The sequence below is a fragment of the Antechinus flavipes genome, chromosome 6 (genome assembly GCF_016432865.1).
Source record: "Antechinus flavipes isolate AdamAnt ecotype Samford, QLD, Australia chromosome 6, AdamAnt_v2, whole genome shotgun sequence".
Lineage (NCBI taxonomy): Eukaryota > Metazoa > Chordata > Mammalia > Dasyuromorphia > Dasyuridae > Antechinus > Antechinus flavipes.
In genome coordinates this window covers 263394803-263460486 of record NC_067403.1, presented here as the reverse complement: position 1 = coordinate 263460486, position 65684 = coordinate 263394803, and the positions used below count along the sequence as shown (strand labels likewise).

At 54.1% G+C, this 65684-nt stretch overlaps 4 protein-coding genes and 1 long non-coding RNA gene across 5 annotated transcripts; 1 reads left to right on the top strand and 4 right to left on the bottom strand.

Moving 5' to 3' along the window:
• Positions 1-971: 971 nt before the first annotated feature.
• On the bottom strand, positions 972-5019 carry LOC127541776 (mucin-6-like). The gene is made up of 3 exons (XM_051967010.1): positions 3378-5019; positions 2061-2166; positions 972-1553 (listed from the first exon to the last, which is right to left on the bottom strand). The coding sequence occupies exons 1-3, from the start codon at positions 4441-4443 to the stop codon at positions 1388-1390; spliced, it is 1338 nt and encodes a 445-aa protein (XP_051822970.1). The 5' UTR covers positions 4444-5019; the 3' UTR covers positions 972-1387.
• Positions 5020-5326: 307 nt separating this feature from the next.
• Positions 5327-9551, top strand: LOC127541777 (uncharacterized). Its single transcript, XR_007948471.1, has 5 exons — positions 5327-5755; positions 6192-6281; positions 6717-7175; positions 8048-8374; positions 8813-9551. It is a non-coding gene; the product is annotated as an uncharacterized LOC127541777 (long non-coding RNA).
• Positions 9552-9687: 136 nt separating this feature from the next.
• Positions 9688-10560, bottom strand: LOC127541734 (uncharacterized). The gene is made up of 2 exons (XM_051966953.1): positions 9806-10560; positions 9688-9699 (listed from the first exon to the last, which is right to left on the bottom strand). The coding sequence occupies exons 1-2, from the start codon at positions 10436-10438 to the stop codon at positions 9688-9690; spliced, it is 645 nt and encodes a 214-aa protein (XP_051822913.1). The 5' UTR covers positions 10439-10560.
• Positions 10561-25852: 15292 nt separating this feature from the next.
• LOC127541732 (mucin-5AC-like) lies at positions 25853-27379 on the bottom strand. The gene is made up of 2 exons (XM_051966952.1): positions 26332-27379; positions 25853-26062 (listed from the first exon to the last, which is right to left on the bottom strand). The coding sequence occupies exons 1-2, from the start codon at positions 27328-27330 to the stop codon at positions 25853-25855; spliced, it is 1209 nt and encodes a 402-aa protein (XP_051822912.1). The 5' UTR covers positions 27331-27379.
• A 213-nt stretch (positions 27380-27592) lies between these two features.
• On the bottom strand, positions 27593-61015 carry MUC6 (mucin 6, oligomeric mucus/gel-forming). The gene is made up of 35 exons (XM_051966951.1): positions 60901-61015; positions 60170-60199; positions 59775-59828; positions 58556-58796; positions 57978-58104; positions 57808-57895; positions 57016-57125; positions 56307-56514; positions 54635-54757; positions 53460-53580; positions 52852-52990; positions 52590-52694; positions 51501-51573; positions 50694-50831; positions 49713-49874; positions 49126-49220; positions 48307-48439; positions 47947-48196; positions 45994-46046; positions 45432-45541; positions 44805-44956; positions 43651-43792; positions 43378-43488; positions 42260-42445; positions 41572-41811; positions 41106-41262; positions 38818-38964; positions 38283-38345; positions 37278-37343; positions 36050-36298; positions 30687-30959; positions 28813-29303; positions 28530-28681; positions 28031-28397; positions 27593-27796 (listed from the first exon to the last, which is right to left on the bottom strand). Exons 1-35 carry the CDS (start codon positions 61013-61015, stop codon positions 27593-27595), a joined length of 5475 nt encoding a protein of 1824 aa, XP_051822911.1.
• Positions 61016-65684: the final 4669 nt, after the last annotated feature.

Here is a 65684-nt window from a genome sequence, read left to right as displayed (position 1 = left end):
GATGCCAAGGTCCCAGCCCCTCTTGGGTCCATCAGTCAAAGCTGGGAGTTCTGAGGGGGGGCGACGTTCAAGGACATTGAGAAAAGTCAGCAGGAAGGCTGTCCTACTAAATGGCTGAACCAGCTGGAAAGACAAAAGGGAATGCCCAGGTCGGGGGTGTCAGGACCTGGATTCAAATCCTGGATCTTAGTCCTGCCGGGGGTTAGTCAGCTAACCTCTCTGGTCCCGCCTTATGAAGTTGCAGGGATTCCTTAGATGGAGGAAGGAGATGAGCGCTGATTAAGTGCCGACTGTGTGCTGGTGATGTCCTAGCATCCCCGAGTCGGAGTCAGGAAAACTACTCTTCGGGAGCTCGGATCCAGCCTTGCTGGTTTCCTGGGCAAGTTACTCCACCATCGGTCCACTCATTTATAAAATGAGCTGGAGAAGGAAATGGGTGACCCCAAAAGGGACTGAGAAGAGCCAGATACAACTGGAAAACTATGGACTCTGCAGGGGCTGGGCTCCTTACCACCATCATCTCGGGCTCCTCATTTGACATGTGAGGAAATGAGAAGGGGGCCGAGGGGGCCTGCCCAGGATGCCCCAGCCGGTGAGTGTCTGAGGCAGGACTGGAGCAGACGCTGACCACTCTTGGCAGTTTCTAACACCTGGGCTGACTCTGAGGGAGTTTCACTGCCCGTCCCCTGAGGGTGGCCAAGGGGCTCCCTTGGCAGAGCCCCAGGCCACAGTGACCCTGAGCAGGTGTGTCTTGGTCTGTAAAGTGGAGCTCCCAATCCCCCGCCCCTCCCGCCCGGGGATCCAGCAGGTGGCAGTCAGCCCTGGGTTCCCAGTGTGAGGCTGTTCCTATTCTATGCTGCACGTTGCTGCCTGAAGAATTGGGGGCTGCCAGCTGGCCCCCCAGCAACCCCCGAGCGGGAAATCAGGCCACAGCCACCACGCCCACGGCGGATTTGAGTTATTCCAACGTATTTGATTAATCTAGCAAAGATTTTTTATTCAAAAAATTTACATCTAACCCTTAAAATACAGAAATCGGAGGCACCGTCCTGGTGGAGGGAGGGGGGCAGGTGCGCTGGGGCCCAGCCTGCACCAGCCCCTTTTCTTCTAGGGTCCAGGTGCCAGCACCCCGCCTCTGTCTCAGGGCCAGCCTGACCCCAGTCTCATTCCGAGAGGGTTAGAAATGACAAGGTCCTCCTTCCCTTTAGTCAGTTTGGGGGAAGTTGTCCAAGGAGAGCGTCCAAATGACCCCATCTGGGCAGCCGCGGGGTGAGGGTCAGAGCCCCAGAGCAGGGCGGGCGCACTTGCTGTGCTGCTGATTTGGGGCACAAGAGCCTGCGGTTCCCAGTGGACCCCGAGCACCCGTGGCAGCGCGCAGACATCGCCATCAGGGTGCGCAGCGCTGGGAATTGCACACACAGCTGCTGAACATCTGCACTTGGACCACGAGCGTCCCTCGGTCTGGACAGTGAAGCGGGAGGTCTTTGGTGTAGGTGGTGAGCGGATGGCAGCAGCCGCAGCCCGTCTCCATCTTCAAGGTACTCGGATTGATTCTGGACAGAGCAAGGAGGCGCTCAGGGCACCGAGCAGAGCCTTTGCCCCTTGGCACCCTGAGTGCTTCCAAGGGAACCCTCCCGGAAGCTTCCCATAAGGCTCCCGGGTCTCACTGTGCCCCGAGGGCTCTCCCGAGACCTAGGTTGCCGCCCCTCACCCCATTTCTGTTCCACAGCAGGAATTCTTAACCCTGGGTGCCCCAAATCTCTCTGAGCCTCTGGGGAAGTTTCAGGATCCTCCTTCAGAACAATGCTTTCCATCCTTTGAAGAAAAGCTAATTTTCAGGTATGAACCCTGAGATCTAGCCAGGTGAGGACCCCCTGATTTAGAAGGACCAGGGTGGGGCCCTCTTTCTGCAGAGGGTGGGGAAAGGAGCTCTGCCAGCCGCTCCTCCACGCTGGGAGGTACCCTCAGCAAGGGATGCAACACCCCTGGGCCCCAGAGAGAAAGGAAGTTGGAGCCGGAACCCTGAGGGGCTGGAAAAGGGGGAGGGACCGGAGTCTCACCTGGAGGAGGAGGGGCAGAATCCTTCACAGCGGGTCAGAGTGGTGTTGGCCGTGCAGCCCTGGAAGGTAATCTCTTCAACGTACTCCTTCACACTGCAGGCACCGGCTGGAGGGAAGTGGAGGGTTAGAGCAGCTGGAGAGAGAAGGGGCCTCTGGGGGCTGGGGTGTGTGTGTGTGTGTGTGTGTGTGTGTGTGTGTGTGTGTGTAAGTGAATTGTGTGAGTGTGAATGAGTGTGAGTGTATTGTGTGTTGTGTGTGTGTGTGAATGTATGTTAAGTGAATGTGTGTGTAAGTGAATTGAGTGTGATTGTATTGTGAGTGTGTGTTGTGGTGTGTATGTGTGTGAATGTATGTAACTGAGTGTGTGAGTCAATGTGTGTGTGTGTAAGTGAATTGTGTGAGTGTGTATGAGTGTGAATGTAAGTATTGGGAGTGTGTTGTGTGTGTATGAATGTATGTAAGTGAATATGTGTGTGAGTTGTGTGTGAAAATGTGTGTGTAAGTGAATTGTGTGTATGAGTGTGATTGTATTGTGAGTGTGTTGTGTTGTGTGTGTGTGAATGTATGTAACTGAATGTGTGAATCAATGTGTGTGTAAGTGAATTGTGTGAGTGTGTATGAGTGTGAGTATAAGTATTGTGTTTTTTGTGTGTGAATGTATGTAAATGAATGTGTGTGTGAGTTGTGTGTGAAAATGTGTGTGTAGGTGAATTGTGTGTGTATGAGTGTGATTGTATTGTGAGTGTGTTGTGTTGTGTGTGTGTGAATGTATGTAACTGAATGTGTGAATCAATGTGTGTGTAAGTGAATTGTGTGAGTGTGTATGAGTGTGAGTATAAGTATTGTGTTTTTTGTGTGTGAATGTATGTAAATGAATGTGTGTGTGAGTTGTGTGTGAAAATGTGTGTATAGGTGAATTGTGTGTGTATGAGTGTGATTGTATTGTGAGTGTGTTGTGTTGTGTGTGTGAATGTATGTAACTGAATGTGTGAGTCAATGTGTGTGTGAGTGTGTGTGTAAGTGAATTGTGTGAGTGTGTATGAGTGTGAGTGTAAGTATTGTGTGTTGTGTGTGTGAATGTATGTAAGTGAATGTGTGTGTGTGAGTGAATTGTGTATGTATGAGTGTGATTGTATTGTGAGTGTGTGTTGTGTTGTGTGTGTGTATGTGTGAATGTATGTAACTGAATGTGTGTGAGTCAATGTGTGTGTGTGTGAGTGTGGGGTCTGCTTGCCCCCCCCCCCCCCATCTCCCTCACAGCAACTAACACCTGATAAGGATGAAGAGCCCGAGGTTCTAATAGAAGCAAGAACGTACCCGTGGAGCCGGAGGGCCAGGTGCTGGCTGGGGAGGAGACTGAGCTGGAAGGCCCTGGGGCGGAGCTGGTCGGGAGCATGGTGGTCCGAACTGTGGACGGGGCTGGAGGGGCTGAGGTCAGGCTTGTGGTGGACAAAGGGAAGGGCGTGAATCCGATCGGCGTGGAGACCCAAGTGGTGAGCACAGTCGACTGGGATGTGGTAAACCGGCTGGAAGTAGTGGGGAGAGCTGGGGTGCTGAAGGAAGTTCTCGGAGTAGACACAGCCATGGGGGTTGTGGAAGCAGGAGCAGGTGGAGACGAGCTGGGGACAGAGGGCCGAGATGGGTGGGAAGTGGGGGTGGTGGGCTGAGGGGCAGATGATGAAGCCGTCCCTGGCGAGGGGACAGTGGGACTGCTGGGTAAGGGGGAGAAGGTGGACACAGGCGTGGTGAGAATGGTGGAAAACACAGGGGAGGAGGCTGAAAGGCTGTGGGGGGGAGAAGCTGAGGCAGAACTGGTCCCAGGGGAGGAGATGGAGGACGGGGTGGGTGGAGAGCCCGTGCCAGGGGGGCTGCTGGTTCGAAACGCGGTAGACATGGACACATTGGGAAGCACCGCCGAAGTGGTCTCAGACACGGTGCTAGATGGGGGGTGGAGGCTTGGGGTGGGCACAGGAGAAATCAGAGTTGTCCGGACTGGGGGTTCAAATGTGGAGGCGGGGGAGGAGAGGCTGGTCAGGGAGCTAGTTGGGCCTAAGGAGGCAGGAGAGGGTAGTGATGAGGGAGAGGACTGAGTCACATGGGAAGAAATGGGGGGGACAGAAGTAAAGCTTTCTGTGCTAAAGGAAGGAAGGGCTGCACTGGAAGAGGTGAGATGGGAGTGGGTTCTGTGGCTTGACGGCGAGACAGAAGTGACAGAGCTGAGAGGGGAGGAAAAGGGTTTGGTCCCAGGAAATGAGGTGGTGGAAGGGGAAGAAGGCAGGGGAGAGGAGGGCAAAGGGGTGGACACAGAGGGGACGGTGGCAGGGGGTTTGGACAGAGTGATGGAAGAGGTGTGCATGGAAGACGGGATGGCTGAGGAAGTCATTGAGACAGGGAAGAGGAGGATGTTGGGAAAGTTGAAGGAATGCTTGTACTGTGTTGTGCTGCAGTGGTATGGCGTAAAGTAACCTTAGCTGTGCTGCTGGTGAGGGGGGCAATGCTGTGGTGACGAGTGGTGGCTGATGTGACAGAAAGGCTAGGGGAGGGAGCGGGACTGGTAGTTCCAGAGAAGGCTGGGCTTGGTAAAGATGTAGTTCTGTGGGAGGATGGGGAGGGAGTCCCAGTTGGCGTGGTCCCAGTGGTACCCTTCACGGTTGCCGTGGTGAGTGTAGTAGATGTTTGTGAGCTGGAAGGGACAGATGAGGAGGTCATTGTTGTGTGAGGGAGAGTGGTGGATGTTGGGAAAGAGGAAGGAATGGTTGTGCTGTGCTGAGTGTGTGTGCCTGATTGTGTGCCAGTGGTTGACATTATCCCAGCAGTGCTAGGGCCTGTGGGTTTTATGGTGGTCCCTGTAGGGACAGAACCAGTTTGGGGAATGGTTGTGCGAGTTGTGCTTGTAGTTGTGGTGATGGGTCTAGACAGGGGTGAAGTGGTTGTGTGTTTGGGTGGAGTGACTGAAGAAGTGTTGGGACCAGTAGATGAGGCTCGAGTTGTGCTCTGACTCGAGGCTGTGGGTGATAAAGTTGTGGTTGTATGTGAAGAGGGTGTCCCCGTTGGCGTGGTTCCAGTGGTACCCTTCACGGTCGCCGTGGTGAGTGTAGTAGATGTTTGTGAGCTGGAAGGGACAGATGAGGTGGTCATTGTTGTGTGAGGGAGAGTGGTGGATGTCGGCAAAGAGGAAGGAATGGTTGTGCTGTGCTGTGTGTGTGTGCCTGATTGTGTGCCAGTAGTTGATATTATCCCAGAAGTGCCAGGGCCTGTGGGTTTTATGGTGGTCCCTGTAGGGACAGAACCAGTTTGGGGAATGGTTGTGCGAGTTGTGCTTGTAGTTGTGGTGATGGGTCTAGACAGGGGTGCAGAAGTTGTGTGTTTGGGTGGAGTGACTGAAGAAGTGTTGGGACCAGTAGATGAGGCTCGAGTTGTGCTCTGACTTGAGGCTGTGGGAGATAAAGTTGTGGTTGTTTGTGTAGAGTGGGAGGGTGTCCCTGTTGGTGTGGTTCCAGTGGAACTCTTCATGGTGCTGGTGAGTGTAGTAGAAGATGTTTGGGAGCTGGAAGGGACAGAGGAAGAGGTCATTGTTGTGTGAGGGAGAGTGGTGGATGTCGGCAAAGAGGAAGGCATGGTTGTGCTGTGCTGTGTGTGTGTGCCTGATTGTGTGCCAGTTGTTGACATTATCCCAGCAGTGCTAGGGCCTGTAGGTTTTATGGTGGTCCCTGTAGGGACAGAATCAGTTTGGGGAATGGTTGTGCGAGTTGTGCTTGTAGTTGTGGTGATGGGTCTAGACAGGGGTGAAGTGGTTGTGTGTTTGGTGGAGTGACTGAAGAAGTGTTGGACCAGTAGATGAGGCTCGAGTTGTGCTCTGACTCGAGGCTGTGGGAGATAAAGTTGTGGTTGTTTGTGAAGAGTGCGAGGGTGTCCCAGTTGGTGTGGATCCAGTGGTACCCTTCACGGTGGCCGTGGTGAGTGTAGTAGAAGATGTTTGTGAGCTGGAAGGGACAGATGAGGTGGTCATTGTTGTGTGAGGGAGAGTGGTGGATGTCGGCAAAGAGGAAGGAATGGTTGTGCTGTGCTGTGTGTGTGTGCCTGATTGTGTGCCAGTTGTTGACATTATCCCAGCAGTGCTAGGGCCTGTAGGTTTTATGGTGGTCCCTGTAGGGACAGAACCAGTTTGGGGAATGGTTGTGCTAGTTGTGCTTGTAGTTGTGGTGAAGGGTCTAGAAAGGGGTGCAGAAGTTGTGTGTTTGGGTGGAGTGACTGAAGAAGTGTTGGGACCAGTAGATGAGGCTCGAGTTGTGCTCTGACTCGAGGCTGTGGGAGATAAAGTTGTGGTTGTTTGTGTAGAGTGGGAGGGTGTCCCCGTTGGTGTGGTTCCAGTGGAACTCTTCATGGTGCTGGTGAGTGTAGTAGAAGATGTTTGTGAGCTGGAAGGGACAGATGAGGTGGTCATTGTTGTGTGAGGGAGAGTGGTGGATGTCGGGAAAGAGGAAGGAATGGTTGTGCTGTGCTGTGTGTGTGTGCCTGATTGTGTGCCAGTAGTTGATATTATCCCAGAAGTGCCAGGGCCTGTGGGTTTTATGGTGGTCCCTGTAGGGACAGAACCAGTTTGGGGAATGGTTGTGCTAGTTGTGCTTGTAGTTGTGGTGATGGGTCTAGACAGAGGTGCAGTGGTTGTGTGTTTGGGTGGAGTGACTGAAGAGGTGTTGGGACCAGTAGATGAGGCTCGAGTTGTGCTCTGACTCGAGGCTGTGGGAGATAAAGTTGTGGTTGTTTGTGTAGAGTGGGAGGGTGTCCCAGTTGGTGTGGATCCAGTGGTACCCTTCACGGTTGCCGTGGTGAGTGTAGTAGAAGATGTTTGGGAGCTGGAAGGGACAGAGGAAGAGGTCATTGTTGTGTGAGGGAGAGTGGTGGATGTCGGCAAAGAGGAAGGCATGGTTGTGCTGTGCTGTGTGTGTGTGCCTGATTGTGTGCCAGTTGTTGACATTATCCCAGCAGTGCTAGGGCCTGTAGGTTTTATGGTGGTCCCTGTAGGGACAGAACCAGTTTGGGGAATGGTTGTGCGAGTTGTGCTTGTAGTTGTGGTGATGGGTCTAGACAGGGGTGAAGTGGTTGTGTGTTTGGGTGGAGTGACTGAAGAGGTGTTGGGACCAGTAGATGAGGCTCGAGTTGGGCTCTGACTCGAGGCTGTGGGAGATAAAGTTGTGGTTGTTTGTGAAGAGTGGGAGGGTGTCCCAGTTGGTGTGGATCCAGTGGTACCCTTCACGGTGGCTGTGGTGAGTGTAGTAGAAGATGTTTGTGAGCTGGAAGGGACAGATGAGGTGGTCATTGTTGTGTGAGGGAGAGTGGTGGATGTCGGGAAAGAGGAAGGAATGGTTGTGCTGTGCTGTGTGTGTGTGCCTGATTGTGTGCCAGTTGTTGACATTATCCCAGCAGTGCTAGGGCCTGTGGGTTTTATGGTGTCCCTGTAGGGACAGAACCAGTTTGGGGAATGGTTGTGCGAGTTGTGCTTGTAGTTGTGGTGATGGGTCTAGACAGGGGTGAAGTGGTTGTGTGTTTGGGTGGAGTGACTGAAGAAGTGTTGGGACCAGTAGATGAGGCTCGAGTTGTGCTCTGACTCGAGGCTGTGGGAGATAAAGTTGTGGTTGTTTGTGTAGAGTGGGAGGGTGTCCCTGTTGGTGTGGTTCCAGTGGAACTCTTCACGGTGCTGGTGAGTGTAGTAGAAGATGTTTGGGAGCTGGAAGGGACAGAGGAAGAGGTCATTGTTGTGTGAGGGAGAGTGGTGGATGTCGGCAAAGAGGAAGGCATGGTTGTGCTGTGCTGTGTGTGTGTGCCTGATTGTGTGCCAGTTGTTGACATTATCCCAGCAGTGCTAGGGCCTGTAGGTTTTATGGTGGTCCCTGTAGGGACAGAACCAGTTTGGGGAATGGTTGTGCGAGTTGTGCTTGTAGTTGTGGTGAAGGGTCTAGACAGGGGTGAAGTGGTTGTGTGTTTAGGTGGAGTGACTGAAGAAGTGTTGGGACCAGTAGATGAGGCTCGAGTTGTGCTCTGACTCGAGGCTGTGGGAGATAAAGTTGTGGTTGTTTGTGAAGAGTGCGAGGGTGTCCCAGTTGGCGTGGATCCAGTGGTACCCTTCACGGTGGCCGTGGTGAGTGTAGTAGAAGATGTTTGTGAGCTGGAAGGGACAGATGAGGTGGTCATTGTTGTGTGAGGGAGAGTGGTGGATGTCGGGAAAGAGGAAGGAATGGTTGTGCTGTGCTGTGTGTGTGTGCCTGATTGTGTGCCAGTAGTTGATATTATCCCAGAAGTGCCAGGGCCTGTGGGTTTTATGGTGGTCCCTGTAGGGACAGAACCAGTTTGGGGAATGGTTGTGCTAGTTGTGCTTGTAGTTGTGGTGATGGGTCTAGAAAGGGGTGCAGTGGTTGTGTGTTTAGGTGGAGTGACTGAAGAGGTGTTGGGACCAGTAGATGAGGCTCGAGTTGTGCTCTGACTCGAGGCTGTGGGAGATAAAGTTGTGGTTGTTTGTGTAGAGTGGGAGGGTGTCCCAGTTGGTGTGGATCCAGTGGTACCCTTCACGGTGGCTGTGGTGAGTGTAGTAGAAGATGTTTGTGAGCTGGAAGGGACAGATGAGGTGGTCATTGTTGTGTGAGGGAGAGTGGTGGATGTCGGGAAAGAGGAAGGAATGGTTGTGCTGTGCTGTGTGTGTGTGCCTGATTGTGTGCCCGTTGTTGACATTATCCCAGCAGTGCTAGGGCCTGTAGGTTTTATGGTGGTCCCTGTAGGGACAGAACCAGTTTGGGGAATGGTTGTGCTAGTTGTGCTTGTAGTTGTGGTGAAGGGTCTAGAAATGGGTGCAGTGGTTGTGTGTTTAGGTGGAGTGACTGAAGAGGTGTTGGGACCAGTAGATGAGGCTCGAGTTGTGCTCTGACTCGAGGCTGTGGGAGATAAAGTTGTGGTTGTTTGTGTAGAGTGGGAGGGTGTCCCCGTTGGCGTGGTTCCAGTGGTACCCTTCACGGTCGCCGTGGTGAGTGTAGTAGAAGATGTTTGTGAGCTGGAAGGGACAGATGAGGTGGTCATTGTTGTGTGAGGGAGAGTGGTGGATGTCGGGAAAGAGGAAGGAATGGTTGTGCTGTGCTGTGTGTGTGTGCCTGATTGTGTGCCAGTAGTTGATATTATCCCAGAAGTGCCAGGGCCTGTGGGTTTTATGGTTGTCCCTGTAGGGACAGAACCAGTTTGGGGAATGGTTGTGCGAGTTGTGCTTGTAGTTGTGGTGATGGGTCTAGACAGGGGTGCAGAAGTTGTGTGTTTGGGTGGAGTGACTGAAGAAGTGTTGGGACCAGTAGATGAGGCTCGAGTTGTGCTCTGACTTGAGGCTGTGGGAGATAAAGTTGTGGTTGTTTGTGTAGAGTGGGAGGGTGTCCCTGTTGGTGTGGTTCCAGTGGAACTCTTCATGGTGCTGGTGAGTGTAGTAGAAGATGTTTGGAGCTGGAAGGGACAGAGGAAGAGGTCATTGTTGTGTGAGGGAGAGTGGTGGATGTCGGCAAAGAGGAAGGCATGGTTGTGCTGTGCTGTGTGTGTGTGCCTGATTGTGTGCCAGTTGTTGACATTATCCCAGCAGTGCTAGGGCCTGTAGGTTTTATGGTGGTCCCTGTAGGGACAGAATCAGTTTGGGGAATGGTTGTGCGAGTTGTGCTTGTAGTTGTGGTGATGGGTCTAGACAGGGGTGAAGTGGTTGTGTGTTTGGGTGGAGTGACTGAAGAAGTGTTGGGACCAGTAGATGAGGCTCGAGTTGTGCTCTGACTTGAGGCTGTGGGAGATAAAGTTGTGGTTGTTTGTGAAGAGTGGGAGGGTGTCCCAGTTGGTGTGGATCCAGTGGTACCCTTCACGGTGGCCGTGGTGAGTGTAGTAGAAGATGTTTGTGAGCTGGAAGGGACAGATGAGGTGGTCATTGTTGTGTGAGGGAGAGTGGTGGATGTCGGCAAAGAGGAAGGCATGGTTGTGCTGTGCTGTGTGTGTGTGCCTGATTGTGTGCCAGTTGTTGACATTATCCCAGCAGTGCTAGGGCCTGTAGGTTTTATGGTGGTCCCTGTAGGGACAGAACCAGTTTGGGGAATGGTTGTGCTAGTTGTGCTTGTAGTTGTGGTGAAGGGTCTAGAAATGGGTGCAGTGGTTGTGTGTTTAGGTGGAGTGACTGAAGAGGTGTTGGGACCAGTAGATGAGGCTCGAGTTGTGCTCTGACTCGAGGCTGTGGGAGATAAAGTTGTGGTTGTTTGTGTAGAGTGGGAGGGTGTCCCCGTTGGCGTGGTTCCAGTGGTACCCTTCACGGTCGCCGTGGTGAGTGTAGTAGAAGATGTTTGTGAGCTGGAAGGGACAGATGAGGTGGTCATTGTTGTGTGAGGGAGAGTGGTGGATGTCGGGAAAGAGGAAGGAATGGTTGTGCTGTGCTGTGTGTGTGTGCCTGATTGTGTGCCAGTAGTTGATATTATCCCAGAAGTGCCAGGGCCTGTGGGTTTTATGGTGTCCCTGTAGGGACAGAACCAGTTTGGGGAATGGTTGTGCTAGTTGTGCTTGTAGTTGTGGTGATGGGTCTAGACAGGGGTGCAGAAGTTGTGTGTTTGGGTGGAGTGACTGAAGAAGTGTTGGGACCAGTAGATGAGGCTCGAGTTGTGCTCTGACTTGAGGCTGTGGGAGATAAAGTTGTGGTTGTTTGTGTAGAGTGGGAGGGTGTCCCCGTTGGCGTGGTTCCAGTGGTACCCTTCACGGTCGCCGTGGTGAGTGTAGTAGAAGATGTTTGTGAGCTGGAAGGGACAGATGAGGTGGTCATTGTTGTGTGAGGGAGAGTGGTGGATGTCGGAAAGAGGAAGGAATGGTTGTGCTGTGCTGTGTGTGTGTGCCTGATTGTGTGCCAGTAGTTGATATTATCCCAGAAGTGCCAGGGCCTGTGGGTTTTATGGTTGTCCCTGTAGGGACAGAACCAGTTTGGGGAATGGTTGTGCGAGTTGTGCTTGTAGTTGTGGTGATGGGTCTAGACAGGGGTGCAGAAGTTGTGTGTTTGGGTGGAGTGACTGAAGAAGTGTTGGGACCAGTAGATGAGGCTCGAGTTGTGCTCTGACTTGAGGCTGTGGGAGATAAAGTTGTGGTTGTTTGTGTAGAGTGGGAGGGTGTCCCTGTTGGTGTGGTTCCAGTGGAACTCTTCATGGTGCTGGTGAGTGTAGTAGAAGATGTTTGGGAGCTGGAAGGGACAGAGGAAGAGGTCATTGTTGTGTGAGGGAGAGTGGTGGATGTCGGCAAAGAGGAAGGCATGGTTGTGCTGTGCTGTGTGTGTGTGCCTGATTGTGTGCCCGTTGTTGACATTATCCCAGCAGTGCTAGGGCCTGTAGGTTTTATGGTGGTCCCTGTAGGGACAGAACCAGTTTGGGGAATGGTTGTGCGAGTTGTGCTTGTAGTTGTGGTGATGGGTCTAGACAGGGGTGAAGTGGTTGTGTGTTTGGGTGGAGTGACTGAAGAAGTGTTGGGACCAGTAGATGAGGCTCGAGTTGTGCTCTGACTCGAGGCTGTGGGAGATAAAGTTGTGGTTGTTTGTGAAGAGTGGGAGGGTGTCCCAGTTGGTGTGGATCCAGTGGTACCCTTCACGGTGGCTGTGGTGAGTGTAGTAGAAGATGTTTGTGAGCTGGAAGGGACAGATGAGGTGGTCATTGTTGTGTGAGGGAGAGTGGTGGATGTCGGCAAAGAGGAAGGAATGGTTGTGCTGTGCTGTGTGTGTGTGCCTGATTGTGTGCCAGTTGTTGACATTATCCCAGCAGTGCTAGGGCCTGTAGGTTTTATGGTGGTCCCTGTAGGGACAGAACCAGTTTGGGGAATGGTTGTGCGAGTTGTGCTTGTAGTTGTGGTGATGGGTCTAGAAAGGGGTGCAGTGGTTGTGTGTTTAGGTGGAGTGACTGAAGAGGTGTTGGGACCAGTAGATGAGGCTCGAGTTGTGCTCTGACTCGAGGCTGTGGGAGATAAAGTTGTGGTTGTTTGTGTAGAGTGGGAGGGTGTCCCCGTTGGCGTGGTTCCAGTGGAACTCTTCATGGTGCTGGTGAGTGTAGTAGAAGATGTTTGTGAGCTGGAAGGGACAGATGAGGTGGTCATTGTTGTGTGAGGGAGAGTGGTGGATGTCGGGAAAGAGGAAGGAATGGTTGTGCTGTGCTGTGTGTGTGTGTCTGATTGTGTGCCAGTAGTTGATATTATCCCAGAAGTGCCAGGGCCTGTGGGTTTTATGGTGGTCCCTGTAGGGACAGAAGCAGTTTGGGGAATGGTTGTGCGAGTTGTGCTTGTAGTTGTGGTGATGGGTCTAGACAGGTGTGCAGAAGTTGTGTGTTTGTGTGGAGTGACTGAAGAAGTGTTGGGACCAGTAGATGAGGCTCGAGTTGTGCTCTGACTTGAGGCTGTGGGAGATAAAGTTGTGGTTGTTTGTGTAGAGTGGGAGGGTGTCCCTGTTGGTGTGGTTCCAGTGGAACTCTTCATGGTGCTGGTGAGTGTAGTAGAAGATGTTTGTGAGCTGGAAGGGACAGAGGAAGAGGTCATTGTTGTGTGAGGGAGAGTGGTGGATGTCGGGAAAGAGGAAGGAATGGTTGTGCTGTGCTGAGTGTGTGTGCCTGATTGTGTGCCAGTTGTTGACATTATCCCAGCAGTGCTAGGGCCTGTAGGTTTTATGGTGGTCCCTGTAGGGACAGAATCAGTTTGGGGAATGGTTGTGCGAGTTGTGCTTGTAGTTGTGGTGATGGGTCTAGACAGGGGTGAAGTGGTTGTGTGTTTGGGTGGAGTGACTGAAGAGGTGTTGGGACCAGTAGATGAGGCTCGAGTTGTGCTCTGACTCGAGGCTGTGGGAGATAAAGTTGTGGTTGTTTGTGAAGAGTGCGAGGGTGTCCCAGTTGGTGTGGATCCAGTGGTACCCTTCACGGTGGCCGTGGTGAGTGTAGTAGAAGATGTTTGTGAGCTGGAAGGGACAGATGAGGTGGTCATTGTTGTGTGAGGGAGAGTGGTGGATGTCGGCAAAGAGGAAGGAATGGTTGTGCTGTGCTGTGTGTGTGTGCCTGATTGTGTGCCAGTTGTTGACATTATCCCAGCAGTGCTAGGGCCTGTAGGTTTTATGGTGGTCCCTGTAGGGACAGAACCAGTTTGGGGAATGGTTGTGCTAGTTGTGCTTGTAGTTGTGGTGAAGGGTCTAGAAATGGGTGCAGTGGTTGTGTGTTTAGATGGAGTGACTGAAGAGGTGTTGGGACCAGTAGATGAGGCTCGAGTTGTGCTCTGACTCGAGGCTGTGGGTGATAAAGTTGTGGTTGTATGTGAAGAGGGTGTCCCCGTTGGCGTGGTTCCAGTGGTACCCTTCACGGTCGCCGTAGTGAGTGTAGTAGAAGATGTTTGCGAGCTGGAAGGGACAGATGAGGTGGTCATTGTTGTGTGAGGGAGAGTGGTGGATGTCGGCAAAGAGGAAGGAATGGTTGTGCTGTGCTGTGTGTGTGTGCCTGATTGTGTGCCAGTTGTTGACATTATTCCAGAAGTGCCAGGGCCTGTGGGTTTTATGGTGGTCCCTGTAGGGACAGAACCAGTTTGGGGAATGGTTGTGCTAGTTGTGCTTGTAGTTGTGGTGAAGGGTCTAGAAAGGGGTGCAGTGGTTGTGTGTTTAGGTGGAGTGACTGAAGAGGTGTTGGGACCAGTAGATGAGGCTCGAGTTGTGCTCTGACTCGAGGCTGTGGGAGATAAAGTTGTGGTTGTTTGTGTAGAGTGGAGGGTGTCCCCGTTGGCGTGGTTCCAGTGGTACCCTTCACGGTCGCCGTGGTGAGTGTAGTAGAAGATGTTTGTGAGCTGGAAGGGACAGATGAGGTGGTCATTGTTGTGTGAGGGAGAGTGGTGGATGTCGGAAAGAGGAAGGAATGGTTGTGCTGTGCTGTGTGTGTGTGCCTGATTGTGTGCCAGTTGTTGACATTATCCCAGAAGTGCCAGGGCCTGTGGGTTTTATGGTGGTCCCTGTAGGGACAGAACCAGTTTGGGGAATGGTTGTGCGAGTTGTGCTTGTAGTTGTGGTGATGGGTCTAGACAGGGGTGCAGAAGTTGTGTGTTTGGGTGGAGTGACTGAAGAAGTGTTGGGACCAGTAGATGAGGCTCGAGTTGTGCTCTGACTCGAGGCTGTGGGAGATAAAGTTGTGGTTGTTTGTGTAGAGTGGGAGGGTGTCCCTGTTGGTGTGGTTCCAGTGGAACTCTTCATGGTGCTGGTGAGTGTAGTAGAAGATGTTTGGGAGCTGGAAGGGACAGAGGAAGAGGTCATTGTTGTGTGAGGGAGAGTGGTGGATGTCGGCAAAGAGGAAGGCATGGTTGTGCTGTGCTGTGTGTGTGTGCCTGATTGTGTGCCCGTTGTTGACATTATCCCAGCAGTGCTAGGGCCTGTAGGTTTTATGGTGGTCCCTGTAGGGACAGAACCAGTTTGGGGAATGGTTGTGCTAGTTGTGCTTGTAGTTGTGGTGATGGGTCTAGAAAGGGGTGCAGTGGTTGTGTGTTTAGGTGGAGTGACTGAAGAGGTGTTGGGACCAGTAGATGAGGCTCGAGTTGTGCTCTGACTCGAGGCTGTGGGAGATAAAGTTGTGGTTGTTTGTGTAGAGTGGGAGGGTGTCCCCGTTGGCGTGGTTCCAGTGGTACCCTTCACGGTCGCCGTGGTGAGTGTAGTAGAAGATGTTTGTGAGCTGGAAGGGACAGATGAGGTGGTCATTGTTGTGTGAGGGAGAGTGGTGGATGTCGGGAAAGAGGAAGGAATGGTTGTGCTGTGCTGTGTGTGTGTGCCTGATTGTGTGCCAGTAGTTGATATTATCCCAGAAGTGCCAGGGCCTGTGGGTTTTATGGTGGTCCCTGTAGGGACAGAACCAGTTTGGGGAATGGTTGTGCGAGTTGTGCTTGTAGTTGTGGTGATGGTCTAGACAGGGGTGCAGAAGTTGTGTGTTTGGGTGGAGTGACTGAAGAAGTGTTGGGACCAGTAGATGAGGCTCGAGTTGTGCTCTGACTTGAGGCTGTGGGAGATAAAGTTGTGGTTGTTTGTGTAGAGTGGAGGGTGTCCCTGTTGGTGTGGTTCCAGTGGAACTCTTCATGGTGCTGGTGAGTGTAGTAGAAGATGTTTGGGAGCTGGAAGGGACAGAGGAAGAGGTCATTGTTGTGTGAGGGAGAGTGGTGGATGTCGGCAAAGAGGAAGGCATGGTTGTGCTGTGCTGTGTGTGTGTGCCTGATTGTGTGCCAGTTGTTGACATTATCCCAGCAGTGCTAGGGCCTGTAGGTTTTATGGTGGTCCCTGTAGGGACAGAACCAGTTTGGGGAATGGTTGTGCTAGTTGTGCTTGTAGTTGTGGTGATGGGTCTAGACAGAGGTGCAGTGGTTGTGTGTTTGGGTGGAGTGACTGAAGAGGTGTTGGGACCAGTAGATGAGGCTCGAGTTGTGCTCTGACTCGAGGCTGTGGGAGATAAAGTTGTGGTTGTTTGTGTAGAGTGGGAGGGTGTCCCTGTTGGTGTGGTTCCAGTGGAACTCTTCATGGTGCTGGTGAGTGTAGTAGAAGATGTTTGGAGCTGGAAGGGACAGAGGAAGAGGTCATTGTTGTGTGAGGGAGAGTGGTGGATGTCGGCAAAGAGGAAGGCATGGTTGTGCTGTGCTGTGTGTGTGTGCCTGATTGTGTGCCAGTTGTTGACATTATCCCAGCAGTGCTAGGGCCTGTAGGTTTTATGGTGGTCCCTGTAGGGACAGAACCAGTTTGGGGAATGGTTGTGCGAGTTGTGCTTGTAGTTGTGGTGATGGGTCTAGACAGGGGTGAAGTGGTTGTGTGTTTGGGTGGAGTGACTGAAGAGGTGTTGGGACCAGTAGATGAGGCTCGAGTTGTGCTCTGACTCGAGGCTGTGGGAGATAAAGTTGTGGTTGTTTGTGAAGAGTGGGAGGGTGTCCCAGTTGGTGTGGATCCAGTGGTACCCTTCACGGTGGCCGTGGTGAGTGTAGTAGAAGATGTTTGTGAGCTGGAAGGGACAGATGAGGTGGTCATTGTTGTGTGAGGGAGAGTGGTGGATGTCGGCAAAGAGGAAGGCATGGTTGTGCTGTGCTGTGTGTGTGTGCCTGATTGTGTGCCAGTTGTTGACATTATCCCAGCAGTGCTAGGGCCTGTAGGTTTTATGGTGGTCCCTGTAGGGACAGAACCAGTTTGGGGAATGGTTGTGCGAGTTGTGCTTGTAGTTGTGGTGAAGGGTCTAGAAATGGGTGCAGTGGTTGTGTGTTTAGGTGGAGTGACTGAAGAGGTGTTGGGACCAGTAGATGAGGCTCGAGTTGTGCTCTGACTCGAGGCTGTGGGAGATAAAGTTGTGGTTGTTTGTGTAGAGTGGGAGGGTGTCCCCATTGGCGTGGTTCCAGTGGAACTCTTCATGGTGCTGGTGAGTGTAGTAGAAGATGTTTGTGAGCTGGAAGGGACAGATGAGGTGGTCATTGTTGTGTGAGGGAGAGTGGTGGATGTCGGCAAAGAGGAAGGCATGGTTGTGCTGTGCTGTGTGTGTGTGCCTGATTGTGTGCCAGTTGTTGACATTATTCCAGAAGTGCCAGGGCCTGTGGGTTTTATGGTGGTCCCTGTAGGGACAGAACCAGTTTGGGGAATGGTTGTGCTAGTTGTGCTTGTAGTTGTGGTGATGGGTCTAGAAAGGGGTGCAGTGGTTGTGTGTTTAGGTGGAGTGACTGAAGAGGTGTTGGGACCAGTAGATGAGGCAAGAGTTGTGCTCTGACTCGAGGCTGTGGGAGATAAAGTTGTGGTTGTTTGTGTAGAGTGGGAGGGTGTCCCCGTTGGCGTGGTTCCAGTGGAACTCTTCATGGTGCTGGTGAGTGTAGTAGAAGATGTTTGTGAGCTGGAAGGGACAGATGAGGTGGTCATTGTTGTGTGAGGGAGAGTGGTGGATGTCGGGAAAGAGGAAGGAATGGTTGTGCTGTGCTGTGTGTGTGTGCCTGATTGTGTGCCAGTAGTTGATATTATCCCAGAAGTGCCAGGGCCTGTGGGTTTTATGGTGGTCCCTGTAGGGAAAGAAGCAGTTTGGGGAATGGTTGTGCTAGTTGTGCTTGTAGTTGTGGTGATGGGTCTAGACAGGGGTGCAGAAGTTGTGTGTTTGGGTGGAGTGACTGAAGAAGTGTTGGGACCAGTAGATGAGGCTCGAGTTGTGCTCTGACTCGAGGCTGTGGGAGATAAAGTTGTGGTTGTTTGTGTAGAGTGGGAGGGTGTCCCCGTTGGTGTGGTTCCAGTGGAACTCTTCATGGTGCTGGTGAGTGTAGTAGAAGATGTTTGGAGCTGGAAGGGACAGAGGAAGAGGTCATTGTTGTGTGAGGGAGAGTGGTGGATGTCGGGAAAGAGGAAGGAATGGTTGTGCTGTGCTGTGTGTGTGCCTGATTGTGTGCCAGTTGTTGACATTATCCAGCAGTGCTAGGGCCTGTGGGTTTTATGGTGGTCCCTGTAGGGACAGAACCAGTTTGGGGAATGGTTGTGCGAGTTGTGCTTGTAGTTGTGGTGATGGGTCTAGACAGGGGTGAAGTGGTTGTGTGTTTGGTGGAGTGACTGAAGAGTGTTGGGACCAGTAGATGAGGCTCGAGTTGTGCTCTGACTCGAGGCTGTGGGAGATAAAGTTGTGGTTGTTTGTGAAGAGTGGGAGGGTGTCCCAGTTGGTGTGGTTCCAGTGGTACCCTTCACGGTGCCGTGGTGAGTGTAGTAGAAGATGTTTGGGAGCTGGAAGGGACAGAGGAAGAGGTCATTGTTGTGTGAGGGAAAGTGGTGGATGTCGGCAAAGAGGAAGGAATGGTTGTGCTGTGCTGTGTGTGTGTGCCTGATTGTGTGCCCGTTGTTGACATTATCCCAGCAGTGCTAGGGCCTGTAGGTTTTATGGTGGTCCCTGTAGGGACAGAACCAGTTTGGGGAATGGTTGTGCTAGTTGTGCTTGTAGTTGTGGTGAAGGGTCTAGAAATGGGTGCAGTGGTTGTGTGTTTAGATGGAGTGACTGAAGAGTGTTGGGACCAGTAGATGAGGCTCGAGTTGTGCTCTGACTCGAGGCTGTGGAGATAAAGTTGTGGTTGTTTGTGTAGAGTGGGAGGGTGTCCCCGTTGGCGTGGTTCCAGTGGTACCCTTCACGGTCGCCGTAGTGAGTGTAGTAGAAGATGTTTGCGAGCTGGAAGGGACAGATGAGGTGGTCATTGTTGTGTGAGGGAGAGTGGTGGATGTCGGCAAAGAGGAAGGAATGGTTGTGCTGTGCTGTGTGTGTGTGCCTGATTGTGTGCCAGTTGTTGACATTATTCCAGAAGTGCCAGGGCCTGTGGGTTTTATGGTGGTCCCTGTAGGGACAGAACCAGTTTGGGGAATGGTTGTGCGAGTTGTGCTTGTAGTTGTGGTGATGGGTCTAGAAAGGGGTGCAGTGGTTGTGTGTTTAGGTGGAGTGACTGAAGAGGTGTTGGGACCAGTAGATGAGGCTCGAGTTGTGCTCTGACTCGAGGCTGTGGGAGATAAAGTTGTGGTTGTTTGTGTAGAGTGGGAGGGTGTCCCCGTTGGTGTGGTTCCAGTGGAACTCTTCATGGTGCTGGTGAGTGTAGTAGAAGATGTTTGTGAGCTGGAAGGGACAGATGAAGTGGTCATTGTTGTGTGAGGGAGAGTGGTGGATGTCGGCAAAGAGGAAGGCATGGTTGTGCTGTGCTGTGTGTGTGTGCCTGATTGTGTGCCAGTTGTTGACATTATTCCAGAAGTGCCAGGGCCTGTGGGTTTTATGGTGGTCCCTGTAGGGACAGAACCAGTTTGGGGAATGGTTGTGCTAGTTGTGCTTGTAGTTGTGGTGATGGGTCTAGAAGGGGTGCAGTGGTTGTGTGTTTAGGTGGAGTGACTGAAGAGGTGTTGGGACCAGTAGATGAGGCTCGAGTTGTGCTCTGACTCGAGGCTGTGGGAGATAAAGTTGTGGTTGTTTGTGTAGAGTGGGAGGGTGTCCCCGTTGGCGTGGTTCCAGTGGAACTCTTCATGGTGCTGGTGAGTGTAGTAGAAGATGTTTGTGAGCTGGAAGGGACAGATGAGGTGGTCATTGTTGTGTGAGGGAGAGTGGTGGATGTCGGGAAAGAGGAAGGAATGGTTGTGCTGTGCTGTGTGTGTGTGCCTGATTGTGTGCCAGTAGTTGATATTATCCCAGAAGTGCCAGGGCCTGTGGGTTTTATGGTGGTCCCTGTAGGGACAGAACCAGTTTGGGGAATGGTTGTGCTAGTTGTGCTTGTAGTTGTGGTGATAGGTCTAGACAGGGGTGAAGTGGTTGTGTGTTTGGGTGGAGTGACTGAAGAAGTGTTGGGACCAGTAGATGAGGCTCGAGTTGTGCTCTGACTCGAGGCTGTGGGAGACAAAGTTGTGGTTGTTTGTGTAGAGTGGGAGGGTGTCCCTGTTGGTGTGGTTCCAGTGGAACTCTTCATGGTGCTGGTGAGTGTAGTAGAAGATGTTTGGGAGCTGGAAGGGACAGAGGAAGAGGTCATTGTTGTGTGAGGGAGAGTGGTGGATGTCGGCAAAGAGGAAGGCATGGTTGTGCTGTGCTGTGTGTGTGTGCCTGATTGTGTGCCAGTAGTTGATATTATCCCAGAAGTGCCAGGGCCTGTGGGTTTTATGGTGGTCCCTGTAGGGACAGAACCAGTTTGGGGAATGGTTGTGCGAGTTGTGCTTGTAGTTGTGGTGATGGGTCTAGACAGGGGTGAAGTGGTTGTGTGTTTGGTGGAGTGACTGAAGAAGTGTTGGGACCAGTAGATGAGGCTCGAGTTGTGCTCTGACTCGAGGCTGTGGGAGATAAAGTTGTGGTTGTTTGTGAAGAGTGCGAGGGTGTCCCAGTTGGTGTGGTTCCAGTGGTACCCTTCACGGTGCCGTGGTGAGTGTAGTAGAAGATGTTTGTGAGCTGGAAGGGACAGATGAGGTGGTCATTGTTGTGTGAGGGAAAGTGGTGGATGTCGGCAAAGAGGAAGGCATGGTTGTGCTGTGCTGTGTGTGTGTGCCTGATTGTGTGCCAGTTGTTGACATTATCCCAGCAGTGCTAGGGCCTGTAGGTTTTATGGTGGTCCCTGTAGGGACAGAACCAGTTTGGGGAATGGTTGTGCGAGTTGTGCTTGTAGTTGTGGTGAAGGGTCTAGAAATGGGTGCAGTGGTTGTGTGTTTAGGTGGAGTGACTGAAGAGGTGTTGGGACCAGTAGATGAGGCTCGAGTTGTGCTCTGACTCGAGGCTGTGGGAGATAAAGTTGTGGTTGTTTGTGTAGAGTGGGAGGGTGTCCCCATTGGCGTGGTTCCAGTGGAACTCTTCATGGTGCTGGTGAGTGTAGTAGAAGATGTTTGTGAGCTGGAAGGGACAGATGAGGTGGTCATTGTTGTGTGAGGGAGAGTGGTGGATGTCGGCAAAGAGGAAGGCATGGTTGTGCTGTGCTGTGTGTGTGTGCCTGATTGTGTGCCGTTGTTGACATTATCCCAGAAGTGCCAGGGCCTGTGGGTTTTATGGTGGTCCCTGTAGGGACAGAACCAGTTTGGGGAATGGTTGTGCTAGTTGTGCTTGTAGTTGTGGTGATGGGTCTAGAAAGGGGTGCAGTGGTTGTGTGTTTAGGTGGAGTGACTGAAGAGGTGTTGGGACCAGTAGATGAGGCAAGAGTTGTGCTCTGACTCGAGGCTGTGGGAGATAAAGTTGTGGTTGTTTGTGTAGAGTGGGAGGGTGTCCCCGTTGGCGTGGTTCCAGTGGAACTCTTCATGGTGCTGGTGAGTGTAGTAGAAGATGTTTGTGAGCTGGAAGGGACAGATGAGGTGGTCATTGTTGTGTGAGGGAGAGTGGTGGATGTCGGGAAAGAGGAAGGAATGGTTGTGCTGTGCTGTGTGTGTGTGCCTGATTGTGTGCCAGTAGTTGATATTATCCCAGAAGTGCCAGGGCCTGTGGGTTTTATGGTGGTCCCTGTAGGGAAAGAAGCAGTTTGGGGAATGGTTGTGCGAGTTGTGCTTGTAGTTGTGGTGATGGGTCTAGACAGGGGTGCAGAAGTTGTGTGTTTGGGTGGAGTGACTGAAGAAGTGTTGGGACCAGTAGATGAGGCTCGAGTTGTGCTCTGACTTGAGGCTGTGGGAGATAAAGTTGTGGTTGTTTGTGTAGAGTGGGAGGGTGTCCCTGTTGGTGTGGTTCCAGTGGAACTCTTCATGGTGCTGGTGAGTGTAGTAGAAGATGTTTGGGAGGTGGAAGGGACAGAGGAAGAGGTCATTGTTGTGTGAGGGAGAGTGGTGGATGTCGGCAAAGAGGAAGGAATGGTTGTGCTGTGCTGTGTGTGTGTGCCTGATTGTGTGCCAGTTGTTGACATTATCCCAGCAGTGCTAGGGCCTGTAGGTTTTATGGTGGTCCCTGTAGGGACAGAATCAGTTTGGGGAATGGTTGTGCGAGTTGTGCTTGTAGTTGTGGTGATGGGTCTAGAAAGGGGTGCAGTGGTTGTGTGTTTAGGTGGAGTGACTGAAGAGGTGTTGGGACCAGTAGATGAGGCTCGAGTTGTGCTCTGACTCGAGGCTGTGGGAGATAAAGTTGTGGTTGTTTGTGAAGAGTGCGAGGGTGTCCCCGTTGGTGTGGTTCCAGTGGAACTCTTCATGGTGCTGGTGAGTGTAGTAGAAGATGTTTGTGAGCTGGAAGGGATAGATGAGGTGGTCATTGTTGTGTGAGGGAGAGTGGTGGATGTCGGCAAAGAGGAAGGAATGGTTGTGCTGTGCTGTGTGTGTGTGCCTGATTGTGTGCCAGTTGTTGACATTATCCCAGCAGTGCTAGGGCCTGTAGGTTTTATGGTGGTCCCTGTAGGGACAGAACCAGTTTGGGGAATGGTTGTGCTAGTTGTGCTTGTAGTTGTGGTGATGGGTCTAGACAGAGGTGCAGTGGTTGTGTGTTTGGTGGAGTGACTGAAGAGTGTTGGGACCAGTAGATGAGGCTCGAGTTGTGCTCTGACTCGAGGCTGTGGGAGATAAAGTTGTGGTTGTATGTGAAGAGGGTGTCCCCGTTGGCGTGGTTCCAGTGGTACCCTTCACGGTCGCCGTGGTGAGTGTAGTAGAAGATGTTTGCGAGCTGGAAGGGACAGAGGAAGAGGTCATTGTTGTGTGAGGGAGAGTGGTGGATGTCGGCAAAGAGGAAGGAATGGTTGTGCTGTGCTGTGTGTGTGCCTGATTGTGTGCCAGTTGTTGACATTATCCCAGAAGTGCCAGGGCCTGTGGTTTTATGGTGGTCCCTGTAGGGACAGAACCAGTTTGGGGAATGGTTGTGCGAGTTGTGCTTGTAGTTGTGGTGATGGGTCTAGAAAGGGGTGCAGTGGTTGTGTGTTTAGGTGGAGTGACTGAAGAGGTGTTGGGACCAGTAGATGAGGCTCGAGTTGTGCTCTGACTCGAGGCTGTGGGAGATAAAGTTGTGGTTGTTTGTGTAGAGTGGGAGGGTGTCCCTGTTGGTGTGGTTCCAGTGGAACTCTTCATGGTGCTGTGAGTGTAGTAGAAGATGTTTGGAGCTGGAAGGGACAGAGGAAGAGGTCATTGTTGTGTGAGGGAGAGTGGTGGATGTCGGCAAAGAGGAAGGCATGGTTGTGCTGTGCTGTGTGTGTGTGCCTGATTGTGTGCCCGTTGTTGACATTATCCCAGCAGTGCTAGGGCCTGTAGGTTTTATGGTGGTCCCTGTAGGGACAGAACCAGTTTGGGGAATGGTTGTGCGAGTTGTGCTTGTAGTTGTGGTGAAGGGTCTAGAAATGGGTGCAGTGGTTGTGTGTTTGGTGGAGTGACTGAAGAGGTGTTGGGACCAGTAGATGAGGCTCGAGTTGTGCTCTGACTCGAGGCTGTGGGAGATAAAGTTGTGGTTGTTTGTGTAGAGTGGGAGGGTGTCCCCGTTGGCGTGGTTCCAGTGGTACCCTTCACGGTGCCGTGGTGAGTGTAGTAGAAGATGTTTGTGAGCTGGAAGGGACAGATGAGGTGGTCATTGTTGTGTGAGGGAGAGTGGTGGATGTCGGCAAAGAGGAAGGCATGGTTGTGCTGTGCTGTGTGTGTGTGCCTGATTGTGTGCCAGTTGTTGACATTATCCCAGCAGTGCTAGGGCCTGTAGGTTTTATGGTGGTCCCTGTAGGGACAGAACCAGTTTGGGGAATGGTTGTGCGAGTTGTGCTTGTAGTTGTGGTGATGGGTCTAGAAAGGGGTGCAGTGGTTGTGTGTTTGGTGGAGTGACTGAAGAAGTGTTGGGACCAGTAGATGAGGCTCGAGTTGTGCTCTGACTCGAGGCTGTGGAGATAAAGTTGTGGTTGTTTGTGAAGAGTGGGAGGGTGTCCCCGTTGGTGTGGATCCAGTGGTACCTTCACGGTGGCTGTGGTGAGTGTAGTAGAAGATGTTTGTGAGCTGGAAGGGACAGATGAGGTGGTCATTGTTGTGTGAGGGAGAGTGGTGGATGTCGGAAAGAGGAAGGCATGGTTGTGCTGTGCTGTGTGTGTGTGCCTGATTGTGTGCCAGTTGTTGACATTATCCAGCAGTGCTAGGGCCTGTAGGTTTTATGGTGGTCCCTGTAGGGACAGAACCAGTTTGGGGAATGGTTGTGCGAGTTGTGCTTGTAGTTGTGGTGATGGGTCTAGACAGGGGTGAAGTGGTTGTGTGTTTAGGTGGAGTGACTGAAGAGGTGTTGGGACCAGTAGATGAGGCTCGAGTTGTGCTCTGACTCGAGGCTGTGGGAGATAAAGTTGTGGTTGTTTGTGTAGAGTGGGAGGGTGTCCCCGTTGGCGTGGTTCCAGTGGAACTCTTCATGGTGCTGGTGAGTGTAGTAGAAGATGTTTGTGAGCTGGAAGGGACAGATGAGGTGGTCATTGTTGTGTGAGGGAGAGTGGTGGATGTCGGCAAAGAGGAAGGCATGGTTGTGCTGTGCTGTGTGTGTGTGCCTGATTGTGTGCCAGTTGTTGACATTATCCCAGAAGTGCCAGGGCCTGTGGGTTTTATGGTGGTCCCTATAGGGACAGAACCAGTTTGGGGAATGGTTGTGCGAGTTGTGCTTGTAGTTGTGGTGATGGGTTTAGAAAGGGGTGCAGTGGTTGTGTGTTTGGGTGGAGTGACTGAAGAGGTGTTGGGACCAGTAGATGAGGCTCGAGTTGTGCTCTGACTCGAGGCTGTGGGTGATAAAGTTGTGGTTGTATGTGAAGAGGGTGTCCCCGTTGGCGTGGTTCCAGTGGTACCCTTCACGGTCGCCGTAGTGAGTGTAGTAGAAGATGTTTGCGAGCTGGAAGGGACAGATGAGGTGGTCATTGTTGTGTGAGGGAGAGTGGTGGATGTCGGCAAAGAGGAAGGCATGGTTGTGCTGTGCTGTGTGTGTGTGCCTGATTGTGTGCCCGTTGTTGACATTATCCCAGCAGTGCTAGGGCCTGTAGGTTTTATGGTGGTCCCTGTAGGGACAGAACCAGTTTGGGGAATGGTTGTGCTAGTTGTGCTTGTAGTTGTGGTGAATGGTCTAGAAATGGGTGCAGTGGTTGTGTGTTTAGGTGGAGTGACTGAAGAGGTGTTGGGACCAGTAGATGAGGCTCGAGTTGTGCTCTGACTCGAGGCTGTGGGAGATAAAGTTGTGGTTGTTTGTGTAGAGTGGGAGGGTGTCCCCGTTGGCGTGGTTCCAGTGGAACTCTTCATGGTGCTGGTGAGTGTAGTAGAAGATGTTTGTGAGCTGGAAGGGACAGAAGAGGAGGTCATTATTGTGTGAGGGAGAGTGGTGGATGTCGGGAAAGAGGAAGGAATGGTTGTGCTGTGCTGTGTGTGTGTGCCTGATTGTGTGCCAGTTGTTGACATTATTCCAGAAGTGCCAGGGCCTGTGGGTTTTATGGTTGTCCCTGTAGGGACAGAACCAGTTTGGGGAATGGTTGTGCGAGTTGTGCTTGTAGTTGTGGTGATGGGTCTAGACAGGGGTGCAGTGGTTGTGTGTTTGGATGGAGTGACTGAAGAAGTGTTGGGACCAGCAGATGAGGCTCGAGTTGTGCTCTGACTCGAGGCTGTGGGTGATAAAGTTGTGGTTGTATGTGAAGAGGGTGTCCCAGTTGGTGTGGATCCAGTGGTACCCTTCACGGTGGCCGTGGTGAGTGTAGTAGAAGATGTTTGTGAGCTGGAAGGGACAGATGAGGAGGTCATTGTTGTGTGAGGGAGAGTGGTGGATGTCGGGAAAGAGGAAGGAATGGTTGTGCTGTGCTGTGTGTGTGTGCCTGATTGTGTGCCAGTAGTTGATAGTATCCCAGAAGTGCCAGGGCCTGTGGGTTTTATGGTGGTCCCTGTAGGAACAGAACCAGTTTGGGGAATGGTTGTGCGAGTTGTGCTTGTAGTTGTGGTGATGGGTTTAGAAAGGGGTGCAGTGGTTGTGTGTTTGGGTGGAGTGACTGAAGAGGTGTTGGGACCAGTAGATGAGGCTCGAGTTGTGCTCTGACTCGAGGCTGTGGGAGATAAAGTTGTGGTTGTTTGTGTAGAGTGGGAGGGTGTCCCTGTTGGTGTGGTTCCAGTGGAACTCTTCATGGTGCTGGTGAGTGTAGTAGAAGATGTTTGGGAGCTGGAAGGGACAGATGAGGTGGTCATTGTTGTGTGAGGGAGAGTGGTGGATGTCGGCAAAGAGGAAGGCATGGTTGTGCTGTGCTGTGTGTGTGTGCCTGATTGTGTGCCAGTTGTTGACATTATCCCAGCAGTGCTAGGGCCTGTAGGTTTTATGGTGGTCCCTGTAGGGACAGAACCAGTTTGGGGAATGGTTGTGCGAGTTGTGCTTGTAGTTGTGGTGATGGGTCTAGACAGGGGTGAAGTGGTTGTGTGTTTGGGTGGAGTGACTGAAGAAGTGTTGGGACCAGTAGATGAGGCTCGAGTTGTGCTCTGACTCGAGGCTGTGGGAGATAAAGTTGTGGTTGTTTGTGAAGAGTGGGAGGGTGTCCCCGTTGGTGTGGTTCCAGTGGTACCCTTCACGGTGGCCGTGGTGAGTGTAGTAGAAGATGTTTGTGAGCTGGAAGGGACAGATGAGGTGGTCATTGTTGTGTGAGGGAGAGTGGTGGATGTCGGCAAAGAGGAAGGCATGGTTGTGCTGTGCTGTGTGTGTGTGCCTGATTGTGTGCCAGTTGTTGACATTATCCCAGCAGTGCTAGGGCCTGTAGGTTTTATGGTGGTCCCTGTAGGGACAGAACCAGTTTGGGGAATGGTTGTGCTAGTTGTGCTTGTAGTTGTGGTGAAGGGTCTAGAAATGGGTGCAGTGGTTGTGTGTTTAGGTGGAGTGACTGAAGAGATGTTGGGACCAGTAGATGAGGCTCGAGTTGTGCTCTGACTCGAGGCTGTAGGAGATAAAGTTGTGGTTGTTTGTGTAGAGTGGGAGGGTGTCCCCGTTGGCGTGGTTCCAGTGGAACTCTTCATGGTGCTGGTGAGTGTAGTAGAAGATGTTTGTGAGCTGGAAGGGACAGATGAGGTGGTCATTGTTGTGTGAGGGAGAGTGGTGGATGTCGGCAAAGAGGAAGGCATGGTTGTGCTGTGCTGTGTGTGTGTGCCTGATTGTGTTCCAGTTGTTGACATTATCCCAGAAGTGCCAGGGCCTGTGGGTTTTATGGTGGTCCCTATAGGGACAGAACCAGTTTGGGGAATGGTTGTGCGAGTTGTGCTTGTAGTTGTGGTGATGGGTTTAGAAAGGGGTGCAGTGGTTGTGTGTTTGGGTGGAGTGACTGAAGAGGTGTTGGGACCAGTAGATGAGGCTCGAGTTGTGCTCTGACTCGAGGCTGTGGGTGATAAAGTTGTGGTTGTATGTGAAGAGGGTGTCCCCGTTGGCGTGGTTCCAGTGGTACCCTTCACGGTCGCCGTAGTGAGTGTAGTAGAAGATGTTTGCGAGCTGGAAGGGACAGATGAGGTGGTCATTGTTGTGTGAGGGAGAGTGGTGGATGTCGGGAAAGAGGAAGGCATGGTTGTGCTGTGCTGTGTGTGTGTGCCTGATTGTGTGCCAGTTGTTGACATTATCCCAGCAGTGCTAGGGCCTGTAGGTTTTATGGTGGTCCCTGTAGGGACAGAACCAGTTTGGGGAATGGTTGTGCTAGTTGTGCTTGTAGTTGTGGTGAATGGTCTAGAAATGGGTGCAGTGGTTGTGTGTTTAGGTGGAGTGACTGAAGAGGTGTTGGGACCAGTAGATGAGGCTCGAGTTGTGCTCTGACTCGAGGCTGTAGGAGATAAAGTTGTGGTTGTTTGTGTAGAGTGGGAGGGTGTCCCCGTTGGCGTGGTTCCAGTGGAACTCTTCATGGTGCTGGTGAGTGTAGTAGAAGATGTTTGTGAGCTGGAAGGGACAGATGAGGAGGTCATTATTGTGTGAGGGAGAGTGGTGGATGTCGGGAAAGAGGAAGGAATGGTTGTGCTGTGCTGTGTGTGTGTGCCTGATTGTGTGCCAGTTGTTGACATTATTCCAGAAGTGCCAGGGCCTGTGGGTTTTATGGTTGTCCCTGTAGGGACAGAACCAGTTTGGGGAATGGTTGTGCGAGTTGTGCTTGTAGTTGTGGTGATGGGTCTAGACAGGGGTGCAGTGGTTGTGTGTTTGGATGGAGTGACTGAAGAAGTGTTGGGACCAGCAGATGAGGCTCGAGTTGTGCTCTGACTCGAGGCTGTGGGTGATAAAGTTGTGGTTGTATGTGAAGAGGGTGTCCCAGTTGGTGTGGATCCAGTGGTACCCTTCACGGTGGCCGAGGTGAGTGTAGTAGAAGATGTTTGGGAGCTGGAAGGGACAGAAGAGGAGGTCATTATTGTGTGAGGGAGAGTGGTGGATGTCGGGAAAGAGGAAGGAATAGTTGTGCTGTGCTGTGTGTGTGTGCCTGATTGTGTGCCAGTTGTTGACATTATCCCAGAAGTGCCAGGTCCTGTGGGTTTTATGGTGGTCCCTGTAGGGACAGAACCAGTTTGGGGAATGGTTGTGCGAGTTGTGCTTGTAGTTGTGGTGATGGGTCTAGACAGGGGTGCAGTGGTTGTGTGTTTGGATGGAGTGACTGAAGAAGTGTTGGGACCAGCAGATGAGGCTCGAGTTGTGCTCTGACTCGAGGCTGTGGGTGATAAAGTTGTGGTTGTTTGTGAAGAGTGGGAGGGTGTCCCCGTTGGTGTAATTCCAATGGTACCCTTCACGGTCGCCGTGGTGAGTGTAGTAGAAGATGTTTGTGAGCTGGAAGGGAGAGATGAGGTGGTCATTGTTGTGTGAGGGAGAGTGGTGGATGTCGGCAAAGAGGAAGGAATGGTTGTGCTGTGCTGTGTGTGTGTGCCTGATTGTGTGCCAGTGGTTGACATTATCCCAGCAGTGCCAGGGCCTGTGGGTTTTATGGTGGTCCCTGTAGGGACAGAAGGGACAGAACCAGTTTGGGGAATGGTTGTGCGAGTTGTGCTTGTAGTTGTGGTGATGGGTCTAGACAGGGGTGAAGTGGTTGTGTGTTTGGGTGGAGTGACTGAAAAAGTGTTGGGACCAGTAGATGAGGCTCGAGTTGTGCTCTGACTCGAGGCTGTGGGAGATAAAGTTGTGGTTGTTTGTGAAGAGTGGGAGGGTGTCCCCGTTGGTGTGGTTCCAGTGGTACCCTTCACGGTCTCCGTGGTGAGTGTAGTAGAAGATGTTTGTGAGCTGGAAGGGACAGATGAAGAGGTCATTGTTGTGTGAGGGAGAGTGGTGGATGTCGGCAAAGAGGAAGGAATGGTTGTGCTGTTCTGTGTGTGTGTGCCTGATTGTGTGCCAGTGGTTGATATTATCCCAGCAGTGCTAGGGCCTGTGGGTTTTATGGTGGTCCCTGTAGGGACAGAACCAGTTTGGGGAATGGTTGTGCGAGTTGTGCTTGTAGTTGTGGTGATGGGTTTAGAAAGGGGTGCAGTGGTTGTGTGTTTAGGTGGAGTGACTGAAGAGGTGTTGGGACCAGTAGATGAGGCTCGAGTTGTGCTCTGACTCGAGGTTGTGGGTGATAATGTTGTGGTTGTATGTGAAGCTTGGGAGCCAGTCCCTGTTGTTTGGGCGTTTGTGGTTCCTGTCGCGGTGGGCCTGTTCAGGTTGGTGGTAGATTGTAGGATGCTCGTTATTTCCATGGCCATTTCTGTAGTGTGAGGTTTCTTTTGGGATGTTGGGCTGGGACCTGGCGACTCTGGCTTGCTGGTGCTGCTGGCTTCTGGCCATGGAACTGGTGTCTTTGTTACCTGACCTCTCGTGGTTGTCCTTGTCTGGTTGCTTTCAGGGGTTCCTGTGGTTACCGAATGCCCTGCGGAAACAGCAAGGATTTTATTTCCTGTTTCTTATAATCCAGAACTTGAAATAAGGTGATAACTCAAGGGAGATGTTAGAATCCTAGTGTTAACTCAATGGAATTGATAGAATGCTTATTGGTTCACACCTTAGAGTGAATCCTTACAAAGTCATAAGTCAGTTGCCTAATTCAGCATGGTATTTAGCAAATTCTCTAGCTCACTAATGTATTTAAGTGCTCATTAGAGTTCACAAGTATGGGAGATTCACAAAGTTAACTTTGTAGTTTTGTGAGTTCACACCTCCCTTAATCCCTCCCTCAGAGGAGGAGTCAACTTTTGGGAGATTATATATAAAGAATCTCTTAGAGCTTCAGGTGAGTTAGTTCAGAAGAGTGACTGAGCGGAGAGCACTCTGGGAGAGACACAGAGGTACTCTGGGACAGGATTTGGACTTTTAACACCTGGCTGCATTTGGGGTGATTATTATTTTGAACTGAAACTAAGGCTGCCTCCAGAAAACCTCCCCAAAAACCCTGCTCTCAGAGAGAACCATCATATATTATAAAAAGAAGAACACCACACCTGTTCCATTCCCACAGGTTTCTAACTGAGGACTCCCTCCCCACCTGTTCTTTCATCCAGATAGAAGACTGTCTGTCTCTCACTGTGCCTCTGTCTGTGGTGCTGGTTCCCATGTTCTTGCATGCATTGATCTTCTTAACCAAAGAGAGACCCTCAGTGGGCCTCCTTCCCCTTGGACAAATCCCCCTCCTCTCAGGTGTCACAGTATTCCAGGCTGCTTTGGGAGATGCCTCAGGCTCTGGTCCTCCTCCTTCAGCTTTCTTAAAGCCTTGTTGCCCCCTGGTGGGTCTTCTTTTGTGACCTCCCTAATTTTCTTGATAATGAAGTATATGCAGGCTAAGTCCTTGCCCCCGGGGCCCAGAATCCTTCGGAGCTCTCTCCATGATCTCAGCTTGTCTTCCTCTGACATAGCTAGCCCCTCTTTCATCTTTCATGTACCCCATGCTTTGCTTAGGGAGTTTCCAAAGTACTAATTTTGGGATATACCATGGACCGTAAGCTCTGAATTCAGGTTCCCCTCCTTCATATTGAGCAGAGCGAGCTGGAAATGGCCCATTTTGGAGGACAGAGGGAGCCTGGGCCATGCTGGATGGACCATTCAAAAACCAAAGTCCCATATGCTTTGCTAGTTGGCTCAGGCCTGCTGCAGCCACAGGGGCGGCGGGGGGGTGGAGGGGCGCTCCAGCACACTTCCCCATTCCTCTTTTCCCACCTCCCCCAGGTACTCCAGGCCACTAGTATTGCCTGGCCCCTCAGTTTAATTCCCATCAGGATAAGTTTTCAGGGACATGAGTGGCAGCAGTAAAAGCACTTACCAGTATGTGGCTGAGATTCTGGCCCTCTTGAAGTCCCTGCCGGCGTGGCTATGGTCAGTGTGGGCCGCAGCGACGTCCCTGAGGTTGCTGTGGTCCTCGCCGTGGATCGCGCTGTAGATTGTGTGGTTGTTGTTGGGAAGGAGCCTGGATTCTCTGAAGTGGCCTCTGTGATGGGTGAAGTCCTCACAGTGGAGCCCAGTGGGCGGGTGCCTGGGGTTTCCGAGAGGGCTGAGGAGGTGACTGCCACTGTGATGGTGGTGCTCCAGGGAATTGCTGTGGAAACCAGGGACAGTCAGAGTATGGCTATACTGGGGCAGTTGCCTTCCCCCTGCACTTGACATGGCCGAGGCTCCCCCTGTCCTTCCCCAGTGCAGACCCCCCAGTTCCAGGGGATTCCTGCCTAGCATTCACCCCCCCCCCCCACCCACACACACAGAGGGTGTGTGTCCTATGTCCACATGGGCACAGTCATGATCATGGCCCCTGCGTGGGTCAGGTCTCCCTGCTAGGTTTCTAGGACACTGCTCTCATGGGACCTTCGTGGGTGAGATCTGGCCACCAGGGACCCAGACAATGACAATTCGAGAACCGGCCATAATCCCCTCCTCTGACCCTCATGGCAACACCAAAGACAGGATGACAAGTGGTGTCCCGTGTTTCTGCTGAGGACACTGAAGGTCATTTAGAAGTCGTTGACTTGGCTCTGGTAGAGTGCCCATCAGAAGCAGATTTTGAACCCAGGTTGCTCTCTCCTGTGGCCCTTTCCTCAATGTCAGATCTCAGAATTTGAGGTGGAAGACAGGAAGATGGGCATGGTCTGACTTGCCCCCTGGATTTGGGCAGAGCAGATTTCTGGGAGTTCAGAGGGGAGATATTGGAGACCCCAGGGAATTATTCAGGACAAGGTAGTCTTGGAAAACTCTCCCTGAATGACATTTTCAGGACACAGAAGAGAGAAGATTTTGATAAGGATGAAATGTATTATCTCAAGAGACTGATGTGTCTGCCCAGGAAGCTTCTCGATGAGCTTAGGACTCTTCAGGCACAGACAGAAGATGGGAGTCAAGGTGCGTCCTGTATGGATGCATCCAGATTCCTAAACCTTGAAACCTTAGGGACTCACAAGAACATGTAGAAAGCAACAACCATCCAACATTTATTTACTTGTTCTCTAGAAAGTCTGCAGAAAAGAGGGTTCAAGAGCAGAGAAGACCTACCTGGAAGGATGGAACGAGGACCACTGACAGCAGAGAAAAGACCATCCTGCTTATTGGGATGCTTAGAGGACACAACAAAAGTAGTGAACAGAAAATTGGCAACTAAGGTCATTTTTGTTCAGTTGTTTCAGTCCTATCTGACTTTTCCTGATCTCTTTTGGGGTTTTCTTGGCAAAATTACTGGAGTTGCTTGCCGTTTCTTTCTCATTTTATAGCTCATTTTATAGACGAGGAACCTGAGGCAAGCAGCGTGAAGTGACTTACTTAGAATCACTTGGCTAGGAAGGGTCTCAGGTCAGATCTGAACTTTGAACTTCCTTATTTCAAGCCCAGTAATCTCTCCACTGCGCCATCTAGCTATCCAGGGTAACTAAGCTAAGGAGACAGGAAGAGAACATGGCCCGTGCTTTTTGATGTCAGGTCCCAGGCTCTGATGCTCTCTATCCTATGGCACTGAAAGATGTGGGGCATGCATCTGCGGCTTCCTCAGATCCTTTGTGAAGAAATGGGGCAGTGCTACCACATCTGAGAAGGAGCAATGCAAACCAGTGAATGTGACTTCAGTTCCTGGAAAGATTCTAGAAAAGGAAAAAGCCAGCAGGGCTTCCCAAAGCCCATATTGACCATATTGCCTTTTCAAGGCAGAATTACCAGAGGAATAGAGCAGGGGAACCTGGGGGTGATAATTTACTCAGTCAAGTGCTTAACCCCCTCATTCTTAGGAACCATATCAAGGGAGGAGGGCTGGTGCACAGCCCAATTCCATTGGTTCAGAACTGATTGAATGATGAGGTTCAAAGATTGATTATGGAAGGAGAAGGCTGTATTTATACACTCCTCAACTTCCGCTGCCTTCCTGTGGGAAAAGCCTCCTTTGGGCATGGTGACTATGGGAAATGGTAAGGTTCAGTTTTCAAGTGATTGCTTGAAGCAAGAGATCACTTCTGGTCCCCTGCACCAGCAAACTCAGCTTGGGGTCTACCCCCATTCCTTCTGGCCTTTACTTAGAAACTTTGTCTGTGAAGGGTGGAGCCAAGATGGTGGAGTAGCAGGAAAAAGTAAACCCAACCCCTCCAACAGTCTCCCTCTCCACCCCATATAAGAGACATTAGAAAATAGGTTGAATCCTGATTAGGAAATCCACTAGAATTTCCCAAGAACATCACCAGGAGTCATTTTTTCAGTCCAGGTCAACACAGGAAGACAGTGAGGACATGGAAACTAGGGACAGGGTATGACCAGGGCTTTGCTGAGCATTCTAGTGGGCAGGAGTTACGTCTGTGCATCAGGGTAAGAAGAGGCCCTGGATCCACATAGGGGAATTCCTGTCTCAGGGAGAATGTGGAAACATGTCAACTGGCTGCTCTGTTATCCATAAGAATTAACTCATGGATCCAGGGTAGACTGAGGAAGGAGCCTGAGTCTTGAGGCAACATTCCAAGGTGAGGAGTGTTGTGGGCCCTGGCCAATGTATTCAGTGAGCAGCATCTCTGTGGCTCTGACACCAGAAACAGAAAGGAGTCTCAGTTCCAACTTCCAGCTTTATCTGAAACCTGCTGAGAAAGAACCAGGGCAGGAATCCTAGACAGAAGGGGAGCCTACAGTTCTGTCCCACTGGACCAGTAGAACTTCTAGCTGGATGATAGCAAGTGAATCTAGCAACAGTCTACTGGAACTTTTCACTAGGGTCAAGTCAACAGGTGTGTTGTGCAGATCTAAACTCAGACCAAGAACTGGCTGAGCTCAGGCTAGAAGGACCAGGGATAAGACTTGGCCCTGGATCGCATCATTTTGGGAACACTGAAAGTTTGCGGATCCCCACGCTGATCTGTCCCTGAGATTCTGAAATAACACATTAAATATCTTAAGAAAGATCAGAAGAACCCCAAAAGACAAAAGCTCAGTTGACACACTTCCTTTAAATGTGTTCAGAACCTAGTACCAGTGTAAAATCTAATGTCAGGAAGTTAGCTGGAAGAACGAGTATACAAACAAACAAACAAAATAATCCCACTATAAAGAACTAAGGTGAGAGGGGTATCCTAAAACAAACCCAGAAGAAGGGAGACCTACTGGAATTCCCGGAAGAGATAAAGCAAGAGTTTTTTTTTAAGAGCTAAAATTATTTTATAAACAAAATGAAAAGGCTAGAGGAAATAAAGGAAAGGAATTGAGAGTGAAGAAAGATTTGGAAACAGAAGTAATACCTGAAACAAAAGGGACAAAACCTTACCCAAGAATAAAGTTCCTTGAAAATTGAAATTGGCCAAATAGAAACTAAAGTCTCCATGAGACAATAAGAAACAATAAGAAATAAGTTTAAAAAATTGAAAAAAATATTAGAAGAAAATGTAAATTATAGCAAACAACTGAGCAGGAAAACAGATCAAAGGATAACTATAATCACTGGAACTATCCTAAAGCCATGACCAAAAAATGAGTCTAGGCATCATATTTGAAGAAATAATGAAAAAAAAAATTGCTCAGATCTCTTAAAACCAGAGGGGAAAGTAGAAAATGAAAGAACCCGACTTTCAGTGACCATGAAAGAAAACCCCCAGGAAAACTCCTAAGAATGTTATAGGAATATAAAGGAATATCCCTGTTTCTCAGCCCTCCATGGCATCTTCACGGAAATCAACTGTATCAATAAAACAATCATAAAATCAATAAAACTTCATGGACATGCAGAAATGTTAAGTGTGCCTTTTGCAGATCACAATGCAATAAAATTATATTCAATAAAAGGCCACGAAACAAAGATTAAAAATTAACAGGAGACTAAATAACAAAATCCTAAAGAATAGGTAGGACAAAGAACAGATCCAAGAGTCAATAATTTCATCAAAAATAGTAATGTCAATGAGTCATGATTGCTTTCATCGAGTACTTGAAAGGCTGTCCTGGGGAAGAGGATTCATACTTATTCTGTTTACATCCAGTCTAGAACCAAGAACAATGGGGGAAAGTTGAAAAGGAAATTTAGGTTCAATGGCAGGATAAAAGGGCCTAGAACTGAGAGTTGTCTAGGAGGGCTGCCTTGGGAGGGGACTTTCATTCCCTGAAGATCCTTATGCAGAAGCTCGACAGCTCTGTTGTGGAGGGTTAGGCTTGGTCTGGGTGTCTTTGAGGTCCCTTCTGACCATGGCTTCCCAAAATTCTGTGAGAAAGTTTTAAATTGCTGTACAGGTGTGACTGGGAGTGACAGTCTGGTTGGTCGGTGACCCAGAACCTGCCAAAGAGTACTCTGCACCTAAGGGAGCCCTCCCAGCTGACTCTCCTTAGATGTGTGTGTGTGTGTGTGTGTGTGTGTGTGTGTGTGTGTGTGTGTGTGTGTGATGTGATGGTCCTTGAAAAATAATAATGGCAGAAGCTCACCTCGGACTTGCCAGTTCTAAGACTAGCTAGCATGCTCTAGTGCCTTCTGGCTTACAAAGTGCTCATGGGCCAGAGACCTGGGCACAAGACCTGCCTCCAGGCCAGGGGACTCTAGGACTCTGTCCGAGCAGGCGCTGAGCTGAATTGGCCTTACGCCGATGGAACGAGAAATGAGAGAATAAGCCCCGGTTATGCAAAGGGCCCTCCTCATCCCACCCCCTAGGGAAGTGTAAAATGTGTGACCATTTTAGTTGGGAAAACTGAATCAGATGAACTAGCGTGGTCACACAGCTAGTACTATCTGAGGAGGGATTCTAACCCAACTGGTGCTTCTGGTATCTCTGAGATTCCAGATCTGGTGCCCTGTCCTGGTCCCGCACAGTTCCCTCTGCTAAGGCTGGACACAGAGCAATGGGATCTCTGGTCAGGGCCCTCTGTCCAAAAGCAGAGCCCCTGGAGTCAGTCCCTCTCCTTTTTTTTTTTGGCAGCTGGGAGCCCAGAATGGGGATTGGAACACAGAGGGTTTGGGGGCGGGCCCGGGGGGGGGGCTGTAGGACCCCCATTCCAGCAAACTTCATGTGATAGAGTGCTGCCTTGTCTGCAGGGTGGGGCCACCAGCTCCTCTGGATTGCTGAGCTTTCCTCCCACTGCTTCACTTCCCAAGTGAAGGTGACAGGCCTTGAAGGCTGAGGGCAGAGGTATTCAGGGTGAGTGAACAAGCTGGGGTCTGCCGTGTGATGGGAGAGCCCAGGACAGAATGTTGTTTACCACTCGTGATCCTGGGCCGCGTGCTAGTGAGGACTGCTAAGGTGGTCCTTCCAGAGGCCTGGGGGCTTGTTGGGAAAGTGACAGGGCTGGCTGAGGTTGGTCTGGAAGAAGAGCTGATGCTCCCAGTTGGCCTGGTCAACCTTGATGACGTGCTGGGTGTCTGGAGGGAGCTTGACGAAGGCTTGGTGGTGAATACAGTGGTGGTTTCTGTTCCCCTGGTGGTCTGGTGGGTGGTCTTGGAGTGTGGTCCTGAGGAGAAATAGTCTAGATATTATCAGTGCCTCCCTGGTGCAGCCATCTACCACTCAGCTCTGAGGAAAGGGTATTGTGGGGCGTTGCAACTCTCCAGGAGGCAGGGCCTGACTGGGCCAGGAGTCCTGAGGATGGAGGGCAAAGGTGAGCAGGACAGGAACTCCCATTTATGACCCCCTGGGGCATCTCAGCATCTCTGGGAGGCAGGCTGCACAAGGCTTCGCCCCGTTCCTCAGAGGAGCCAGGACCTCTGACCCCTACGTAGTAATACCTCGTCCCCAAGATGCCTAATTGTGAAATTGGATTGCCTCTGTCCTCACTCTTCCAGACCTCCCCATGACCATCCAGCCTCTGGAAGCGCTCCCAAGAGCCAAGCTTTAAAGATGGCCTTGGAGGCCAGTGACCTGCCCAGCTTTTTCCTTGACTTCTGCATCCCTCAGGGCCAATTGTCTTTCTACTTCTTAGTCCCATCCTCTGACTTCCCTCCTGACACACAGGGATCCTCAGCCTGCCTTCCTTCCTTCCCTCCAGCTCATCTTCCTTCCTTCCTTCTCATCTTCCTTCCTTCCTTCTCATCTTCCTTCCTTCCTTCCTTCCTTCCTTCCTTCCTTCCTTCCTTCCTTCCTTCCTTCCTTCCTTCCTTCCTTCCTTCCTTCTCATCTTCCTTCCTTCCCATCTTCCTTCCTTTTCATCTTCCTTCCTTCTCATCTTCCTTCCTTCCTTCCTTCCTTTCTTCCCTCCCTCCTTCCCATCTTCCTTCCTTCCTTTCCTCCTTCCTTCCCTCGTTCCTTCCTTCCTTCCTTTCTTCCTTCCTTCCCATCTTCTTTCCTTCCTTTCTTCCTCCCTCCCTCCATCTTTCCCTCCCTCTCTCATGGGCCATGGGGGGGTCAGGGGCAGTGTCCTCATGCCCCAAGCCTGCCAACACCTCACTGACAGCGGGGGCAGGGGCCAGGGCTGAGCCGGAGGCCTGAGTCACCTTGACATTTAGAGGTGCTACATTCACCTGTTGTGGCCGTTGATGGAGTCGGGAGAAGTGTTTTAGCTGAAACAGAAGCAGAAGATGGGGGGTCACAGAAGAGCCCCAAGCCTCCCTCTGAACCCTGAGGAAGGTGGCGAGTCCTTATCCAGGCTTTCTGAGAACAGAGGGAGCCTGCAGCCCTTAGAATCTGTCTCCCCTTAATGCTTCTCTCTCCCCTCCCTCCAGATGAAAGGGTCAAGGGACTGGAGGTCTGGGTGAGGGTAACAGTGGGGGTCTCCATGAGCCTCTGCCCAGGTTATGGAAGAGATTGGGAAAATGGGGGAGCAATGGCACTGGTGGGAGCAGCCCCGGCAGAGGTGCTAGCAAAGGGCTCTGGGTTGTCTGAGGAGGGAGGAGGGGAGGAGGCGGTATCCTGGAAAGCTTCCTGGAGAAGGCTGCTCTAAGGGGGAGAACCAGAAAGAGCAAGAACTCAGAGCTGGAAACAGCTTGGGAAAGGCCCAGGCAGGGAGGAGGGGTGGAACAACTGATTCATTTGGGGTTGCTTGAAAAGCCCTCCATCTTCGCAACTTTGCTCTGTCTGCCTGCTACTGATGGCAAGTGGCCCTCATGGGCCAGACCTCTGTCTGTCTGTCCATTCCTGGGGACCTCTGTCTGTGGCCTGACTTTCCAAAAGACCCAGAGGGCCCTGGAGAAAGCCCTGCCTGTAGCTCAGAGGCAGGGCCACATGAGGCTCAAGCCTGGGACCCACTTGGCAGCCTCTGTGGAGAACCCCATGCTCACAAATACAGTTCTATCTGGGTAGCAAGGCTCTAGGGCTGGTGGCCTGTGGGGGGAAGGGTAGAGCCTCCTACCTCCCCTCCCCAGGACTGGTCCTGCCCCTTCATGCTTTTCCCTGGTGGGCTGAGCTCCACCCCCCCCCCCAGCCATGGGGATCAAGAAGCCCTCCCTGGAGGGGTGGACCGTGGCCAAAGGAGGGGCTGAGGGTAGTGGGAAAGTACTTACAGCAAGGGACACATCGGCCCTCCTCATGGTCAAAGTAGTGGTCCAGAGTGCAGTTATAGCAGCCTAGGGCAGAAGCAGGAGATGTAAAGTGAGAGCAGTATGCGAGGGGTGGGAGCTCCTTTGTGGCTCTACTGGAGATGGGGGTGGGGCAGGACTGGAGAGCAGGGACTACCTCCCTGTGGGCATTGGGGAATGGGTCCCAGCCTCTCTACACCGATGGGGGGAGAGGAGAGGCCCTTGGGGGCCAACCCTTGAGGGCACCTGGGCTCCTCTGCCCCACTCCTGCTCCCCGGGGCTACTGTCAGGTTCCCAGGACAGAGCTGATGTTCTGGCTCAAGTAGTGAGAGCATCTGGGGCTGGTGCACCTGTGAGTGGTGTGTGGGACAACTCTAGTTAACTTTTCTCTGCAATCAAATGAGATCATAGCTGTAGAGTGGTGGGCCCAGGGTCTAGTATACAGTTGGTGCTGTATCAGTGCACACTTCCCCTTCCAACCCAGGAACTTGTGCCTGTCTCTTTGCGGTCAGGCCATCACCTTCGACGTTGATGTATCTGTTGCTCTGGGGGTAGAATGGGCAGAGGCAGGGCTGGTAGTGCCAGGTACAGTTGGCATCCCTCGTGTACTCATAGCTGCCATCTCCGCTGGTGAGTTTGTGGGTGTTATAGAAGTCACAGTAGAGAGCTGAAATGCAAAGTCATCTCCCCTCAGCAGCCAGAAAACTTGCCAGCTCCCTGCTGGCAGAGGCCAGGACAAAGACCAGCCCGGGAGAGCTGACTCCCCGAACACAAATCTGCTCCCCGGGAGCAGGCCAAAAGGCCGGCAAAGGGCTGGCCTGGGAGGTGAAGAGGAAGCCCAGAGGGTAAGGGACCTGCCTGAAGGCACACAGGGACTGGGAAGCCCGGGACTAGCTCGGCTCTGTTTGTTCCCCCTGAAACTGGTGGGAGAGGCGAGAGAAGAATATGGCTCTCTGTCCAGGGGACTTGCAGGATGGGGTAAGGAGGTTATAGGGGCAGTTGGGTGGCCCAGTGGCTATAGTGCTGGCTGTGGAGACAGAATTCACATCTGGCCTTGGCTACCACCTCACACCCATTAGATTGGCAAAGCTGACAAAAAGGGGAAAGGAAAAGAAAAAATATTGGAGGGACTATTGGGATGCAGGGATAGTTGTGCTTTTTCAAGTGAAAGTGGGTGGTCCAGCCACTCTGGAAGGCCATTTGGAACTGTGACCCAATCTCCCCTTCGACCCAGGGATATCTCTACTAGGTCTATATACCAAAGAGATCAAAGAAAGGATGAAAGGACCCATGTGTGCAAAAACGTTGATAGCAGCTCCTTTTGTGGTGGCAGGAAATTGAGGGGGGACGCATCAAATGGGGAATGGCTGAACAAGCTATGGGATGTAAAGATGATAGAATAAAGGGTAGTGAAAGGGACAGTTTCAAAGAACTCCGAAATCTGTATGAACTGATACAGTAGAATGGTAACGATGGATCTAGTGACAAGATATCGTAAAGACAGAACCCTGAGATCTGTGTGAACAGACAGAGGAAATGGAATAGAGTAGTAACAATGTATCTAGTGACAAGATATTGTAAAGAAAGAACCCTGAAATCTGTGTGAACAGAGGAAATGGTGTAGAATGGCAACAATGTAGCTAGTGACAACTATTGTAAAGACAAACAACTTTGAAAGACTGAGCAACTCCACTGTATACAATGTAACCAGCTGGAGAGAGAAGTGATAGACTATCTGAGAACCCACCCAGTCTTGTTTTTTGTGGATGGGACTAACAAAGGATTTATTTGGCTTGACTATATACATTTGTAAAATTTTTCCCTCCTGGATTTCTCAAAAAAAAAAAATGGGATGGGGAGTATTTGGAACTAAAAATAAAATAAAATTGAATTTTAAAAAACCAAACAAGTCTCAGCTGGAGTAGCTGACTGCATCCACTTCCCTTCCAGCCTCAGCTTCCTCATCTGTAAAATGGGGCTATCCATGTTGACTCCTCTCTTTCCCTGGGCCTATGAGACCACAAGAAGCAAAGCTTGTGTGTTGGGTAAATGGGGTTATTTGAATTATCGATTCTAGAGCAAGGGCACCAGGATGGATATGTGGGTAGACATCAGCCTGTTCATCATGGGGACAATGCCCGAATTTCTCAGCCTGGAGAGAAGTTAAAGGCTCTCAACTTATTCCAGGATGAGAAGAGTCCCAGGAGAGAGCCTCTTATCCATTCCTGGTCACCTTGCCAACAGAGCTATGTGCCCTTACCCCAGGGTACACAGAGGGTCCAAGTGACAGAGCTAGAATTCAAGGCCAGCTTCTCTGCCCTCTGAGAGTGCTCTCCCTCTCCTCTCCTTCACATATGACTTGTTAGGACTGAACCTGCTCTCTTCCCATTCTGTGAATGAGCTGGTGGGGGTCCTGAGCCCCTATGCTCCTTCCGTGTCTAGGGAGATGGGGCCTGGAGATAACCCAGGAAAGCCAGACCCCAGTCTGAGCCCAGTGGGGTTCTGCTGACTTGGTCTGAGGGCTCTAGCATCTGCTTGGGATGAGGCAGCAGCGAAAGGGACCAATGGCTCCTGGTTGGGCTTGTGAGCATCCCAGCCCATCTGACTTGAAAGGGCCCTCAGAGGCTCTGGGCCAGTCCTTGGAAGCCCTCTGGAGAGGGAGCTGCCCATCCGGGCCAAGGCGAAGCTCCCCCTGGCTTTGCCATTGTCTCGTTCCAGGGGCTCTCTCCCACCCAGCCTAAGCCTGCCTCCTTGCAACAGGAGCAGCAAAGACAAGACCCAAAGATGCAGACACAGCTGGGCCCTTACGGCAGAAGTCGGGAGCCCTCCAGTCGACACAGACACCCACGTCCAAGCACGCCTTGGCGTAGGCTGCCACCGCGTCACACATGCACTCGCAGTCCCCTCCGGAGTCACAGCCACAGGTATCACGCACGCAGGCGTCGTAGTAAGGCATGCGGTAGACCTGTGGGCAGGGGGAAGGGGCACTTGGGTGCGTGGCACTGGGCAGGGGAAAGGGGCACTCGGGTACCTGGAAATTGGCCACCCCCTCCTCTCTGCCAGAGCCAGGCTGGGCCTTTTCTTGCCACTTCTGCCTGGGCGTCTGACTCCCCTGATGGGAGTCTGGCTGGTGCCCTGTGGCCCCAGGAGGGAAGGATGGTACCAAACTCCTTCTCTGGCTTCCCACACACATGCACAGCAACACCCCCTTGCACACACACGCACTCACACACGCACTCTCCCCTTTCCCCCCCTTCCCTCCCCCACCCTGCACCTTGCTATGACAGGCAGAGAAAGTGTTGCTGTTGATGATGGCGCACTTCTTCTCGGCCCAGGCCTTGCGGTAGGGGTTTTGGAGACAGGGATCCACCACGAAGCTGATGTCACCGCACAGGGGATTCTCCTTCCAGGAGTTCACGAACTCCAACTCGCTGGAGGCCACGTACTTGCTGCGGGTCTCAAAGTCGTCCTTCATGTTGCCGTTGTAATTCCCGCACAAGCCGCACAGGGGATCCTGAGGAAGGAGCCCTGGGCTGGTTGGCTGTGCCCGATGTGCAGCCCCCAGCTCCTCTCAGCCCCCCTCCTCGTAACACCCCCCCCCCAGCCCCTCTCAACCCTCCCCAGAGCTCCGCCCCCAGCTGTCCCTAAATCCGAGTGGAGGGGGGCACTGAGGGAGCTCATGTTTTCTTTAGAGATCTCCCCCTCCTACTGTCTGTCCCTCCCCCGCCAAAAGAAGTGAGAGGTCTCGAGCAAAAAGCATGGGGCCCATCTGAAGCCAGTGTGTTGAGCTGCATTGAATTTTTAGACTGGGGGGGTCCCAGACGAGAGAGCCCCCCTCCCCTCCCAGGGATAGGGGAGCGGGCAGGGCCATGCAGAGCCTGAGCTTCCAGGCCGCTACTAGGGGGGCATCTGGCAGGCCTGACAGTGGGGGCTCCCAGGGGCAAAGGAGAGGCCGGGCTCACCTGGGAGTCCCGGAACACCTTAATGGAGACGCTCATGCGTTTGTTCCAGACCAGAGTCAGGCTGAACTTGCCGGGGATGAGGATGTCGAACACCAGGTGCAGAGCGTTCTTTTTCACGTGGATGCTCACCCTGGGGTTCTGCCCCGTGATGGTGTACGTGGCGTCCGACAGCACGAGGGACAGGTCCTGCAGGGGGCAGCTCGCCTTGGGTCCCGGCCTCAGGGGGCCCAGCCGCTAGGCTGGGAGGGGCCTGAGTGAAGCCTCCAGACCCACCCTCCACCCTCTGGACCTTAGGGAGGGTGGCTCTGGCGGCCTAGAAGGCCAGACCTGGGCTGAGGAAAAAGAGAAGCACTCCTGCGGAGTGGGGGGCTTCTGGAGACAACTGCGTGAGGGGGCCATGGGCCCCCGACCGCCTCTGCTCCTGGGGCTTCTGCACTCGTTGTGGGCCCCGTAGGCAGGCACAAGGTCTGGCCTGTCGCCCCGGGCAGTGTGAGTTCCCAGGGCCCTGGGTTCCAAAGCAACTTCTTTTCCAGGCTCTTAAGGTAGGAAGGTCCTGTCTGGGGCCGGGGGGCAAAGCTCAGAGCTCCAGTCCTGGGCCCACGAGTTTGGGGAGGGGAGACAGTTAAAACTTGGTCATCTTGAGGGCTTGAGGGAGACGGGGAAAGAAGTGGGAGTGGTGGGAGAGAAGGGAAGGGAAAGGAGAAAGGAAAAGAGGGAAGGGAGGGAGAAGAGAGAAAGGAAGGGGGAGCAATGGGAGGGAGGGAAGAGAGAGGAGGCAATGGAGAAGAGAGGGAAGGGGAGAGAAGAGAGGAAGGGTCAGAAGAGGGAGGGGAGGGAGAGGGAAACAGAGAGAGAGAGAGAGAGAGAGAGAGAGAGAGAGAGAGAGAGAGAGAGAGAGAGAAAGAGAGAGAGAGAGAGAGAGACATACAGACAGACATACACACACAGATGCACACACAGAGAGACACAGAGACACATAGAGAAATAGAAATACAGAGACAGAAAGACACACATACAGACACAGACACAGACACACACACACACACACACAACAAGAAAAAGCTCAGAGGCCTGGGATCCCCTTCCCATCCCTGTCAGGCCCCAAACCAGCTTCTCACCCCAATAAAGAGTTTGATGGCCCGAGAGCAGGTGACCCCTGACTTTCCACAGACAACATTTTCTGTCACAATCTTGAAGGTGGAATCAGAATTGTTGACACTACAGCCATCCTGAGGGAGAGGAAAAGGTTGTGTAACGTGGTAGAGGCCAATGGAAGGCTCACCTCCTGCCAGCCATGGCCCCATCCGTTACAAGTGTATGGGAGCCACAGAGCTGCCAGCCTCTGCAGAGGTGCCCTGGCCACAGCCTCCTCCCATCGGGGGCCGTCTCACCGTCGTCAGGACGTATTCGCAGTTGCCGTCAAACACAAAGCGTTGCCCGTCAAAGGTGGTCAGGTGGCCCTCCCCGTAGAGGGCGCAGGTGGAGGAGCACTTGTCTTTCTTGGCGCATTGCCATTTCCCCCGCATGCAGGTGCTGATGGGAGCAGGAGACAGTGGTCAGTGGACCTGGCCTGGCTCTGGAGACTCCTCGGGGACAGTGTCTCCTATTCTATGGAGGAGGGCCGGAGGAGGCCTTGTGAACCCTTTGGGGCTGCCCGGTGCCAGGGAGGGAGCTGGAGCCCGGGGCCACACAGCCTGGGCTCCCGGATCCTGACCGGGGCCGCTCTGGAGTGACTTCACCCGGCGCTGGGGCCGTCTGTGGCCATCTCCTGGAGAATGGGGGATGGCCATCTAGCCAAAGTCCTTGGAGGGCACCGTGCTGGGCCCCTCGCTGGCCCTCCCCCTCCCTAGGCCTCTCTGAAAAACAAGGAGTATGGACTAAGTGGCTGCTCAGGCCCCTCGCAGCCCAGAGAGCCTCCAGGATGGGAGTTCCTGCACTGGGATAGGACGCCCAGACAGCCCGGGCCAGCTTGGCCTTCGGGCTTCCCCTCACAGTCGGACTCCTGCCCTCTGGGCTCAAGCGGGCCCTTGGGCACCTGCCTGCTCCACCTTCAGGCCCCGTCTGGCTCCTGAACGTTCTCCCGCCGGGCAGCCCACGGGAAGCCGGCCTCCGGGGAGGTGGAGCTGGGGCAGAAGGCAGGAGACAGACCCCCTCCTACTTCACACAGCCCGTGGAGGCGGGCGTGTCTGGCTGCCCTGTCACTTGTGTTAGCCATGTGTCCCTCTGCGGTCCCCAGGCCTTTCCCAGACAGCCATAGCCACACATTCAGAGGCACGCACGGGGACACGGTCACAGAGACGCCACAGAGAGACACCCAGACACACCCAGAGAGACACAGGTATGTACCAAACACAGCTCTGCCCCACGAGGGAAGCCCCCCCCCCCATAGTCCCCCTGCCCAGCCTCCCTCTCTGGAGGTGCTGATTCTCCTGCAGACAAGCAGAGGGCGCCGGCCTTCCTGAGGCCCCTGTTCTCGCCTGTCGGAGCCTTGCCTGGTCCCCCATTCTCAGTCAGGGAGTAGGGGGCGGAGGGGGGGCTTCCTTACCACGTCTTGCACTCTGTTTGAATCTGGGCTCCTCTGCTGTAAGAAAGGCCCCCGAACTCGCAGGGGCAGTCATCGGGGGGCACGCAGTCCCCATTCAGGTCTTCGTAGAGCCCCCCACCACAGACACAGCCAGACTCACATTTGGTGGGTACCTGGGGGGGGGGGAGGAGCTGTGAGGGGCGAGGGAAGGCTCCTGGGGGTGGGAGGGCTGATACAGCTCGCTCAGCCTCACCCTTGCTGCCTGGGGAACTCGGGCACTGCTGTTGCCTCCTCGGTAAAGTGAGGCAGTGGGACTCGGTGGGCTCAGGGTCACTCCACTGCTGGTCCCCGGCTTCTTTGGTATTTCTGAGCCCTTCTGTGCTGCCCCCAGACGGCCGCTCCCCGCCCTCCAGGGCACCGGCAGCCACTTCTTCGGCCTTGCCCCGGCCTGGGGTGGGAGCAGTCCCCATCCCCCGGTGCCTTTCCTGCCCCTGTGGGGGCCCCAGCCAGGGCGGGGGCTCCTTGAGGGAGATGCGCCTTTGCTTTGGGGTTCATGCCCAGAAGCAACGCCCTCTCTCCCAGCTGGTGGAGGCCGTCCCCGAGGCACGAGGCAGCCCCCGTTCCTGTCCTCCCCCCAGGCAGACTTACACACTCTATGCCAGTGGCCAACATCTGGCAAGTGGGGGCACAGGCAGCGCCATACTTGCTGTCTGAGGACTGGGAGCACGACAGGTATTTCTTGGGAGCCTTACAGGATTCTGGAGGAGGGGGAGGAGGAAGAGGGGGAGAATGAAGGGGAGAGAAAAAATGTAGGCCAGAAGGGGAAAGAGGAGGGGGAAGGAAAAGGGAAGAAAGAGGGGGAAGGACAAGGGAAAGAGGAAGGGGAGAGGAAAGGAAGAGGAAGGGGAGGGGAAGGGAAAGAGGAAGGGGAAAGGGAAGGAGGAAGGGAAGGGGAGAGGAAAGGGAAGGAGGAGGGGGAGAAGAAGCGAAAGAGGAGGGGGAGGAGGTGAGGGAAAGGGGAGAAAGAAGGATATGAGGAAGGAAAAGAAAGAAGAGGGGAGGAGGAAGAGGGGTGAGGGAAAGGGGAGGAGGAGAAGAAGAGGGGTGAGGGAAGAGGGAGGAGGGGAGGAAGAGAGAGTTCGGACATTGCTCCCCAGCCCAGGCTGCGGGCTGTGGGGCCGTCCAGCCCTGCAGTCCCATCCCCGCTTACCTGAGGGATCAGAAGGTTTGCCTGTACAACTGAGCTTCCCATTGACACAGTAGCTGCAACAGAGGAGAAGGCAGGGGTCAGAGTGGCCGGGGGGTGGGGCAGCCTTTTGATCCCCACAGCATTTCTGAGGACACTGGAGTTTGCAGAGAGGGATTGATCTGGGCAGCCTCCCGGCTCCCCTCTGTCCAAAGCAGGAGTTAAACCGGAGCCCCTGCCTCCAGGGGGAGCCGCCCCAAGGTGCGGAGCCGGGGGGCGCTGCCCGTATTCCTGCCACCTTCCCGTCTCAAACTCCTCTCCCCTGGGGCCGGGAAGGGGGTCTGGGAGGCAACTTCTCTCCTATTTCTGGGGCTGTCACCCCCTCCCCCCTTCCCAGCAAGCCCCGCTCTCCCGCAGAGCGCACCTTTCCACCCTGCTCTAGAGCTCGCAAAACACTCGTGGATGGGGAGGAGAAGGGGAAATGTGTCAGCTGAGGAGTTGAGGGCCAGGGGGAAGGGCAGTGTGGGCTGGGGTGGAGTGGTCATGGAGAACTTGTGTGAGTATGTGTGTGTGTGTGTGTGTGTGTGTGTGTGTATGAGTGTGTGAGAGTGTGTATGAATGTGTGTTTGATAGTGTGTATGAATGTGTGTGTATCCGTGTGTGTATGAGTATATGTGTGTGAATGTGTGTGTATGAGTATGTGATGGTGTGTATTAGTGTGTGTGATAGTGTGTATGAATGTGTTTGTGAATGTGTGTTTATCCATGTGTGTGTATGAGTATATGTGTGTGTATCCATGTGTATGAGTGTGTGATAGTGTGTATTAATGTGTGTGAGTGTGTGATAGTGTGTATGAATGTATGTGAGTGTGTATGAGTGTGTGTGTATACGTGAGTGTATATGAGTGTATGTGTGTGAGTGTGTATGAATGTGTGTATGTGTATGTGTGTGAATGTGTGTATCTGTATGTGTGAGTGTGTATGAATGTGTGTTAGTGTATGTGTGTGAATGTGTGTGTATGAGTGTGTGTATGAGGATATGTGTGTGAGTGTGTGTGTCTATGTGCGTGTGAGTGTGTGAGGGTGTGTGTATCCGTGTGTGTGCATGCGTGAGGGTGTGTATGAGTATATGTGTGTGAGTGTGTGTATGAGTGTGTGTGAGTGTGTGAATGTGTGTGTATCCGTGTGTGTGCATGCGTGAGGGTGTGTATGAGTATATGTGTGTGAGTGTGTGTGTGAGTGTGTATGAATGTGCGTATGTGTATGTGTGTGAATGTGTGTATCTGTATGTGTGAGTGTGTATGAGTGTATGTGTGTGAGTGTGTGCAAGTGTGTATGAATGTGCGTATGTGTGTGTGTGAATGTGTGTATCTGTATGTGTGTGTATGAGTGTATGTGTGTGAGTGTGTGTGTGTGTGTGTGTATGTGTGTGAAAGCCCTAACTTGGGTTTGGACAAGATCCAACCACGTCCCTGCCCTGCTCACACCTTCCAGGGCTCCCTGCTTCTCCCGGGGCCTTTGACCATCTGACCCCCAGCCCATGCCTCTGGACCGAGGTGCCCACCCTCCCCAGGTCTTTCTGTGCTGGGCTCTGACTTTGACCTTTCATCTCTTCAAGGCTCAGCGCAGGCAAGCGTCTCCCTGGGCCCCTCAGCTGTCCCGCTTCTTTCCTCTTTGCCAGACCCTCTCTTGCCCCTCTTAGACACAGATTGACTTCATCCATGCCCCTGCCTCTGAGCTTGAGGACGGTAACTTGCCAGAGCTCTCGTTCTACTGCCCTGGTTGTGGCTCGATTGGCACCGGCCTAGCAAATGGGGGGCTCGGTGTCCCCTTGTGCTGGGCATAGCTTCATGCTGGAACTGTGGACAGATCACTTACTGGCCTCGTGCCTCAGTTTCCCCATCTGTAAAATGGGGAGAAGCCCTCCTCCCCTGGCCTCGGAGGCTCAGAGAAGCCCCCGCAGCTCGGTGGAGCTCACCAGGGAATTCCACGGATGATGGTGGACTGGTCGGCCAGAATGAACTTGCGGTCTTCCAGGAAGCAGGGGCAGCGGGACCGGCGGACACATTCGTTCTTGTGGTCCAGGTAGGTCCCTTCGGGGCAGTTGCAGCCATCCACCGGGATGTCGCTGGGGTGGCATTCGAGGCTGCGGTCAGCCAGGGACAGGCAGGTGCGGTCACAGGCCTGGCTCTCATAGCTGAAGGTCTGGTTTCCCGCGCAGGAGACGGCTGTGAACGCAGGCCGGGAGGGGGTTACTCTGGGTGCCCGTCCCGGGGTTTCCCTGAGCCCCGGGGGCGCACTCCCCTCCCCTGGACGAGGGGCCTTGGGAGACACGTACTGCAGTTGTCCACGGCGCTCCTCCAGTTGGTCAGGACGAGCCCCATAGAGGCGCACATGCGGGCGTAGGAGCCCAGGGCCGCGCAGATGTAGGGGAAGGTCTCCTCGTAGTTGCAGGCCTGGTAAACGCACCTCTGGGAGAGGGCAGAGGGGGAGGGGTTGGGGACGTGTCGGGGGTAAGGCAGAGACAGAGAGGGCGGGAAGGCTCTGCAGAGCTTCAGGCGCTTTCTGGGACAGTGCGGACATGCCTGGGAGGGGGCAGCCTGGCTCTGTGGCTCCTCCCCCATGCTCTGTGGCTCCTCCCCCAGCTCTGTGGCTCCCCCCCATGCTCTGTGTCTCCTCCCCATGCTCTGTGGCTCCTCTCCCATGCTCTGTGGCTCCTCCCCCAGCTCTGTGGCTCCCCCCCCATGCTCTGTGGCTCCTCCCCCCGGCTCTGTGGCTCCCCCCCATGCTCTGTGGCTCCTCCCCCCGATTCTGTGGCTCCCCCCTCTCGGCTCTGTGGCTCCCCCCCCATGCTCTGTGGCTCCCCCCCCCCCCCCCATGCTCTGTGGCTCCCCCCTCTCGGCTCTGTGGCTCCTCCCCCCGGCTCTGCGGTCTCCCTCCTCCCTCCCCTCCCCCCGCGGCCCCTCTCCCCCCTCTTCCCCCCCCCCCCCCCCCCCCGGCTGGCACCCGGACAGGCCATGGAATAAAGCCCGGGGGGCCGGGCCAGCCCAGGCTTGGGCAAGGGCTCCCTTCTCCCTTGTCCTTACTGCACATGCACGGAGTGCGCAGCCCGCGTGTGGATGCACGCCTGCCGCGTGTGTGCTGTGGGGGCCGCTACCTTGTAAAAGGGCGCTGGGTTGACCACGGCATGACAAGCCTCGAACACGGTCCCTTTCTTCACCAGCACCGAGCAGTGAGACTCTGCGCACACCTCTGAGGGAGGCAGGCGGGGGAGGCCCGGTCAGGCCGGGTGGGGGGCCGCATGCCCCCCCACCCCGGTGTTCCGGGGGGGGGCGAGGGGCTGCCACCGCGGAGGGGCTTCTGGCCTAGCAGAAGCTGCAGGCTCCAGACGCCATCGGGGCGGGACTCGGAACAAAAGGGGCGGGGCCAGCGGGGCTGAGCCCATGGTCCTGGACCCGTGGCGGGAAGCTGGCCCGGGGATGGGCCGGGGGGAGTCCCAGAGGTAGGGGTTCCAGGGGAGAGCGGACTCGGGACTGGAGGAGGCCGGGGGATCCAAAGGCTCCGACCCAAGCTCTCCGGGGCCCTTTGGCAGAGGCCGGGGTGCCAGCCGAGGACAGAGGCAGGAGGAAGGGCCGTCCCCCCAGCCCTGGGCGGCCCGGAGGCTGTTCCTGTGCCGCCGTCCCCCGCCCAGGCTCTGCAGGCCCAAGGTGGTCCCAGGGACCCCCGGGCCCTGGAGGCACTCACTGTTGAGCTGGCTCATGGAGCAGGGGTCGGTCTCGCGCTCCAGCGCGCTGGGGCAGTTTCCCGACCTCCAGGAGTCCACAAAGAGGGAGGCCGTGCCCTCGATGATGTTCATGCTGGTCAGGAAGTCATCTGTCGTGTCTCCGTTGTAGTTCCCGCAGAGTCCTAGAGACAAGGCAACCCGGCCGCTGGGAGGCAGCTGCCCTCCGCCCCCCGACTCCATCCCTCAGAGCTCCCGCTCACCGGGGCAGCCTCCGAAGCCCGAGCTCCTCCCGCCGCCCGCTTGACCAGTGGCCCTCCAGCGTGTGACCCCTGCCCCAGTGGGGAGCTCACTCCCTGCACTTTCCCATGTGACCGATGGCAGCTTTCCCTTCTGGAGCCCCTCCCCCCCTTGTCCCGTTCTCTGAAGCTAAGCAGAATGGGCCGTGCCCTCCCCTCCCCCCTCCCCCCCTCCTCACCCCCTAACCCCCAGCCCCCAGCAGAGGCTTTCCCTGGAGCCGCCTCCGCTGGGGCTCTCTCCCCCAAGCCGCCCAGCTTCTCCCTCTCCGGTCCTTGCTCAGTAGCCTCGAGCTGCCCAACACGGGCCCCCTCACGCTCTCAGAGGTCGCCGCCTCTGGGTTCTGGAGCAGCTGAGGAGACACGGCCCCGGCCAGGGGCCCCTGGAGTCCGGGGCAGGCTCGGGGTGACCGGCCTCATCCACTGAGGGAAAGTCTCCGGGCAGACCCGAGTCCCCCAGGCTTCGGGCCGGCAGGGGCGCCAGAACACAGAAGAGTGGAGCGGGTGGCCCACCTTTTTGTCCGCAAGCCAGAGCCTGCCCTGTCCCCCACCGGCTCTGGCTCCAGGCTGGGCAGGGGAAGGCCCGGCCTCTGGGGATCACCAGCCAGGTGATGGGCCTCTGGGTAAATCGAGGCAGTGCCTCCTGAGGACCAACCAGAGGGTCTCTGCTGGGCTCCCTCCTGGCTCCAGCGACTGGAGGGGACTCACCTCGGGTGTTGCCTTTAAACTGGGGGCCGACTCTCACGTAGACCTGGAAGACGGGCCGCAGCTGCACCACGAGCTCCAGCCCGAAGAGGGTGGCCATCTGCAGGTGGGTGGAGGTCTGCCTGAAGATTGTGATGTCACCTACAAGGCGACTGACTCAGGCCGGGCCCGGGCCGGGCCCCCATCCCCCCAGCCCTTCCCCCCTCGGCAGCCGCTTGGCTGGGGGACGTCTCAGAGACTGGAGCTGGATGCTCGGAGGCAGAACTGGGGGCACCACTGCCCACTGTGGCAGGGTGGCAAGGTGTCACCCACAGTAGCCGCCTGCACCCTGGGCCTCAACCCTGGCTGGGAGCCCGAATCTCCCTGGAGCCCAGCTCCCTAAGCCCGATCCTCCTAGAACGTGGCTCCCTAAGTCCGGGGCCCCCCTGGAGTCCAGCTCCCTAAGCCTGACCCTCCTAGAACCTGGCTCCCTAAGCCTGGGGCCCCCCTGGAGTCCAGCTCCCTAAGCCTGACCCTCCTAGAATGTGGCTCCCTAAGCCTGGGGTCCCCCTGGAGCCCGGCTCCGTAAGCCCGACCCTCCCGGATCCCTGCTCCCTAAGTCTGGGGCCCTTGCCTGCTGGGCCGGGGAGAGGCTCCAGGCCGGGCCCTGAGGGCAGAGCAGTTGTTCTCTCTGGAGCCCAGGCCCGTGTTCCCGCAGAGACTCAGGGATCAGTGAGGGCCCCGCTGGGGAGGGAGGCTCAGAATGCCGTGCGTGCTGGCAAGGGACACTGGGGCTCCCCTAGGGACTGGGGCCTACGGGGAGAGCGTCACCTGTTTGGTACGGCAGCCACTTGACGTCCCCATCATCTGTGAGGAGTTCGTCTTGAGAAATCACGATCTTGTCCTGGAGGGGGAAGGGGAGGGGGAGAAGGGGGATGGGAGGGGGAGGGAGGGAGGGGCAAGGGAGAAGTGGGGTGAGGCGGGGGTGATGGGGGAGTGTACTGAGAGTAACTGGCCGGGCTAGGGGAGGGTGAGGCCAGAACTCCGCCCGGTCCCCCAGTAGCTTTGGATCATCAGCCGCCGTCCTGCGACCGGGGAGCGCGTCTTCCTGCTTTCTCCTGTCACCCTCCCCGTGTCTCTGGGTCTGTCCATCTCTCTCCTTCCTACACTGTCATTCTCTCTGTCTCTCTGTCTTTCTCTGGGGTTTCTGTCTCTACTCTCTCTGTCTCCGTCTCCGTCTCTGTTTCTGTTTCTCTCTGTCTCTGTCATTCTCTCTTTCTCTCCATCTCTCTGTCTCACTGTGTCTGTCAATACCTCTTTCTCTTTGTCTCTGTCTTTGTCTTTATCTCTCTTTCTTGCTTTCTGTTTCTGTGTTGTCTCTACTTCTCTCTCTTTATTTCAGTCTCTCTTGCTTTTTCTGTCTCTCTGTCTCTGTTTCTATTTCTCTATCTGCATCTCTCTCTGTCTCACTGTGTCAATACCTCTTTCTCTTTGTTTCAGTCTTGTCTGTCTCTGTCTCTATCTCTGCCTCTCTCTCTGTCTCTGTCTCTATCTCAGCCTCTGTCTCTCTCTATCTCTGTCTCTATCTCTATCTCTGCTTCTCTCTCTCTCTCTCTGTCTTTCTGTCTGTCTCTTTCCACACACTCCCTCACTCTTTTATATCCTGACCTCCTTCCCTGACCCTAGGTGAGGGGGGCACACTCAGGCCAGGAGGGTCTCAGGCAGAAGCAGTTGTTGGTTCCCCACCCTGGCACCAGCCCACAGGTCCTGGGGGGGGACTTGGGGGGACTTTGTTGGAGACCCCTCCCCTCCCACCTCAGGGCTGCCTCGGGCCCGGGGGAAGCCTTGGTACTGCTGCTCTACCAGAGAGGGCCCCGCGCCCCCCAGCAGCGCCATCTCTGCCCCCGCGCCCAGGCTTACCTTGGTCGACGTGTAGATGACGGCCACAAGTGCGGTCTCTGAGTGAGAGTAGCCAGACTTGTCGTACACGGCCATGAGGGTCCCGTTGTTGGGCAGGCTCGGGCTCTGGGGGTGGGGGGGTGAATGAGAGACATCTGGGTGACGAGGAAGCCCGGGCCAGCCCTGCCCGCCTTCTCCCACGGGAGCAGCAGCCTCCCTTCTCCCCCCTGGCTCGAGGACGGGGCTGAGGACTGAGGGCTCCCTGGTGAGGCCCCGGGCCTACCTTGACCAGGATGTAGGTGCAGGTTCCGTGGAAGCGGTACGGCCGGGAGTCAAAAGTGGTGATGAAGGACCCTCCCTCCAGGGAACATCTGCCCGGACACGGCAGCTCCGAGCAGTTCCACTGGCCCGAGGCGCAATGGCTGTCAAGGACACAGCTCTATGAGAGTCCCCAAGGCCCGGGGCCTCCATCTGGCCAGGGACGGTCCGAAAAGCCTCCAGTGCCTAGAAGTGTGCCCTGCCCTGGGCTGTGCATGTGTGTGGGGGAGGGGGTCCTGAGGGGGGCAGGGCTCCCCATTGCTGACTCTAGGCTGGTCCCAAGCCAGGCCCCCCAGGAAGGAGAACAGCCCAGTCACTGGTTTCCCCCCCAAGGCCCCTTGGCCATCCCTGGGTCTGGGAGCCAAACTATTGGGCAGGGCATCTGGGGCCATCCGGGTGGTCCCCAGGCTCCTGGGCTAACAGGGTCCAACCAGGCCTGACCCAGAACCTCCTGCCTCTGCTTCGAGAGCTCCGCAGGAGGTTCTTGCCCTGCCGCCGGCTGTCCAAGCGGACTGTCCCCCGAGGTTGCCTCCAACCTCCTCAGCCCCCAAGTCCTCCTCCCCAGGGACCTACCAGGTCCTGCAGGCGGCTTTCATGACTTGTCCCGGGGCGTAGATGACTCTGTTAAGTGTGCAAGGGCACTGCTCGATGGGCACACAGCTGTGGTTCCCGGTGATGTCATCGAGCACCGTGCCTGAGGTGACAGGAAGAGGCTGAGAGGAACTCTGGGTGGGGAAGATGCTCCGTGGCTCCCGGGGGCTCTGCAGAGAGCCCCACGCTGGGGATGGAGCTCTCGGGCTTTGTTTCCCCACCTTGCTGGGTATTGAAAGTGGGTGCTCTGATTTGGAACTATTCTCAAAAAGTTATCAAACTGTGCATACCCTTTGATCCAGCAGTGTTTCTACTGGGCTTACACCCCAAAGAGATACTGAAGAAAGGAAAGGGACCTGTATGTGCCAAAATGTTTGTGGCAGCCCTGTTTGTAGTGGCTAGAAGCTGGAAAATGAAAGGATGCCCATTCATTGGAGAATGGTTGGGTAAATTGTGGTATATGAACATTATGGAATATTATTGTTCTGTAAGAAATGACCAGCAGGATGAATACAGAGAGGACTGGCGAGACTTACATGAACTGATGCTAAGTGAAATGAGCAGAACCAGGAGATCATTATATACCTCAACAACGATACTGTATGAGGATGTATTCTGATGGAAGTGGATCTCTTCGATAAAGAGAGCTAATTCAGTCTCAATTGATCAAGGATGGACAGAAGCAGCTACACCCAGAGAAAGAACACTGGGAAATAAATATAAACTGCTGACATTTTTGTTTTTCTTCCCGGGTTATTTATTCCTTCTGAATTCAATTCTCCCTGTGCAACAAGAAAACTGTCTGGTTCTGCACAAATATATTGTATCCAGGATATACTGTAACCTATTCAACATGTAAAGGACTGCTTGCCATCTGGGGGAAGGGGTGGAGGGAGGGAGGGGAAAAATCGGAACAGAAGTGAATGCAAGGGATAATGCTGTAAAAAATTACCCTGGCATGCGTTCTATCAATAAAAAGATATTAAAAAAAAAAAAAAAAAGAAAGTGGGTGCTCTGGGAAGGGCTGAGACGCAGGGGAAGCCTTCTCTCTCCCAAGGAGGCTACTTCTCCATAGCAGGATGATGGGGAGGGACACCCCTGGCCATCTTCTCATTTCTTCCCCCCATTTCCCTCAGGGGCTTTGGGCCTCAGTTTACCTTCAGGACAGAAGCAGCCAAAGGTACAGAAGCTGGGACAGCTGTGTGCTGGGTTGGAGCACGTCTTCCTGCAGGGCGTCCCGCACTCCTTGTATATCTGGTTGGCAGGACACTTCTCCAGAGCTATAGCCACAGTAAGGTACCCATAGTGAGGGGGGCCCACAGATGTGCCAGCCTACTCCCTTCCTATTAGCTTTGAGCTTGTACTTGGATTGTAAACCCCTTGGGCAGATATCCACCTCCCTAGACCGGCAGGCCCAGGATGCTGCTCGCAGGCGATGGATAAGAAAGGCCCAGTGGATGGGACTTTCCCCTCAGCTCCAGACCAATAGGTGCTCCCAGGTAGCCCTGGGAGGAGGCTTGGGCCAGGGCCCAGGAGCCCCTGTGGAAAGGAAATCCCCAGTAGGAGAAAGCCGAGGACCTCAGGGTTTCCAAAGGGAGAAGGTTCTCCCGAGCTCTGTGTGGGGCTCTGCTGCAGAGTGTGGGGCTCCAGAGGGCCTGGCTGCCCCCTGGACTCCGAGCTCAGAGATCCTCCCTCTGACTCATCTGTCTACAAAGTGCCTTCCTCGGAGGAACAATTGTGGTTATTCTCAGATGAGGGAACACTTTTAGAGAGAGATGACTAGACCATACCCTCCTGTCTGCCACAGACTCGATCCCAAGCCCCTGGGCTCCTGGCTGACCCCCAAAATCCTCCATCTCTCACCTCCGGGCATTCTGTCTGTGACCAGTGCCTGGGATGCCCTCCCTCCTCATTTTTACCTCCAGGCATTTTCTCTGTCTGTACCCATGCCTGGGTAGTCTCTTCATTTCCCCTCTAGCTCATTTGGAGTCCCAGATAAACCCCTCTTCTCCAAGAACCTTTTCTTGCTCCCCCTCATGTGAGTGCTTCCCTTCCCTTGTCTCCACCATCTCCTCATTTTCCTGCCTTAAAGCTATGAGCTTCTGGAAGGAGGGCTTGTTTTTGGCCTTTCTTTGTGCCCCCAGCTCTTAGCATAGAGCCTGGCACGTAGTAGGTGCTTTCTTAGTGCTTATTGCCTCTCTGAGTTCTGAATTCCTGGTTCAGTCTGGTGTCATGGAAAGATCACTAGACCTGGATTCAGAGAACCCTGATTCTATTCATTGCTCTTGCCACTTTGTGAGCTTCGTTAAGTGGCTGAGCCCCTGGTTGAGCCTCAGTTTCCTCTTCTGTCAAAAGAGGAGGTCAGACTCAATGATCCTGGGACATCAGCTCCAATGCCCTAATTTCCCTTGCTCAAGTCTTTCCACTCTGGGTACATGTCCCATGCCCCCTTAGGGTTGAGCCTGCCCTTAAACAGGAGCGGGGTTTGCATGCCCAGGACACCTGCACAGAGTGACTAATTAATGAATGTTGGATTGAGTTGGAAATGGAGTCGGGCAGCTTCCCTGGAAAGGCCACCTCGGCTTTGGGACAGAAAAAGGCAGTGGCAAGCTCGCTTTTGAGGGGCTGAAGAGATGTCTTTGGGGACATTCCCCCAGACCCTCAAGTTTGCATGAAGGCTGCAATGCTAGGTGGCCCTGGGGGTGTGTGTGTGGGGAAGACTAGTCCCAGAAGGCTCAGGGGTGGCACAGATTTCTAGGGGCTCCTGTGCTCCTGCTGCTCTGCTGGACTGGCCATGGAGCTCCTGACTCTTCCCTTTTAGGTACTCACAGCAGAAGTTGGGCCTCCTCCAGTTGGTGACCTGCTGGCCGCTCATGGAGCACTGGCGGGAGTACTCGGACAGCGTGTGGCAGCTGCAGTTGGGCCTGGCCGGCTCCGGGCAGGCCCGCAGGTCCATCTGACAGCGGGCAGCAAAGGCGTCCTTGGACACGTTGCAGTCGGGGCCCACCTGGGTCAACAGCTGGAGACACAGCTGGGTCTGTATGGGGGAGAGCGGGAGTGGTCACAGCTGGTGTAAGAGGTGAGTCTGGTCCTCAGGACCAGGGTGTGTGTGTGTGAGTGTGAGTGTGTGTGAGTGAGAGTGTGTGTGAGTGTATGTGAGTATGTGTGTGAGTGTGAATGTGTGTGTGTATGAGTGTGAGAGTGTGTGTGAATGTATGTGAGTGTGAGTGTGAATGTGTGTGAGTGTATGTGTGAGTGTGAGTATGTGTGTGAGTGTGAATTGTGTGTGTATGAGTGTGAGAGTGTGTGTGTGTGTGACTGTGTGTATGAGTGTGAGCGAGAGTGTGTGAGTGTATGTGAGTGAGTGTGTGTGAGTGTGAATGTGTGTGTGAGTATGTGTAAGTGTGTGTTTGTGAGTGTATGTGTGAGTGTGTGTGATTGTGACTGTGTGTGTATGAGTGTGTGAGAGGCATGTGGGCTTGTGGGCAGTCCCCTTCCCTGCCCCCCCTCCCAGGAGCAGTGCCAGCCTCCCCCGTACATAGTCCCTGGGCATGCTGTTGGCGGTGGGCAGCTCCTCGTAGGCACAGATCTCCGTGGGGTCATCCAGCTTCTGCAGGGCGGCATATTCGTATGCTTCCAGGAACTTGCCTGACAGGGAGGGGGGTGGGGTATGTGGACACAGAGCTCATTGCCAGCCCCTTGGTTCAGGGGGGCACCCTGGACCACCCACTTACCAACCCTCTCCCCTGGGACAGTCTAACTCAGTGACCATTGACTGGCTGTGCCAACGCTGGCCCCAAGAGGCTCCCTCCCATTCTTGCTAATTCTTGCTCCAGGAAATGGAGCCCTGGCCTCTGTGAGGGGCCTCAGAGCTCAAGTGGAGCCTGGAGGCTGCTAAAAGCAGGTGTGAGGAAGGAGGTCCAGGCAGCGGGCAGCAGTCCAGGGCGGGTCAGTGAGTAAGCCCGTCTGCTCCTGCAGTTTGTGGGGGCAAATGGGTAATGCTGGAGCTGGGCTGGAGCAGCCAAAGGATCACGGGGCGGAGGGGAGGGGGCAGCTGGCCTTCGGAGCCGGGAGACTGGGAGAAAGAAGGGAGGAGAATAACGTGGGGGGGGGAGCTGGGGCCGTGACCATGGGGGGCACACTGGGCAGGTAGACTAGATCTGGGGCCAGGAAGAGGAGGCCCGGTCCTGGCCTGAGCCCTCTTGAGGGTCCCTTCCTGGGGTGTGTCCCCTTGGCTGTGGGTGGGCCCTGTTCAGGCCAGCTCTGCTCCTGGGGGAGCCTCCCCTTCTCCTGGTCGTGATGGGGACTCGGTGCCAAGGGGCTCCCTCACCTTCGCTCTGGAACTCATTGTTTTCTTCTCCGTCAAAGTTCCCACACAGTCCGCAGGTCTTTTTCATGTACTTCGCCTCGACCATGACCTGGAGAGGAGAGCCTCGTGGTGAGCGCCAAGCCGGGGGTCTCCAGGGGGCTCCCCGGCCCCCCGCCCTGGCCAGGTCTCACCATGAGGTAGTCGTTGCCATTCCACATCACCACCAGCTCCATCTCCAGGAGCTTTGCCACCAGCCGCACGCTCTGTCCAAAGGGTGTGATCTGGAGCCCATTGCCTGTGTAGGGCAGGCTGACCACCCTGGAAGACAGCAGCCCTCAGGCCCCACCCCGCTCCCCTCCTGGCTCCTGGTTCCCTGCGGCCCTCGCCTCTCCCCCCTCCCCCCCCCCACTACCAGTGAGTGATCTCGGCCAACAGAGGTGAGACGGTGAACAGGGAGTTGGGGGGAGTGGGGCTGGTGACCCTTCCACCAATGGCCAGCGGGTGGCTGGAGCCTTTATTGCCGTCTGCCCTGAGGAGCCACCACCCTGGGGCAGAGCCTCAGCCCCCAGCCAGGGGCTCCCAGGCCGGTTTCCTCTCCCCCCAGCTCCCCGTCTTTCTCCTCTCCCAGCTCCTGGGGGATCTTGAGGGCTGGCTCTGTCACTGGGGGTCCTGAGCCCTGGCTCCTGGGGGGTCCTGAGTCTCAGTTCCTGGGGGGTCCTGAGGGCCAGCTCTCTCCCAGGGGAGCCCCCACCCAGCAGCCAGAGCTCACCCCACATCCTTGATGGAGATGGCCGAGTCCTCCACGGTGATGCAGGAGGGCCCCACCTCGATGATGATCCTGGCGATCTTGTTGCCGGGACCCCTGCGCAGCTGGATGTCGAAGTCGGGGGACGCGTCATCGCAGACGGCGGCGAAGATGTAGTTGCACGTCCCCCCAAAATCGTAGAGGTATTTGTCAAAGGTGGAGATATGTCCTCCACCCCACGTGGAGCACCAGCCTCTGTCCGGGGCTGGGGGAGGGAAAGCGGGTCAGGGGTCATCGGGCGCCCGGACAAGGGGGGAAGCCCAGAGACCAGCCTAGGGCCAGCTCAGGGTGCCCTCCCTGGCCTCTGCCTCTCCTTGAACACATCCAATGAGAGGGAGCTCCCTCCCTCCAGACAGTTCCTGCTATTGTGGGCTAGACTTCCGGGACGAGTTTGCCCTCGGGACTTGGGTCCCAGTCCAGCCCCCTGCCATCCCAGGCTGGGTCTGTCCCTGGATCTTTTGGGCCACAGCCTTCACACCCACAGACTGGGGCTTCTCCCAGTGTCCTCTCCAGACACTCAGTCAGTCTCTCCATCTTGCCAGCCAGACTGGCCTTGGCGTCCACCCCAGGCGGTCGGGGGCCCGCAGACCACAGCGGGACCCTCATCTACCCTGGCCAGGAGACGGAGCTCTCCGCATGGTGTTCAGGGCCTCAGATGCCCCCTTCCCCCCCCCCCCCCATGCTGATTCCAGCTGTCCCAACATAGAGCCCTCAGGAGTCCTCTGGGGATGGGCCTTGGATCCAAGCCCAGGACCTTACATTTGTCCACCGGGGGTTCGAAAGTGGGCCTGGCCCAAGGCGTGGGAGGCAGCCCCAGGGAGCCCGGGCCAGCAAGAGGAGAGAGAAGTACTTCTGGTGGGTCTCCCGTGTGCCCGGCACTAGACTGAGCCCCTTTTACAACTCATGTCTCCTTTGGCCAGGGAGAACCTAAACTCGGAGCCCTTTTCTGCATGGGGGGCCTCGGAGGCTGGCAATGCCCGCCTGAATGGGCAAGTCTGTCCTGCCAGGGACCCCGGGCTGGCCCAGGGGTGAGAGGAAGCACACGGGTCAGTCCCTTGGAGAAGCATGGGCTTGGGCTGGCTTGGCCCCCTCCTCCCATCTTCTGGGCTGTCTTCCTTTCTGGGACGCCCACCCCGATGCCGGGCAGTGGCTGCTCTCCCCCCATGGGCCAAACTCCACTTACTGGAAGGCAAGTCTTCTTCCTCTTCCCTGGCCAAGGACGCTGCAGCTCCAAGGCCTAGAGGTTAGAGTGAGCAGTTCAGAGCCATGGAGAGTGTGCCCACCTAGTCCCCTCCCTCCTGCCTCCCTCCTGCCTCCCTCCTGGCCTCCCTCCTGCCTCCCTCCTTCCCTTCTCAGCTTCCTCTCACAGGGTTTCCCAGGGAGAAGTTTAGGGGTGCGCAGCACCCAGCCTCCCCGAAGACTCTGGGGTCCTTTTGGGCTCTTGAGGCTCTTCTGACTGGGCATGTGTGGCCCCTGTGGGGGCATTGAGGGGCCGCTGACTCTCCCACAAGCCCTGGGGCAGTGGGCCCGCCCCCCAGGCCCTTCCCTCCTTCATGTCCAGGATGGAGGGGGCCTTACCTGGGGTGGTCGGAGCCTTGGTCTTGCCACCTGGGAATAAAGAAACCAGGAAGGGAAGTGAGTCTGCGGGTGCCTGGAGGTGACCGTGGATAGGTGGGGCCTCCACTGCCCTAGCCCTTACTCTGGGGGGTAGGGACTGGTACCCAGGGAGCCGTGAGCACCTGAGTGGGAGTCGAGGGGCCCTTGGGGCCAGCCCTGGTTCAGACATGGCTTCCTGGCGGGGGGGGGGGGCAAGTGCCTCCCTCCTACTGAGTCCCAGAGTTCCTTTCTGCTAAACAGGGGCAATGCCATGTCGCGTGCCAGGCTGTGCCATGAGGAACACACTTAGCAAACCTCAAGTCAGCAGAGAAACTGGAGCTTTGGGGGGATCCTGGCCCAGGGAAGGGTCTGGCCCAGAGCTCCTCGAGGCGGGGGGGGGGGGCCCTGCTTGGGCGGGGTCTTACAGGGCTGGGGTGGGAGATCCCTCAGGTGCCCATTGAACCCTTTAGGGTCTGGGGTCTTCTCATGGAACGCAATGACTTCCCTTGCTCCACGTCACCCTCTGAAGAATGAGCCTGGGAAGTCAGGCCTGGTGGACACATGGAGACTCGAGGTCATTCCGTCCAGCTGCAACATGGGAAACTAAGGCTTGGGGGGGGGGGCAGAGGCCTGCCTTGACTTGGGCAGCTTCTCTCAGTCCAGACCTCCCCGGGCAGCCTTGGGCTGAGGTCGCAGGGTCAGGAGTCACTTACCCAACATCAGGGCCCTCTTCTCTCTTTGACGTAGTTTGTTGGCAAAATAATTGTCCTCCAGGCCTGTCCAGGGGAGAAGGTGCCATCCATCACGCACTCGGCCCGTCCCCCCCATTGTTCATGCCCCATGTATTAAGCGCCTGTGCCAGGCACAGTGCCCACCCTTGGGGACCCCACTGTCTAGGAGGGGATGACCTATGATAGTAATGGTGAGAGGCAAGCCCGAGGCTCTGGGGGCATCCCAGAAGGCCTTCCTCCCTGATGTGGCCCACGAGGGCAGACCCAGGGGCCAAGGAGCAGAGCTGCGAAGGCAGAACTTGCTGAATACCCTCACTGGGGGGCACTGGAGCTGGAGGGAGGGTCAGGGTTTGACAGCAGCAGGGACAGCAGGGGGGCCATGTCAGGCCCTAGAACAATGGGCTGACCTCCTGACTGCCCAGCGGTGGCAGCTGACATTTGGGGAGCAAATAGGAGCTGGGTCTGGGAAGGTGAGGGGGCGGCAGCCTGGAAAGGACCCAGTGCTGGGCAGAAGTTGGTACTTTCCTCAGCGGGCAAAGGGGACCAATGGAGATCTTTGAGCAGGAAAGGGCAAGGGACAGGGTGATTCGGCAACATGCAAAGTGGGAAGCCCAGGATGGAGAGAAGAGAAAGGAGGGGAGAGGAGAGGGAGTTGGGGCAACAGTGGGAAGGCCGGGCTGGGCCCAGGGCTATGAGAGTGGGCAACACCCTCGGCTGTGGCTGGTCACCCTGTCCGGTCCGCTCCTTGCCCTTTGCCACTCTCACAATACTGGCAGACCCGCAGCGGGAGCCAGCAGAGCCCGGGTCCATTCCTGGAAGCCAAGAGGATCAGGTGGCAGTGGTGAGTCAATTGAGCCAGTCAGAGCCTGAGATTTGCCCAGAGTGAAAAGGGCAGAGCAGGACAGAGAGCTCAGCCTGGGCACTGTCAGTGCCCGGGCCATACCCAGGGGCACAAAGAAGGGGCACTGGCCCTCAGCCAAGGCTGGCTCTGGACATGCCCAGCTCCAGGCTGCCACGCAGAGCATACAGGCTTGAGGAAGTCAAGGAGCAGATGAGAGAAGGTTGGCAGAGGAGCAGCATTGGCAGGGGAGCTCCCTCCAGTGGGAGGGCTTGGCATGGGCACAGATCAGGGCTAAGAAGAGGGCCTTGGGATTGGGGGGAGCCTCCTGCCCTGCCTGCTTCTTACTGGCATCCTGTTTGGAGTACCAGCCTAGGCCGGGGGGCTAAGCAGCAGGGACTTCCGGGAGAAGGCCCAAGTCCCGGTCTACTCCAAAGTACTGAGAGGAGAGTGATGGGTCCCACTGTCATGATGCTGGCAGGAGGGGCAGCATATGCCTTATGGTGGGGGGCAGGTGATGTATATGCACATAGTATACATGCACACAACACAACACACGTGTCTGCACGTAGACAATGCACACACATGTATATGCACACAGCACAACTTAACGTGTTGCTGCACAACACAATATGCCCACAATGTACATACATACATATGCACATTGATATGTATATGTGTCTACATGCATGCGTGCAATGCACACAACACAGGTCTATACCATGCTGCTACAAAACACACACACATATATACATACAGAATTACACAGACGTGTAAACATTCACACGTATGCAAACACACATGCACACAGCACACACACTATGCTAGAAATCATTTGCATAGAGATAATGAACTCATGGAAGCTGAGCACCATGTGACAGTGGAATGGAATATTATTGTGCTATGGAAATGACAAGTAGAAAGATTTCAGAAAAGCATGGAGAGATGCAGTGTCAAGTGAACAGAACCAAGGGAACATCGTACACAGTAAAAACGATATTGTTTGAGGAAGAACTGTGTTCTCAGCAGGACAATGATCCAAGACAATCCCAAAGGACTAATACTGCTATGGAGCCAGTCAGGATTACACAAAATTTAGCAACTTCTACATTTAAGAATTGGGGAGCTTGGAATATGCTTTCCCAAATGGCAAAGGATCTAGGATTGTAACCAAGAATCACCTATCCAGCAAAACCGAGTATAATCGGGGAAAATGGATGCTTAATGAAACAAATAGGACTTTCAAACCTTCCTGATGAAAAGAGCACAACTGAATAGAAAATTTGACCTAAGAGAAAACATTAAGAAGGTAAACATGAAAGAGAAAGCGCAAGAGTTTCAATAAAGTTTAATTGTTTCCATTTCTACATGGAAAGATGTTATTTGTAACTCCTAAGAACGTCAACTTTATTAGAGCAATTAAAAGAGTTTTCAATAGAGGTCATGCATTGTAATGGGCTGAGGCTCGAGTTGATGCACTGAGGTCCCAAGCACGTGAGGCTAAATAGTCATTGGACCATATGGACATATATTGATATATAAGCTTGGAGAAAGAATGGCCCCCGCCCACGCTTTATGCAAGTCCTGATGTGTTGTATAGGAAATGACGATTTTGGTGGGTGGAGGCAGGGGAGTGGAAAAAGAAGGGGAAGGAGAGACTGCTTGCATTGCCATTGTGACAGCCCTTCAGCTCAAGTCTCTCTCTGCTAGCTGGCTTCCTGTCGCAGCTGCCCATATTGCTAGCGCAATCTTTTTTCACCTCTTCACTTCAATAAAGATTGAAGATTTTTCCCTTAACCTGAATTCCTGACTCCGGCTGATTTTAAATACGCGGTCATTACAATGCATGTGAGTTGACTATGTTGGAATGGCCTATCCCCCCAAAAAATAAAGAGGTGAGAAAGAGGATGCACTGGGAGAAAGGGGAAGGAAAAGGCAGAGTAGGGAAAATTTACTCACATTAGTGACAAATACAAGGAAGAGAGGAAAATGAGAGGGGGTGGTATCAATGTTTGGATCTTATTCTCATTGGAATTGATTCAAAGAGCAAGGATGATATATACATGTGTTTAGAAATGTGGCTTACTCAGTAGGGGAAGAGGATGAGAAATAGGGAGGCTGATAGAGGGCAAAATGGGAATTAAGGGAAGCAGTGGTTAGGAGCAAAATAGTGTTGGGGAGGGACAGGATAAGAAAAGAAAACCAAAAGATAAAACAGGAAGAAGGCAAGTACATATTTGAGGCTCATAACTGAACGTGAATGGGATAAGTACAGCCATAAACAGAAGCAAAGGTCAGGGGGATTAGAAACCAGAATCCAACAATGTGTTATTTAGAAGAGATGCACTTGAAACAGACATGTGGAGTCAAAATGAAGTGCTGGAGCAGAATTCATTGTGCTTCATTGGAAGTAAAAAAAGGCAGAGGCAGCAGTCATGAGCTCGACAAAGCAAAAACAAGATTAATTAAAATAGATAATCAGGGAAACTACTTTATGCAAAAGATTTTTTTTTTCTGATAAAGACCTCATTTCTCAGGTATGTACTGTGCATAGAAGTGAGTCAAATTTATAAAAATAACAGCCCTTTCTCAACTGATAAATGGCCAAAGGATAGAAGCAGGTTTATGCTATACAACTCCGGAGAGAGAATTGAAACTGAGTGCACATTGAAGTATGGCTCTTTGTAATGGGCACTCACTCCTGGATGGCGATGGGTGATGCTGGTACTTCTGGCTATTTGTAATGGGCACTCACTCCTGGATGGCGATGAGTGATCCTGGTACTCCTGGATATTTGTAACGGGCACTCACTCCTGGATGGCGATGGGTGACCCTGGTACTCCTGGCTTTTTGTAATGGGCACTCACTCCTGGATGGCGATGGGTGACACTGGTACTCCTGGATGACATGAGTGACCCTAGTACTCCTGGCTCTTTGTAATGGGCACTCACTCCTGGATGACGATGAGTGACCCTGGTACTCCTGGCTCTTTGTAATGGGCACTCACTCCTAGATGGTGATGAGTGACGCTGGTACTCCTGGATCTTTGTAAAGGGCACTTACTCACAGGGGGCGATGAGTGATGTTGGCACTCAGCACCAGGCAGAAAGGACTCCTCCTACAGGGGGGGAGCTCCCATGCCCGGGGATCTTTGAGAAGTGACTTGATGGATCCCCATGGGAGATGTTAGACACACAGCTTGGTCCCTTCCAAATCTGGGAGTGGATTAGCTGGTCCAGGGGAGGAGGCTGAGCTCAAGCTTCTTCCAAAGTGACTTGACCCATTGTTTCGGATGACTGATGGTCTCTGGGTCACATCCTCACCTTCCCTCGGGTCAGCTGCTCCCAGAGAAGCAGCATGGAATAGCAACTAGAGTTCTGGGCTGGAGTCAAGAGGACCTCAGACCAGGTGAGCCCCAAGACCTTTTGGAAGGGTGAGGGAGGAGGGAGGAAGGGGCAACTGATGGAAAGGGAGGGATGGCCAATGGGGGTGGGGGGAGCCAATGGAGGGGGAGGAGTGGTTCCCTGCTTTCTGACTTCTTGCTGCTGATGGCCATGGGCCAATGGGTGGGCTGCTCCCCAAGGTTCCGGACAGGGTGGTGGGAGTGGAGGAGAGTAGTCCTGAGAGGCCCTGCCTGGCCCTGGCCCCGAGGACCCCCAGCTCACGCAGTAAGCATCCAGATCCTTCTCTGCCTGGAGCCTTGCCCGGCTGCCTGGGTCTTACCCAACCTCTGTGAAGGAATGCTTCCCCAGGGAGGCTCCGTTTCCCTGCTCTCTAGCCCCAGACAAGGGAGGTGTAGACACAGCGCAGGATCCACCCTCGCTGCCCTCCCCTCAGCAGGAGAAGCATTCCTCCCTCCTGCAGGGAGGGGCCTGGCCCCCCAACCCCAGCCAGGGCTGCTTTCCAAGCAGGATGTGGGGGAAAAACC

Coding starts and splice junctions, on each gene's coding strand:
- LOC127541732 (XM_051966952.1), bottom strand. CDS start 27,330: ATGAAGAGTTCCACTGGAACCACGCCAACGGGGACACCCTCCCACTCT. Junction 26,063..26,331: donor CTGGTCCCAACATCTCTTCA/GTCACTCCACCT, acceptor TGTCCCTTCCAG/CTCACAAACATCTTCTACTA.
- MUC6 (XM_051966951.1), bottom strand. CDS start 61,015: ATGGGGGGGACGGGCCGAGTGCGTGATGGATGGCACCTTCTCCCCTGG. Junction 58,105..58,555: donor ATCTCCATCAAGGATGTGGG/GTGAGCTCTGGC, acceptor GCTGTCTTCCAG/GGTGGTCAGCCTGCCCTACA. Junction 42,446..43,377: donor CCATCAAACTCTTTATTGGG/GTGAGAAGCTGG, acceptor TGCCCCCTGCAG/GACCTGTCCCTCGTGCTGTC.
- LOC127541776 (XM_051967010.1), bottom strand. CDS start 4,443: ATGACTTCCTCAGCCATCCCGTCTTCCATGCACACCTCTTCCATCACT. Junction 2,167..3,377: donor CTGGCCCTCCGGCTCCACGG/GTACGTTCTTGC, acceptor ACTTCCCTCCAG/CCGGTGCCTGCAGTGTGAAG. Junction 1,554..2,060: donor TTCTGCCCCTCCTCCTCCAG/GTGAGACTCCGG, acceptor TGCTCTGTCCAG/AATCAATCCGAGTACCTTGA.
- LOC127541734 (XM_051966953.1), bottom strand. CDS start 10,438: ATGACCACCTCATCTGTCCCTTCCAGCTCACAAACATCTTCTACTACA.